We start from the raw sequence: 60,948 nt of genomic DNA, 5'->3' as shown, positions 1-60,948 counted from the left end.
CTTTAGCATAACAACAGGTCACACCACTGTTTTGGCTAGCATCTTAAAAGCGTACCTTACCTCAGGACATCTACATAAGGCCATTAACACACAAATGGCCCATAGTCTACCTTCCATTGTGTGCAGAATGACTGCTTCCTCCAAACCCTTTTAGGAGTGATCTGGGGCCACAATACAAGTGAACATTTACATTTACATTTAAGTCATTTAGCAGACGCTCTTATCCAGAGCGACTTACAGTTAGTGAATACATATTATTATTATTTTTTTATACTGGCCCCCCGTGGGAATCAAACCCACAACCCTGGCGTTGCAAACGCCATGCTCTATCAACTGAGCTACATCCCTGCCGGCCATTCCCTCCCCTACCCTGGGCCAATTGTGCGCCGCCCATGAGTCTCCCGGTCGCGGCCGGCTGCGACAGAGCCTGGATTCGAACCAGGATCTCTAGTGGCACAGTTAGCACTGCGATCCAGTGCCTTAGACCACTGCGCCACTCAGGAGTTAACTATGTTATGTTAAGTTGTAGCCACTCATGATAGACATTTCATTTTATGACCCGCAGGCATTCTAACTTCGAAGTTATTAATTAGCCAACATAATCTGTATAAATTGGATGTTCAACAAAATGACAATATTTTCAAACTATGTTCAACTCTACACCAAATACAAGTCCATTCTTTCTCTTCTTCTCTCTCTTTTTCCCTCCTTCTGCCTTGCTCCTTCTCTACCCCCTCAGCCCCCATGCTCCCAGTAGGGATGGGGCACTAAGGAAGGGTTAAAGTAACCAATGAGAGAAGGGATGTGGGGTTGGGCCTCAGCGAAGGAGGGGAGCCATATAAAAGTACCAGAGCACAAGTGGCGCTTTATCTGCCCCGCTCACGATAGGAGGAAACCCTAAACTGGTCTGGTCCACTGGCGCACACCTTCTCTCTTTCACATACTCACACTGGACAGTAGGAGAATGGCAGCAGCAGCATCCACACGGAGAATGAATGAGACCCACAAAATGATGGCTTTCGCTTTGCTTTTCATCGCCACACTCTTTCACAGTAAGTAAAAACTCATACATCCAGGCTTCCCATGCTGAAGTTGAAAGAAAGCATGGCCATCTGCAGAGATAGGGAGGGTCAGGGTAGAGACTCTTCAGAAGTATCTTTGTGGTCACCGTGCCTAGAGTATAGACTAGTCTTCAGATGGCAGAATAGAAGCTATTGTCTGGAACATAAACACTTGCAACATGCCTGATGAGAGGGTTAAGTACAGGATTGGGAGGTTTTGCCTGCTATCTCCATCTGATCAATCACATTTCCTGCCAATCAGAAGAGACCTCACTTGAACTTTGAGACAACCGAACATGTCTTTGTTCTGATGGCAACACCAAACTGCACATCAATTATCATTACAACAATAGCAGTTATTTATGTTATACATAATAGCATTAGACTTTTGTTGCCGTGGAGGATGACATATTGACATAGTAATTTGTTTAATCTGAAACTCATGCCATGTTCATGGGATTTATTACAAATTAGGTCATTGGTAGTGGAAGTATCAGATTCTATTTCTATGAGTAGAAGACAGCTGGTTCAGCTATGGAAAGTAGCTCGATCTGAGGAACACATGCATGTAGATTAATGTTGAAAAGGAAATATTATATGTTTACACACATCTTAAAGAATCTTGAATCTTAAGAATGTGTGGGCACTTATTTAATATAATTCACCATTCAATGAAAAGCTGGACATCACAATGCCATGCCAAGCTAGCGGACATAAATGAATGGTAGCAGAATGCCTTACAGTTGTTCCAAGCAGTGTGAAGGAGAATGCATGGGTGCCAAAGGTGGAAAAGCAACAGGAGAAGCAAGAGCAAGTAGGGACAGAGAAACCGAGAGTGAGAAAGATGGAGAGGGAGAAAAGAAGGGAAAATAACAAAGCAGTCTATAGTTTGTTTAAAGTCTGTATTTCCTGAGAAGAGCCAAGTCTTTTTGCTTTCTAACAAAGTCAAATTTATACCATTTGTTTTATCGCCGGGTGCTACCATCAACTTTAGAGATGTGGAAGAGAGAGGGCTGTATTATGTAAGCACTACGCAGAATTACTATAATACTCTGGATTGAGTCAGAACTAAAAGACAGATGTTGGCATTGCTGTAGTAGGAGGAGCTTGTGAGAGATGGGGTTGGAGAAAGGATTCAAAGAGCTACAGCCAAACAGCAGTTTGAGGGAAACTACTAAGGTGTTGTTGAACCCCAAAAGTTGATGCAATTGTAACTTTTTAAAGTCACCTCCAAAAGTTAAACTAAACAAAACAGAGAATAGATGGATCTCATCTGTAATCTCTCCACCTCATTACAGCTTCACATGATGAGATTGTAAATGCCTGCCAGTCTGAATTTGAATTAGAGTAAAACCACCTTGGGTTCTTAACTGAAGTTTCTAACTAACATTTCTAGAGGTTGTGTTTGTAAACACACTACAAAGAATTTATATAATATGCTTTTCCTTGGTTTAAGGAGGCTTACTAGTTTCAGAGAGAACTCGACCTGACCTCAGGGCCTGTAATTATGTGAATCATAGATATTGTTTTAGCAACATCTACTGAACACTCACATAGGAACATATCCAACAACAAAGCAGCCACTCCTCTCAAAAAGTAAATAACATATGACTGAAAACCCAGTCCAAGTCTAGCACCCAGTCTGAGCCAGAGGTTGCTTGTAAATACCTACTCTGGCATACACACATACATAATAGAATTAAGCAGATTTGTTTTTATCTCAAAGGCAACACATGGACTTGTGATAATAATGTTGGGCTATTCCTAATGAGAAGCAGGCTGCTTTTCCACACAGTTCTCTCCTCAGTACTCAACTATATATTTTACCCCCACCCCTCTTTTTTTTGTTACAATTATATGGGCACTTTACATTACAGCACAGAATAAAGTAGTAATAACAGTGGTAATACGTATGCTACCATTTTGCTCTCTCAGATCCACTGATTTTCCACAACCCGTTTTAAGTGTTTATTATAAGACCTATAATAAGAGTTGAAAAATAAAGAAAAAAAGTTTACTAATTTACTCTGTCCAGACAGGAACAGTTAAGGTAATGTATACAGCAGTGAAACTGTAATGGACAATCATTGGAGTGAAATGCATACACAACTAGAAACAGATTACATGTGTACTGAATCCTGACTGAAGTCCCCAGCACTTGGCTGTCATAGCCCCAGGGTGGGGCAGTACTAGGGCCTGATTGGAAACATGAGATCCTCCATCCTCTTTCTGGGTTTAATGCCAGGGAAAAGAGGGCTGGGTTGGTTCTGGGACAGAGACAGAGGTCAAGATAGCAGGTCAGGATTCTGCTGTTTCAGAGGCAAGAGCTGCAATGCTGTGTTTATACCCCGAGGGACTGAGGTCCAATGTCACATTCCTCAGCCACTAAAAGCGGCACTTTCAGACTTAAATTCCTCAAGTCCACTAGGAGAGTTGTACTATAGTGTCATACACAAGAGAAACCTGATGAGTGACTAGGATCGCCAATAGAGCAAGGTTTTATTCAACATAATTCCACCTCTAAAAGCACAATAAAGAGGATTGACACCCACCATGTCAGATTGTTCTGAAATCTTTTCTGTTGTTAGAAACGGATAAGATTAGCATTCATGCAACATTATTTTGTTGAAATATAATATATATATAGATCTCTGAGAAATTAAGCCAATTGATTGCATCCAAAAATTGACTATTTTAATTTATACGATTCATATAAAATAAATATAGTACCTAACATCCAATTTGGACAAAAAATATTTTAACAATGGGTTAGACATGAAGATGGTGGTCCTCTGTAGCTCAGCTGGTAGAGCACGGCGCTTGTAACGCCAAGGTAGTGGGTTCGATCCCCGGGACCACCCATACACAAAAATGTATGCACGCATGACTGTAAGTCGCTTTGGATAAAAGCGTCTGCTAAATGGCATATTATTATTATTATTATATATTAAGATTCCAAATGAATGGTCAAAAGCCACCCACGGAACCCCCATGCCAATCCCATCCCAACAACGAGTATATAGTATTAGTTCTGACAAGTAGTATGGAGCTGTGGCTCTGAGTATTGTTTCTTCATCCTATGTAATGTATTCTCAGTGAATTTGGTGATGTTTTTTTCCCACTTGTTCAGAGAAATTAGTCATTGAAGTTGTTAGGTTTATGTCCCATCCTACATCCTGATATTACCAGGTTCTGACCACTAGATGTTGCTGTTCCTGCTCACTGTTGGGTTGAAATTGGCGTAGGGTGTGGGGGGGTCCGTGGGTGGCCTTCAACCATTTATTTGGATTCCTCATGTCTTACTCATTGTTAGATAATAGTTTGATCCAAATTGGATGTTAGGTACTATATTTATTGAATATTATATTAATCCAATAAATTAAAATGGCCAATTTCAGTGCAATCAATTAGCTTAATTTCTCAGATATCAAATTATATTTCAACAAAATAGTGTTGCAGGAATGGTAATCTTATCTGTTTCTAATTACAGAAACGTTTTCAGAATAATCTGAGATGAATGGTGTCATGGCTTTCTGAAATGACATGGAACGACCCAAAAGGGAGGGAGAGCCTTACCTTATAATCACCTTAGAAGAAAAGTAGTCACACATTGAATTGTCTCCTGAGAATGATTTAATGTTACCCTGGCCTTGTGCTTTGGTGCACTGTATACAGATAACTATACATGGAGGGGGTCAGAGGGGTGTTATGACAGACATGGGAGGATGGGGTGGGGGTTATAATCAGGGTCTTAAGCAAGAAACACACCAAGAATCTCACTGCCAGTAGACTGCCCATAGGTACTTATCACAGTGGGAGGCCGTTCCTTCTGTTGCTAGAACAAAAGTGGTACCTGCTGCATGCCGACCCGGTAGCAACAAACCTACCGATTCTACTTGTAGAATAACTTCACTTTAGCTAATCAGGGAGCTAAGAAAAAAGAGGGCATTTTCTCTGTACATCCACAGTTGAGCCAGTCACACTTCATATGCAATGTAGGCTATGGGATGGTAGCTAGCTAAGTGCACAGACGCAATGCACACAACACTAAATACTTCCTCCAAGATAGCTAACCACTGTAGCTAGTATTGATATTATAATTAAATCACAATGGATTAGCAAATTTCCATGAAACAGCTGCCTGTGTTAGCTGCCAAGTTAGTGCAGTGTCCTTAGCTAGCGAATATGTCGTTGGCTAGCTAGCTAAACATTTGGCAATGGGCTGGCACTGGCAGCATGAGATTATGGAGATTGAATGAAATTGTTTCTTCGTCATCTTGCTAGGTAGTTATCTAGCTGTGGCCATCTGGCTAGTATCAACAAGGGCTTTCTACAAAATAACAACATTAGTGAAGATAGCTTGGAATCTAGATCATAAGCAATACGCCCAGATATGCATTGCCAAACAACACTACTGCCACCTTCTGGTTTTGAGTATTTTAACAAGGCTGAGAGGCTGACGACTTCCAAGGTCTTTGCAGTGTGAACACAAAAGAGATTGACTGCCGACACTCTGTTCAGAGCTGCTAAGTAGTCGGCAGGCAAACATTTGACAATCCTACCGGTTTGTCTGAGCTTTACATGCAGGACCACCCGGTGTTCCTTCCCACGCACCCCTCTCATTCCTCACTGAGCCACCCTTCACACATATCCTTTTGGAGGATGTGTGAGGATCATTCCCAACATATATTGCAGACACCATTTTTTTTATATATATATGTTTAAATCCAGTTTATACTGTAGAACCTGTCTTGCTTAGAGGAGACTCCCTTACTCTAAAGATATATGCATTTAGCTTTATAGTTTGTGGAAAAAAGGTTTTGGCTAAGGCAGCATTTTATTTGTGGAATTTGAAGAATAATGAAAGTTTGATTTGGAGTTTGCGTGTCTTGCCCTCACTGTGCAAACACTGTCTCATGTGGTTACCATAGCACACTGTGTGTGAAGGGTGGGTACTGCTAATTTGAGGTTTTGGGTTGACGTGGTGGTCCACTCGCTCCTGCAGATCATTATCACCTCATTGAGCCCTGTGCCACAGCCCAAAGCTTGCTCTGCCCCTGCCACTCCAGCAGCAGAGAGGAGTAGCCTACTGTAGGGCCAGTCTGGTTGTCTGTTGCTGGCCATGGGAAGAGAGGGCCACTACCCAGCTCTGAATGTGGGCATGGCGTGTTGCGTTGCGAGGGAGGGGTGTGCCAGGTGAAAGTCTACTTCTCACCTCTGTAGATCCTGGGGATTAGAGGTCTGGGGGAGGATGAATGGAACAGAAGGGGGGTTGCCTGCAGTTTAGCCGGCTTGTTCCCCTCCAAGGCTTCTGCTGCTGCCTGATTCCTCCACCCGGAACTCCCTTGAGACGAGTGAAAGCCTGAGGATATCCAGATCTTAGCCGTCACTCTGACCAATCTGGTGGGAACATCTCAGAGAGCAGGGCAGTCAGGGACCATTGGAATAACATCTGAACAGGTCTGGGGGTCACTGTGCATATTTGGTGATATAGGGGGGTGAATAGGTTAAGTCACATGGCTCATGCCTACACATTAGTGTTCCATGCAACCCATAGTAAAGAATAGATAAGATGAATATAGAGGGGATGCAATAAATCCCAGACATACAGTATTAGCTATAGCTGGGGTTCCTGGGTAGAGGGCAGAGGAGAGGCCATCCTGTGAGAATCAGAGAGGAAGTGTGCTATCTGATATAGCTAACCTCCTGCTCAGAGCAGCATGGCAGCTGACCCCACAAGATCCCACTGTTTCCATTACAATACAAACCAAAGGTGATGACTACATACTGGCCCTATGCTCCCCAGCTATGGTAAAGGTTAATAACACTTCACCATTCCCATATAGTGAGGATCATCAGTGATGACTAACGGCTATATAAAATCTTTAGGGCTGTCCCCAACATTTTTTTGTATTGGTGACCGAGAGTAATCTTTTCTCTCGACCAATTGAGTGGTCGAAATGTTAAAATGTGTATTTTTCCATATATAGACATACCCTATGTGTTTTAATAAAATCAACTATATGTACTGAACTTGTCTGATGCTTGAGCACGCTGTTTGATTGAATAATTAACAAACACAAATTACTCAAGAGGGAGCCAGAGATCAAGATACCCTAACCAGAAGAAGAAGAACTGTCACGACTTCCTCCGAGGCTGCCTCCTCTCCTTGTTCGGGTAGGCTTCGGCGTTCGTCGTCACCGGCCTTCTAGCCACTGCCGTTCCTCATCTCACCATTTGTTTTGTCTTGTTTATTACACACACCTGGTTCATATCCCTTCATCAGTACCTGTATAAGTGTTCCCTCTGCCCCCTTGTCTTTGTGTGTGATTGTTTATTGTGGAGGAGAGAGAAGCTCGGTGGAGCTCCGTGTATTTTGTATCGCCGGGAATATTCCCCTTGTGCCTTGTATTTTCCAATGCACCTGTTTTGCGCACTGGAGTGTTTTTACGCATTACTGCGTAACTCTGTGGTTCAGAAGAAATCCTGTTATTCTGTGATTTACCCTCCTGCGCCTGACTCCTTAAAAATCACCTCATCAGAAACTGTTTCCGACCGTCCTCCTTCCGCTGCTGCTGGCCTTCGCAGATTCCGCCATTAGGCTCCTGAAGTTTCCAGTAATAGGCTACACCAGGGTTCGTCAACCTTTTCCATTTAGAGTGCCAATTTATCTTACCATTTCTACCGATCTGCGTGCCAGTTATGATTTTCATATGCACATTCCATTTATAATAGTCTTTGCATCTCAAAATCATTTTCAGGTTGTTAATCTAAATTCTATCTAAATCTAAATGAAAATGATACAAATCTAAAAGTAGCTTAACCTCTATTGCCATTGCCAACTATGCAAAAATAGCCTACATAAAGCCAACAAATAAAAAATATTGCAGCCTGTAGGTAGTAAATATATAAAAAATACATATCCTAGAAATCACATTGGCTAAGCAAGGCCTGTCTGCAACAAACTTGAAACATTGTATCAACTATCAACTGTGTCCAGTCCGAAGCTTGCGCAAGCAAATTTGCAACATAGTTAAAAATATTCTGGGCCCTCGCAGTTTCCCACGCCAGTGAGCTCGGGACAGACACAGCTGTAGGCTATTTGTACAAGGGATAAGTAGTAACCAGGTATTTTATGACGTTTTCACTGGATCAGAGCATTCCATTTTTCCCTTTCACGCCGAGAGAGCTGGAAATATTTTTCAAATACATTGAGGAACTATTATCATTCTCGATGGATTTTAAAAACAGACTGTTTACTTGCCTTAAAGAGGTGAAGAAAAAAATACTTTGAGAAGCTTCATTAGTGGTGGTGAGTTAAGACAATCAGAAATACTATCAGACATCACATTTATAGCCCTACATTTGCGCGAAGTAGTGCTGAGTGATTGGTGCTTCTCTAGTTCGGTTTCGGATCGATTATAACAAAAATAATCACTGTTTTCGATTATTAACATTAAATGTAGCATCGAACAGCCCCCGCGATATGCAACTTTTCAGGGAAGTCAGGAACCAATATACACAATCAGTTAGGAAAGCAAAGGCTAACTTTTTCAAACAGAAATGTGCTCCTGTAGCACTTCTCCATGGACACTGTAAAGTCCATGGAGAATAAGAGCACCTCCTCCCAGCTGCCCACTGCACTGAGGCTAGGAAACACTGTCACTACCGATAAATCTACGATAATCGAAAATTTCAACAAGCATTTTGCTACGGATGGCCATGCTTTCCACCTGGCTACCCCTACCCCGGCCACCAGCTCTGCACCATCCGCTGCAACTTGCCCATGCCCCCCCGCTTCTCCTTCACCCAAATTCAGATAGCTGATGTTCTGAAAGAGCTGCAAAATCTGGACCCCTACAAATCAGCTGGGCTAGACAATCTGGACCCTTTCTTTCTAAAATTAGCCGCCGAAATTGTCGCAACCCCTGTCACCAGCCTGTTCAACCTCTCTTTCGTATCGTCTGAGATCCCCAGAGATTGGAAAGCTGCCGCAGTCATCCCCCTCTTCAAAAGGGGGTGACACCCTAGATCCAAACTGTTACAGACCTATATCCATCCTGCCCTGCCTTTTGAAAGTATTTGAAAGCCAAGTTAACAAACAGATCACCGACCATTTAGAATCCCACCGTACCTTCTCCGCTATGCAATCTGGTTTCCGAGCTGGTCATGCGTGTACCTCAGCCACGCTCAAGGTCCTAAACTATATAATAACCGTGATCGATAAAAGACAGTACTGTGCAGCTGTCTTCATTGATCTGGCCAAGGCTTGACTCTGTCAATCACCGCATTCTTATTGGGAGACTAAATAGCCTTGGTTTCTCAAATGACTGCCTCGCCTGGTTCACCAACTACTTCTCAGATAGAGTTCAATGTGTCAAATCGGAGGGCCTGTTGTCTGGACCTCTGGCAGTCTCTATGGGGGTGCCACAGGGTTCAATTCTCGGGCCGACTCTATTCTCTGTGTATATCAATGATGTCGCTCTTGCTGCTGGTGACTCTCAGATCCACCTCTACGCAGATGACACCATTTTGTATACATCTCGCCCTTCATTGGACACTGTGTTAACAAACCTCCAAACGAGCTTCAATGCCATACAACGCTCCTTCCGTGGCCTCCAACTGCTATTAAACGCTAGTAAAACTACAGTGAGGGAAAAAAGTATTTGATCCCCTGCTGATTTTGTACGTTTGCCCATTGACAAAGAAATGATCAGTATATAATTTTAATGGTAGGTTTATTTGAACAGTGAGAGACAGAATAACAACAAAAAAATCCAGAAAAATGCATGTCAAAAATGTCATGAATTGATTTGCATTTTAATGAGGGAAATAAGTATTTGACCCCTCTGCAAAACATGACTTAGTAGTTGGTGGCAAAACCCTTGTTGGCAATCACAGAGGTCAGACGTTTCTTGTAGTTGGCCACCAGGTTTGCACACATCTCAGGAGGGATTTTGTCCCACTCCTCTTTGCAGATCTTCTCCAAGTCATTAAGGTTTAGAGGCTGACGTTTGGCAACTCGAACCTTCAGCTCCCTCCACAGATTTTCTATGGGATTATGGTCTGGAGACTGGCTAGGCCACTCCAGGACCTTAATGAGCTTCTTCTTGAGCCACTCCTTTGTTGCCTTGGCCGTGTGTTTTGGGTCATTGTCATGCTGGAATACCCATCCACGACCCATTTTCAATGCCCTGGCTGAGGAAAAGAGGTTCTCACCCAAGATTTGACGGACATATCCATCGTCCCTTTGATACGGTGAAGTTGTCCTGTCCCCTTAGCAGAAAAACACCCCCAAAGCATAACATGTTTGACGGTGGGGATGGTGTTCTTGGGGTCATAGGCAGCATTCCTCCTCCTCCAAACATGGCGAGTTGAGTTGATGCCAAAGAGCCACAACACTTTCACCCAGTTCTCCTCTGAATCATTCAGATATTCATTGGAAAACGTCAGACGGGCCTGTATATGTGCTTTCTTGAGCAGGGGGACCTTGCGGGTGCTGCAGGATTTCAGTCCTTCACGGCGTAGTGTGTTACCAATTGTTTTCTTGGTGACCATGGTCCCAGCTGCCTTGAGATCATTGACAAGATCCTCCCGTGTAGTTCTGGGCTGATTCCTCACCGTTCTCATGATCATTGCAACTCCACGAGGTGAGATCTTGCATGGAGCCCCAGGCCGAGGGAGATTGACAGTTCTTTTGTGTTTCTTCCATTTGCGAATAATCGCACCAACTGTTGTCACCTTCTCACCAAACTGCTTGGCGATGGTCTTGTAGACCTACACAAGGCTGGAATGGGCTACAATCTTGGCCCTGACATCCTTGGCTCTTTGGCCTTGGCCATGGTGGAGAGTTTGGAATCTGATTGATTGATTGCTTCTGTGGACAGGTGTCTTTTATACAGGTAACAAACTGAGATTAGGAGCACTCCCTTTAAGAGTGTGCTCCTAATCTCAGCTCGTTACCTGTATAAAAGACACCTGGGAGCCAGAAATCTTTCTGATTGAGAGGGGGTCAAATACTTATTTCCCTCATTAAAATGCAAAAAATTTATAACATTTTTGACATGCGTTTTTCTGGATTTTTGTTGTTGTTATTCTGTCTCTCACTGTTCAAATAAACCTACAATTAAAATGATAGATTGATCATTTCTTTGTCAGTGGGCAAACGTACAAAATCAGCAGGGGATCAAATACTTTTTTCCCTCACTGTAAATGCATGCTCTTCAATCGAACGCTGCTTCCACCCGCCTGCCCGACTAGAATCACTACTCTCTGCGGCTCTGACTTAGAATATGTGGACAACTACAAATACCTAGGTGTCTGAATCTAGAATCGGCTTCCTATTTCGCAACAAAGCCTCCTTCACTCATACTGCTAAACATGCCCTCGTAAAACTGACTATCCTACCGATCCTTGACTTCGGCAATGTCATTTACAAAATAGCTTCCAACACTCTACTCAGTAAATTGAATGTAGTCTATCACAGTGCCATCCGTTTTGTCACCAAAGCCCCATATACTACCCACCATTGTGACCTGTACGCTCTCGTTGGCTGGCCCTCACTACATATTCATCGCCAAACCCACTGGCTCCAGGTCATCTATAAATCCCTTCTAGGCAAATCCCTGCCTTATCTTAGCTCATTGGTCACCATAGCAACACCCACCCGTAGTATGCGTTCCAGCAGGTGTTAAGAGATAGATGGGTGGTGTTGAATGGAGTTGAAGGATGGGACTAATAACAACTAATAACAAGATAACTAATAATGTAAGCATACTGTGTCCATAATAAGTATATAGGTTGTAGGTTGGGAGCTTTTGTGAAAGAGCACAGTTAGAAATATATGGCATATACAGTGGGGAAAAAAAGTATTTAGTCAGCCACCAATTGTGCAAGTTCTCCCACTTAAAAAGATGAGAGAGGCCTGTAATTTTCATCATAGGTACACGTCAACTATGACAGACAAAATGAGAAAAAAAAATCCAGAAAATCACATTGTAGGATTTTTAATAAATTTATTGGCATATGATGGTGGAAAATAAGTATTTGGTCAATAACAAAAGTTTCTCAATACTTTGTTATATACCCTTTGTTGGCAATGACACAGGTCAAACGTTTTCTGTAAGTCTTCACAAGGTTTTCACACACTGTTGCTGGTATTTTGGCCCATTCCTCCATGCAGATCTCCTCTAGAGCAGTGATGTTTTGGGGCTGTCGCTGGGCAACACGGACTTTCAACTCCCTCCAAAGATTTTCTATGGGGTTGAGATCTGGAGACTGGCTAGGCCACTCCAGGACCTTGAAATGCTTCTTACGAAGCCACTCCTTCGTTGCCCGGGCGGTGTGTTTGGGATCATTGTCATGCTGAAAGACCCAGCCACGTTTCATCTTCAATGCCCTTGCTGATGGAAGGAGGGTTTCACTCAAAATCTCACGATACATGGCCCCATTCATTCTTTCCTTTACACGGATCAGTCGTCCTGGTCCCTTTGCAGAAAAACAGCCCCAAAGCATGATGTTTCCAACCCCATGCTTCACAGTAGGTATGGTGTTCTTTGGATGCAACTCAGCATTCTTTGTCCTCCAAACACGACAAGTTGAGTTTTTACCAAAAATATCTATTTTGGTTTCATCTGACATTCTCCCAATCCTCTTCTGGATCATCCAAATGCACTCTAGCAAACTTCAGACGGGCCTGGACATGTACTGGCTTAAGCAGGGGGACACGTCTGGCACTGCAGGATTTGAGTCCCTGGCGGCGTAGTGTGTTACTGATGGTAGGCTTTGTTACTTTGGTCCCAGCTCTCTGCAGGTCATTCACTAGGTCCCCCTGTGTGGTTCTGGGATTTTTGCTCACCGTTCTTGTGATCATTTTGACCCCACGGGGTGAGATCTTGCGTGGAGCCCCAGATCGAGGGAGATTATCAGTGGTCTTGTATGTCATCCATTTCCTAATAATTGCTCCCACAGTTGATTTCTTCAAACCAAGCTGCTTACCTATTGCAGATTCAGTCTTCCCAGCCTGGTGCAGGTCTACAGTTTTGTTTCTGGTGTCCTTTGACAGCTCTTTGGTCTTGGCCATAGTGGAGTTTGGAGTGTGACTGTTTGAGGTTGTGGACAGGTGTCTTTTATACTGATAAGTTCAAACAGGTGCCATTAATATAGGTAACGAGTGGAGGACAGAGGAGCCTCTTAAAGAAGAAGTTACAGGTCTGTGAGAGCCAGAAATCTTGCTTGTTTGTAGGTGACCAAATACTTATTTTCCACCATAATTTGCAAATAAATTCATTAAATATCCTACAATGTGATTTTCTGGATTTTTCCCCTCAATTGTCTGTCATAGTTGACGTGTACCTATGATGAAAATTACAGGCCTCTCTCATCTTTTTAAGTGGGAGAACTTGCACAATTGGTGGCTGACTAAATACTTTTTTCCCCCACTGTATATCTAGTTTAACTAACCGATTTTGATGGAGATTTTTTTATTATGTTACTTAAAGGCGCTGCATGGTCAATCTGACGTCTGCATTGGCCGTGCAGCATTTAGGTTGATATGGCCTCTGCAGAAGTCAGGGCATTCACACTTCTTGGTCTTCATGGAGCAGCGCAGAGATGTTGTGATGGAAGTTGTCGAGGAAGTGAGTTTGTGTTTATACAGGATGTCACGCCCCCACCTACCGTCAACCAATCATGTCAATGCGGAGCTATACTGAGCCCTCAGCTATGTTACAACATTTGGGAGGCGCACGGCAATTCCATTTGGAGCTCCATTTGGCCTCTGCATGCCTCCAGAGGCTCCGCAATTGCGTCACACCCTCCAGCATCCGACCACATTTTCGGATCAAGCATAAATTGGCTTTAAATGGACGCACCAGTGTGTCAAAAGGGTTTTAAAGTCATCATCTCAACTCTGCTCAGGCAGTAGCAGCCAAACAGCTAGACAACGTTATCTCTCTGCTCCCCATACTGTTGTCTTTAGTCACATGGGCAACAATTAGAAAAATTGAAGCGAGTCTGTTGCAGCTGTATATTTACATGACACTTTATCAGGATACATATTTGGTTATGTTATCTCTGTTCGCACAATACATTTGTTAATCTTGGTATGTAAATATATTGTTTGTTATTCGGTCCTCTGTAGCTCAATTGGTAGAGCATGGCGCTTGTAACGCCAGGGTAGTGGGTTCGATCCCCAGGACCACCCATACCTAAAAAAAATGTATGCACGCATGACTGTAAGTCGCTTTGGATAAAAGCGTCTGCTAAATGGCATATTATATTATATATCCTATTTAGCTAGGCTAGGTGCAGAGCTGGCTGACGAAATCATTTTACTAGTTCATCAAAGAAGATAAGGCATACTTTCAAACGGTCGCTATCCCTTTCTCTTGTCATTGTGTTGTGTACATTCCTCTCTCATGAGGTCTATGCGGTATGTGTGCATCTAACCTAACGTTGCAGGCATAAAAGTGTATCCATCACTGCCTGAGCCGAAAACACTAGCGCAATGGATTATGGTCATTGTAGTTAATTACCACGTTTCTATCATAAGTTGAATGCACCAGTTTGTAAGTAACTCTGGATAAGAGCGTCTGCTAAATGATGTTAATGTAAATGAACTAGGTTGACTATTTCCTTAATGAAGACTGCAACTCCCTTCAGCCCAGCGTCTCAAATAGTTATTGAGTTGATTTCACTCGTGAATGATTAGATTTCTCTCTAGAGAAACGGCACGTTGGGCTCACAAAAAAAAAAATGAATTAAATGGAATTCAAGTAACTGAACCGACGTTGGTAAAAAAGTGAGTTGTCAAGGAAGTGAGTTTGTGTTTATGCAGGAGGTACCGCCCCCACCTACAGTCAACCAATCATGTCAATGCGGAGCTATACGGAGCCCCCGCATTGTTACAACATTTAACAGGCGCACATGGCTTGATTTGGCCTCTCCATGCTTCCAGAGGCTCTGCAATTGCGTCACCCTCCATACGAAGCCTCCGAACACATTTCCCGGAGCTCGATTTGGCCTCTGCAAGCCTCTGGAGGTTCCGCGATTGCGTCACACCTGCTCCATATGGAGCGTCAAATAAAATAAAAATATTTGTCACATGTGCGGAATACAACAGGTGTATACCTTACAGTGAAATGCTTACTTACAAGCTCTTAACCAACAATGCAGTTTTTAGAAAATAGAGTTAAGAAAATATGTACTAAATAAACTAAAGTAAAAAATTAATATACTAACAAAAAAAGTAACACAATAAAATAACAATAATGAGGCTATATACAGGGGGTACCGGTACTGAGTCAATGTGTGGGGGTACAGGTTAGTCGAGGTAATTTGTACATGTAGGTAGGGGTAAAGTGACTATGGATAGATAGCAAACAGTGAGTACTCCGGGTGGCCATTTGATGAATTGTTCAGCAGTCTTATGGCTTGGGGGTTGAAGCTGTTAATGAGCCTTTTGGACCTAGACTTGGCGCTCCGGTACTGCTTGCCGTGCGGTAACAGAGAGAACAGTCTATGACCTGGGTGACTGGAACCGTTGACCATTTTTTGGGCCTTCCTCTGACACCGCCTAGTATATAGGTCCTGGATGGCAGGAAGCTTGGCCCCAGTGATGTACTGGGCTGTACGCACTACCCTCTGTAGCGCCTTACGGTCGACCAACCACACTTCATGGCGACCGACAGGGCGTTTACCTTCGCTTTCTTGGGCACAGGGACTATGGTGGTCTGCTTGAAACATGTAGGTATTACAGACTCGGTCAGGGAGAGGTTGAAAATGTCAGTGAAGACACTTGCCAGTTGGTCCGTGCATGCTCTGAGTACACGTCCTGGTATTCCGTCTGGCCCCACGGCCTTGTGAATGTTGACCTGTTTAAAGGTCTTGCTCACATCGGCTACGGAGAGCGTGATCACACAGTCGTCCGGAACAGCTGGTGCTCTCATGCATGCTTCAGTTTTGCTTGCCTCGAAGCGAGCATAAAAAGGCATTCAGCCCGTCTGGTAGGCTCGCGTCACTGGGCAGCTCGCGGTTGGGTTACCCTTTGTTGTCCGTAATAGTTTGCAAGCCCAGCCACATCCGACGAGCGTCAGAGCCGGTGTAGTAGGATTCAATAATAAACTGTAATCCATGGCTTCTGGTTGGGATATGTACGTACGGTCACTGTGGGGACGACGTCAATGATGTACTTATTGATGAAGCCGGTGACCGAGGTGGTATACTCCTCAATGCCATTGGATGAATCCCGGAACATATTCCAGTCTGTGCTAGCAAAACAGTCCTGTAGCGTAGCATCTGCGTCATCTGACCACTTCCGTATTGAGCGAGTCACTGGTACTACCTGTTTTAGTTTATGCTTGTAAGCAGGAATCAGGAGGATAGAATTATGGTCAGATTTTCCAAATGGAGGTCAAGGGAGAGCTTTGTACGCGTCTCTGTGTGTGGAGTAAAGGTGGTCTAGAGTTTTTTTCCCTCTGGTTGCACTTGTGACATGCTGGTAGAAATGAGGTAAAACTGATTTAAGTTTGCTTGCATTAAAGTCCCCGGCCACTAGGAGCGCCGCTTACGGTCCGCCATTGCCAGATCAAGCATAAATTGGCTTTTAGCCACACTCCCCTTCTTCTTGGACTGTGGCATCCTAATCCTCCTCAATGGATTAGTCCACTGAGACATGCTCAAATCAGACAGGAGTCTCGTGTGCCATACGAAAATGCATATATATTTGCCACTGCGCTACAAAAACGATCACAGTCGACCAACAGCCTATCAACTAAACAATCGACCAGTCAACTAAATCTTTCATACAGCACCACCATTTGTATGAACATAGCATTAAGACATACAGTATAATGTCATGAAATCATGGAGCACGTCACTAAATTAAACAAAATGGTGTTCAAATGTTAATTGCAGTTAACATGGCTGGTAATGATGAGGTTAGATTCTGGTTGAGTGGGTTTGCTCCACGGCCCAGGAAGGAGTGTTAAGCAGTGTTTGTGTGTAGAACATGACTGATGCTCAGGGTTTACTGGCCATGCTGGCAGGGTTGCTAAACAACATGCTGTGTATGGTTCTGTTTTAAATTAAACAACCTAGCTCTCCTTACCCAATCTGGCAACCAGGTTTTATGAGTGTGCTGCTGGTGCGATTACATAATTAATGTGACGGCAGTAAAATGTACTCACATTGTTGGGTCGTAGGTATCGGAAAACACTATTTTCAAGCTCAATTCTCAAAAATCATCTTTACAGTGGTAGAAAAAAAGCTAATAACCAAATCACATAAAATCAATTATATCTAAATGGGAACATGACAACATAATGGCTGTCAGCCGGCAAAGCAGGTCAGATCTGGACTAATTCTCACATCACTGTGAATGTAGAGCCTGAAGTATCTCTACACTTCAGTTACTTTGCCCTTTATGTTTACAGCTCCATCCATGAAGAACCACACATTCCAAATCACATACTCCCTGTTGGGTCAATGGCTAGGTGGCGGAGTGGAACCCTCTGTTAAACACTATTATTGTACACAAAGTGAGTCCATGCAACTTATTATGCGACTTGTTAAGCTAATTTGTACTCCTGAACTTATTTAACAAAGGCTTGCCATAACAAAGGGGATGAATGCATATTGTCAAGACATTTCAGCTTTTCATTTGTAAACATTTCTAAAAACATAATTAGACTTTGACAATATGGGGTATTGTGTATAGGCCAGTTACACAAAATCTAAATGTTATCCATTTTTAATTCAGGCTGTCACACAACAAAATGTGGAAAAAGTCAAAGGGTGTGAATACTTTCTGAAGGCTCTGTATATATATTTTTTACTAAGTCGCTTAAACGAGATACTAAGTCATTCGAACAAGATATTAAGTCGTTCAAACAAGATACATTATTTTTTGCCTTGGGCTTCAGGGCATCCATTAGTAAACACAATTAAATTGTCACAATTGCAGGACAAACCAAACACAAGTGACAGCTGTAATTAACAGTTGCTAGCCTAAGTATACCAGTGTGAGAACCTCCCTCAGTACTGTTGACTCACCTGTTTACACAGCACACTGACTGTTTGACACTTGTGGCACCTGCTCATCATACGGATTTAGCAAATACAATCAATGCAACACACAGCATTTAACACACTGCAACAACTGACTGTAAATGTTAAATTCCACAAGCAAACACTGGAAAGACAGTCGGAAATGTCCAACCTGGTGATACAGTAGCCTATCCAAAACCCTGCCCAATTATACTACACAATTTTATTTTAGAATGGCTATGACCCGTTCTATCTTGGACAATACTTCTATGGCTTTAACCAGAAAACCACAATGTGCTACTACATGGGGAAATGACAGCGAGGGAGGAGAGAGTCATAATGAGATCTACAGAATTATCATAATGCCTAGTGGGTGAGGTAATTACGTTGTGTGAGAGGAGAGGAGAGGAGAGGAGAGGAGAGGAGAGGAGAGGAGAGGAGAGGAGAGGAGAGGAGAGGAGAGGAGAGGAGAGGAGAGGGAGAGGAGAGGAGAGGAGAGGGAGGAGAGGAGAGGGAGAGGGAGAGGAGAGGAGAGGAGAGGAGAGGAGAAGGAAATGAGGGGGCCATCAGTATCTCAGTAAACATGTTCAATTTCAGGAAAAATGTAGTCAGACACATGGCTTATTAGTGTTTTTTATACCAGCAAGATCTATGTCCAGTTTAGTCTATTAAACATACACTGCCCAGCATGGTATCCACTGCATTAGCACTGCCTGCAGTAGCTGAAAATAGTAGCATTTAATAGTACAAACTATTAAGTCTGAACTTGATTCAACCCACCACAGTAACTTACTTGAAAAGATAAATTGGCACATCACGTAAAACAGGCTTGATGGGTAGAACTAGTTTAAAAAAAAACTCATTTTTGGAAAGAATATATTAATTCAACATCACTGTGAGCCAACAATTTCAGTAAAGCAGCAGTATATTTCAGCAAGGCATTCAGATGTTTAACAGGCTAGCTAGATGGAAACTTAATTCACCTAGATGACTTGATGTTGTGTATTCCACTGACTAATGTGTCTGAAACTGGCACTGGTGTTGTCTAGGGAAGCACAGCTCTCCTATTACTTCTTCTTTGCATGTGAGAGCTGGGATTGAGATGGAGTCAGTATCAAATCCCATTAGTCTAAAAGACATGGCCATCCCCAAGTAAGGGTATCAGTGATCTATCAAGACCCCCATTCAAAAGGCCCCACTTACAGGCACAAGGGACTTATATTTCACATATTGTACATTAAAACTTGCCATGTCGTTTATATGCCCATGAGCAGTTGCACAGCTCGGTTTCACCCTGTTGGAGGATAATGGGTGTTATAATTACACACTGGAAAGATATTCTTACCCTCTTATAGCATGATGCCTGGCAATGAAAGACTTAAGGCCTACCATCTTCTGATGGTTGGGCATGTAAATAACAAATGCTTCAAGGGTTTAGAAATTATAAGTTAGTTTTTGAGAGTGCGAAAGCAGTGCAGGTGTTATACTGAACAAAAATATAAAACGCATACATGTAACAATTTCAAAGATTCTACTGAGTTACAGTTCCTATGAGGAAATCATTCAATTTAAATAAATTCATTAGGCACTAATCTATGGATTTCACATGACTGGGAATACAGATATGCATCTGTCGGTCACAGATACCTTTAAAAAATGGACCTCACAATGGGCAACAGGATCTCATCACGGTATTTTTGTGCATTCAAATTGCCATCAATAAAATGCGATTGTGTTCGTTGTCTGTAGCTTATGCCTGCTCATACCATAATCCCACCGCCATCATGGGGCACTCTGTTTACATTGTTGACATCAGCAAATTCTCTGGCAACAGCTCTGGTGGACATTCCTGCAGTCAACATGCCAATTGCATGCTCCCTCAAAACTTGAGACATCTGTGGCATTGTGCTGTGTGACAAAACTGCACATTTTAGAGTGGCCTTTTATTGTGGCCAGCACAAGGTGAACCTGTGTAATGATCATGCTGTTTAATCAGCTTCTTGATATGCCACTCCTGTCAGATGGATGGATTATCTTGGCAAAGGAGAAATGCTCACTAACAGGGATGTAAACAAATTTGTGCACAAAATTTGAGAGAAATAAGCTGTGTATATTCATCTACATACGTAGTTATGTCGTTTTGAAGAAGTAAGAATCCCATTTGTCTGTCCAGCTGCATAGCTAACTGGGTATGAGGATATGAATGCACATACTAAGACTTTATTTTATTATTTTATTATTTAAAGAGTGTAATAATAGAACTTCCATTTCCAGTAAATGACACAGAGGCCCATGTATTAAAGCCAGTGTACTTGCTGCATAGCTCCCATAATGTCTGTCATTAGACCAGAGAGAGATTTCCTTGGAGGGCTCTTACCCACCATCCCAGGGGGAGTGTGTCTGGGGTCAGGGTTCCTGGCTGGTGGCGACAAGAGAACGTTTATTTGCACTGGGGCCGTGTTCCCACGCATCCAAGACATCTACTTGAAACAGTTACTGAGGAAGTCCCGCAGCATCATCAAGGACCCACACACGAGCTGTTCACTCCCTTACCGTCGGACAGACGGTATCGGAGCATGGTCTGCGACAGTTTCTATCTAAAAGCCATCAGACTGCTGAACACTTGAACTGGACTGACCACCTGCACTGACTCTCCGTACCTTAGCACACATGCATGCACACACCCACACACTCATGCTACACACACACATCACAATTTCTGCTACCAGACTCTTATTTACTATTGCTAATACTGCACAATTTAAACACTTGGCCCCCAATCCCTCTTTTTTTAGCAGACGCTCTTATCCAGAGCGACTTACAGTTAGTGAGTGCATACATTTTCTGATAAATATTGTACTATAAATTGTGCCTTTCTGTATTATACTGATGCTAAAATGTTTATTATATTCCACTGAGCCATTTACTTTGTTAGTATTCTTATCTTTTATTATTGTTGTTGTATTGTCGAGAAGGAACCTGCAAGTAAGCCTTTCATTGGATGGTGTATACCATGTGTATCCTGTACATACGACTAATAAGACTAGAAACTTGAACTTGGAACAGGCTGAGCTGAAGACTTATCCCACAGTTAGGCTATTAATTACAGGCTCATCTTTAAATGCTGCATGGGGCCTAATTGATTTCAGGTCAGGCCCTGGTTGGAGTCTATTAGAGACAGACTCCACTGGCTTAACACAAACACCTCACTCAAGATTACATTCACAGCCCATGAGATCACCCCCCTTGGGATCACTACTAATACCAGAATATATTGGTTTGGCCGGATTGCTATCAGTTCTGCGAGTCCAGATGCTAAGTCAAGTCTGTTTGCACACATGCTGTCGATTCATGTGGTTATATAAGCCACGACAGGTCTGGGATCAGTTGAGCATAGCTTGGAAAGACAATGTCATGTAAAAGTCCAGACAAATTACCATGTAGCTTGGTGTAAATTAAAACAGCAACCCTCAAGCTAAGTGACGCAGCAGACTCTCTACTCTTTCACGATTATTGTTGTGACAAAGTTGTCATGGTAGCTACAGTACATGTTGGCATTCAAGTTTTATAGTATAAGTTATCCCTTTGTTGTTCTCTTTCAGGTGGCGTAGTTGCAGAATATGAGGTTGTTATTGGGCCCACAAGGCCAGTGGATGTTGCTGGAGTCATTCGTGGGGACGACATTTATACTACACAACTGGCAGATGAAGGTAAGAAACTGATCCATTAGTAGATTATCTCCACAGAGCCACTATTGGTGTTGCTGTATTTATATACCATCCTATAGGCTCATCCCATCATTTTTTTTGTCAACAATGAATTAAATACAACTGGACATAGGCCTAAAACCCTAAGAAAGACACCGGATTCAAAACCTAGAATCTTTCAATTTAAATTATTATATACAATTCTTGCTACCAATAGAATGTTATTTATATGGGGGATACTATCTTCCCAGCTCTGCAGATTTTGCTGCGAAGAGACAGAATCATTAGATCATTTGTTTTGGTACTGTCCATTTGCAGCTTGTTTTTGGACACAGGTCCAGGAATGGTAAAGGATTGCAATATTTACCTGGAGCTAACCTTGCAGATAGCATTACTGGGTGATCTGAAAAGTCATAGTCAATCGATCAATAATATAATAATACTTTTAGCAAAAATGTTTGTTTCTATAGATTGTAAATTGAAAATAATGAGAATAGAAAGGTTCAGAACTTTTGTAAAACATCACAGTACAGTTGAAAAATATATGGCAAATAGAAATCCTATATGGATGGTGTTAAGAGATAGATGGGTGGTGTTGAATGGAGTTGAAGGATGGGACTAATAACAACTAATAACAAGATAACTAATAATGTAAGCATACTGTGTCCATAATAAGTATATAGGTTGTAGGTTGGGAGCTTTTGTGAAAGAGCACAGTTAGAAATATATGGCATATACAGTGGGGGAAAAAAGTATTTAGTCAGCCACCAATTGTGCAAGTTCTCCCACTTAAAAAGATGAGAGAGGCCTGTAATTTTCATCATAGGTACACGTCAACTATGACAGACAAAATGAGGGAAAAAAAATCCAGAAAATCACATTGTAGGATTTTTAATGAATTTATTTGCAAATTATGGTGGAAAATAAGTATTTGGTCAATAACAAAAGTTTCTCAATACTTTGTTATATACCCTTTGTTGGCAATGACACAGGTCAAACGTTTTCTGTAAGTCTTCACAAGGTTTTCACACACTGTTGCTGGTATTTTGGCCCATTCCTCCATGCAGATCTCCTCTAGAGCAGTGATGTTTTGGGGCTGTCGCTGGGCAACACGGACTTTCAACTCCCTCCAAAGATTTTCTATGGGGTTGAGATCTGGAGACTGGCTAGGCCACTCCAGGACCTTGAAATGCTTCTACGAAGCCACTCCTTCGTTGCCCGGGCGGTGTGTTTGGGATCATTGTCATGCTGAAAGACCCAGCCACGTTTCATCTTCAATGCCCTTGCTGATGGAAGGAGGTTTTCACTCAAAATCTCACAATACATGGCCCCATTCATTCTTTCCTTTACACGGATCAGTCGTCCTGGTCCCTTTGCAGAAAAACAGCCCCAAAGCATGATGTTTCCACCCCCATGCTTCACAGTAGGTATGGTGTTCTTTGGATGCAACTCAGCATTCTTTGTCCTCCAAACACGACAAGTTGAGTTTTTACCAAAAATATCTATTTTGGTTTCATCTGACCATATGACATTCTCCCAATCCTCTTCTGGATCATCCAAATGCACTCTAGCAAACTTCAGACGGGCCTGGACATGTACTGGCTTAAGCAGGGGGACACGTCTGGCACTGCAGGATTTGAGTCCCTGGCGGCGTAGTGTGTTACTGATGGTAGGCTTTGTTACTTTGGTCCCAGCTCTCTGCAGGTCATTCACTAGGTCCCCCCGTGTGGTTCTGGGATTTTTGCTCACCGTTCTTGTCATCATTTAGACCCCACGGGGTGAGATCTTGCGTGGAGCCCCAGATCGAGGGAGATTATCAGTGGTCTTGTATGTCTTCCATTTCCTAATAATTGCTCCCACAGTTGATTTCTTCAAACCAAGCTGCTTACCTATTGCAGATTCAGTCTTCCCAGCCTGGTGCAGGTCTACAATTTTGTTTCTGGTGTCCTTTGACAGCTCTTTGGTCTTGACCATAGTGGAGTTTGGAGTGTGACTGTTTAAGGTTGTGGACAGGTGTCTTTTATACTGATAACAAGTTCAAACAGGTGCCATTAATACAGGTAACGAGTGGAGGACAGAGGAGCCTCTTAGAGAAGAAGTTACAGGTCTGTGAGAGCCAGAAATCCTGCTTGTTTGTAGGTGACCAAATACTTATTTTCCACCATAATTTGCAAATAAATTCATTAAAAATCCTACAATGTGATTTTCTGGAAAAAAAATTCTCAATTTGTCTTTCATAGTTGACGTGTACCTATGATGAAAATTACAGGCCTCTCTCATATTTTTAAGTGGGAGAACTTGCACAATTGGTGGCTGACTAAATACTTTTTTTCCCCACTGTAGAAGCAAACCGGATGGACATCATGAAAATGAGAGTAGAAGAAGTTCAGGAGAAGAAACAAACAAAATATAATTATTGTAAAATTGACTGTGTCCATAAAATGTATATAGTAAGTATAAGCTGGAAGTAGAGGCCTAAGCATTGTTGTTAACTAGTTTACTCCAATTAGGGAAAGGGTGATGGGGTTGGTAATTAATAAAGGGGAATATATATTTTTTAAAGGATATGTATGTATGTATATATATATATTACATATTACACACTACTGTTTTTTCTTTTTTCAGAAGCAGATGCACCCCATGTCCAGATCATTGTATTCCCCAGTATTTTAGATGACACCACAGACATGAGGGAGGCCACAGGGAAGGCTGGTAAAGCAGCAATCACAGACCCAGACCAGGAGACCCAGGCTCCCCAGCAGTTCCTGACCTCCCAGTCAAGTGACATTGTGCTCATCCCAGAGGTGAGCCTAGAGTGCAGTGACAATACCATCAAAATCACCCAATCCAAGTCCAGAATGAATGATACACACTCTAGTCTAACTGAGGTGGTCTGGTCTCTCTCTACAGGCTGATGTGATGTGTGTTGATAAAGAAGTGGTCCAGGACAGAGATGTAGTGAGTCTGAAACTCAAGGCCTCGTCCAGCTGTGTAAGTACTGTCCACGCCACACGCACGCAAATCTGGCCCTCTGCCCTCCCTAAGTTGTGGCATTGAACGATTCAGCAGACTTTTAGCCCTCCATAACTGGCTACAAGACTATTGCAGCTCTGTGGGTGTAACATGTATTGACAATTTTGATACCTTCTGGAAACAACGCTCGTATTATAAGGAGGATGGGATCCACCCAAATCATTTGGGTTCCTGGATCCTTTCACAGCATTATAAGGCTGCGTTGAGACAATGACTTATCAATGACCCAAATCCAGCTCATTTAATCCCTACCATTGTGTCGCTGAGTTGTCATAATGATTCAGCAAAAGTATATTATCCTAGGGCCGTTGGAAGACCTAATTTTTGTCCCTCTTACTGCCTGGAATGCCTCTGCTGATCCTACAGCTATTGTATGCAGTACTCATATGCCTATGAACCAGAGTAATACTGTTAGTACTGAGGTGGTGTGCCCTAGTATGAAGTCCACTGTGTGCAGCTCACCCTGCATTAATACAAATAACCTGAGTATGTCTACCTCTGCTAAGTTTCCCAGTCAAGCAAGAAAAATTATCAAGCATCCCAGAAAAGTGTTAAAAATAGCCCACGTTAACATATGTAGCTTAAGAAACAAGGTTCATGAAATCAATAATTTGCTAGTAACAGATGACATTCATATTCTGACAATCTCAGAAACTCACTTAGATAATACCTATTTACAGAAAATACAGAAATGCCAACGGGGGCGGTGTTGTGGTCTATATTCAGAACCACATTCCTGTAAAGCTTAGAGAGGATCTCATGTTAAATACTGTTGAATTAATATGGCTACAGGTTCACCTGCCTCACCTAAAGCTGCTATATACCACCAAGTACTAACAGTCAGTATCTGGATAACATGTATGTGATAAACAGAGAGGTATATTTTCTGGGTGACCTAAATATTGACTGGCTTTTATCAAGCTGCCCACTCAAGAGAAAGCTTCAAACTGTAACTAGTGCCTGCAACCTGGTTCAGGTTATCAATCAACCTACCAGGGTAGTTACAAACAGTACAGGAATGAAATCATCAACATGTATTGATCATATCTTTACCAATGCTGCAGAATTCTTTTTGAAAGCACTATCCAAATCCATTGGATGTAGTGATCACAATATAGTAGCCATATCTAGGGAAACCACAGTTCCAAAAGCTGGGCCTAATATTGTGTATAAGAGGTCATACAATACGTTTTGTAGTGATTCCTATGTTGTTGGTGTGAATAATATTTATTGGTCTGTGGTGTGTAATTACATTTACATTTTAGTCATTTAGCAGATGCTCTTATCCAGAGCGACTTACAGTTAGTGAATACATATTTTTTTATACTGGCCCCCCGTGGGAATCGAACCCACAACCCTGGCATTGCAAACGCCATGCTCTATCAACTGAGCTACATCCCTGCCGGCAATTCCCTCCCCTACCCTGGACGATGCTGGGCCAATTGTGCGCCGCCCATGATGGTCGCGGCCGGCTGCGACAGAGCAACCAGACGCTGCACTTGACACATTTATGAAATTGCTTATCCCAGTTACTAATAAGCATGCACCTATTAAGAAAATGACTGTAAAACGGTTAAATCCCTGTGGATTGATGAGAAATTGAAAAATTGTATGGTTGAGAGGGATGAGGCAAAAGAGATGGCAAATAGGTCTGGCTGTACAACCGATTGGCAAACGTACTGCAAATTGGGAAATCATATGACTAAACTGAATAAAAAGAAGAAGAAACTACACTATAAAACAAAGATAAATGACATAAAGAATGATAGTAAAAAGCTTTGGAGCACCTTAAATGAAATTTTGGGCAAAAAGGCAAACTCCGCTCCATCATTCATTGAATCAGATGGCTCATTCATCACAAAACCCACTGATATTGCCAACTACTTTAACGATTTTTCATTGGCAAGATTAGTAAACTTAGGCATGACATGCCAGCAACAAACGCTGACACTACACATCCAAGTATATCTGACCAAATTATGAAAGACAAACATTGTCATTTTGAATTCCGTAAAGTAAGTGTGGAATAACTTTTTTAATTTTTTTTATTGTCGATCAACAATGGACAAGCCACCGGGGTCTGACAACTTGGATGGAAAATTACTGAGGATAATAGCGGATGATATTGCCACATCTTCAATTTAAGCCTACTAGAAAGTGTGTGCCCTCAGGCCTGGAGGGAAGCAAAAGTTATTCCCCTACCTAAGAATAGTAAAGCCCCCTTAACTGGCTCAAATAGCCGACCAATCAGCCTGTTACCAACCCTTAGTAAACTTTGGGAAAAAATGCTATTTTACAGTAAACAAATTGACAACAGACTTTCAGCACGCTTATAGGGAAGGACATTCAACAAGCACAGCACTGACACAAATGACTGATGATTGGCTGAGGGAAATTGATGATAAAAAGATTGTGGGGGCTGTTTTGTTAGACTTCAGTGCGGCTTTTGACATTATCGATCATAGTCTGCTGCTGGAAAAACTTATGTTTTATGGCTTTACACCCCCTGCTATATTGTGGATAAAGAGTTACCTGTCTAACAGAACACAGAGGGTGTTCTTTAATGGAAGCCTCTCCAACAAAATCCAGGTAGAATCAGGAATTCCCCAGGGCAGCTGTCTAGGCCCCTTACTTTTTTTCAATCTTTACGAACGACATGCCACTGGCTTTGAGTAAAGCCAGTGTGTCTATGTATGCGGATGGCTCAACATTATACACGTCAGCTACCACAGCGACTGAAATGACGGCAACACTTAACAAAGAGGTGCAGTTAGTTTCAAAATGGGTGGCAAGGAATAAGTTAGTGCTAAATATTTCAAAAACTAAAAGCATTGTATTTGGGACAAATCATTTACTAAACGCTAAACCTCAACTAAATCTTGTAATGAATAATATGGAAATTGAGCAAGTTGAGGAGACTAAATTGCTTGTCTTGGAGCAGTGGCTGCTGGGCTAACAGGAATTCTGCCCTGTGCAGGTCGGGCCAAGTAAGGAAAGGGATGTCTGGCATTTCTCAGCTGTGTCTGTCTGCCTGCCATCTGGAGCTCCAGCTCCTCTGAACTCAGTCGAGATTAAATTGTATTAAATGGTTCCCTGGAATAGAGGAGTCTATCCCCCATCAAGAGGCCTGTGTAACAGTATTGAATGGGACCGGGCTCCCCCCTCTCTTTCTCCATCTAGGCTAGCATGGGAAAGCCCCTGCAGCATGGCATGTAATCAGTGACACACTTACTCCTACATCAGGCCCAGGCTAAGCTTTATGACTTGATTGGCTTCATCTGGGTTAGACACCACATTCCTTTTGAAGTGGGGGATCTTTAATGACAGATCCATGTATGTTTCCTATCATATGAGGATAATATTTAGATTGGTATATAAAAAATTAAAATAAATCAATTACAAACAAATTACTGATGAATACTGATACAGTTCTGAGGTAAACTGTTAGCTGTACATTACACAATATAGCTGCATCAGGGGCTGGAGGCAAAACATGTTTTACCTTGTGCTAACAGTAACTACTCAAACGTCTAATAGAACATTTCTGAATGATAACATAAAGTAGGCTATCAAATACATAATGTCATCCAGTGACCCCTCACCCCTCAATTCTAACCCCTTACAGAGAGTACTTGAAAAGAGAAGTGAATAAAACTGTTTTCAATATAAAGATTATAGTTCATGTGCTGTACATGCATTATATTCTACATGCTCTGAGTGCCGTAGCAGATGAGACCTTGAGAGCGGTCCGGTTTCCTTGGCACAGAGCCCGTGAGCTTTGTAATGAGACCAGCTGTCCGCTCTAGGGCTGGGATCAAGAGTTTGAGCAGAGCTGTCTGTGGGGGCTGGTGGCTCTATTTGGATCATGTTACATAGGGTGGAGTATAATTGCACAATGTTTTGGTTTCATTTATTGGGTTATGAGAGAGGAAGAAAGGGGGAGATATGGGATGGGGTAGGGCCCTTTCAGGGTGTACATTTCTAAAGAGCCATAGTTGTGAATGTGTATGCACAAGAATGTACTGTATGTGAGCACATTTCGGGATGACAATTAATACTTACCTAAATGACAAGGACTAACCAGAGGTTCTGTAGCCCCAAGTGCAAACACTGTTTATTAATCCAACTGGTCTTTCCACAGGAAGAGACCAGGTCTAAAATTGAGAGTGTTCTGGAGCACCTGTGTGGGGTCGACTGTAAACTGGAGGTCTTCCAGGAGGACAACTCTAATGAAATCCTGATCTCTGGCCAATACATAGAAGGTTGGTCTCCTTCTCTGCTTTTTAATGATGTGGGATGACTTTGATAGTCTGTTGTTGAAAAAACATTAACCAAATCATATTGTTCCTTCTCACAGCTGATGCTAAAGGAATGGCAGAGAAGTTCAACAATGACAATATAAAAGACAAGGTAGAGTATCACTTCTCTCTATTTCTAATTAAATACCAGTAAAACAACAGAGTATTCCAATTCCCCATATGAAGTTCACATAATTCTCACCACATACACTTCATGCCTGAGTCATGAGAAAGACATTATGTTCAGTGGCCACTGCAGTCCCACCTACAATAAAGGGCTTTAATTTGTGCACAGTGGTAAGTGAGGAAAAGTCACAGTGCTGATTTGGCTCCTGATCTAACCACAGTGAAATAAACAAGGAGACACGCTTCCACCACAGACAGGATTCCTCACTCACGGCTCCAAGCTGCCTGGAAGATGCTGCATGACAAACAGAATTTTAAAAAATCAGATGGAATTAATTTTTGTTCCCAGTGGGAATGAGGAATGGGTGTTTCCTTCTCATGCTCCAACTAAGTTGTCCCTTTGACATTAGACACACTCTGTGATCCATCCCTACACCCGTCCTTACAACCCCTTGCCACATTAAACAGTTAAGTGAGCTGCACCCAGCCACATTTTTCTCATTATGTTGGTCAGTCAGTTCAATGGCACCTTTGTGTTCAGACTTTGCTGTGGAGGGTTGGGAGATTATGCCCTTTCTCCACTCAGTCAGTTATCTCTATACTGTATAGCCTTACTATAGCCCTGGGTACATAAAGCCTATAGTCATCCTCTGCAGCAGGGATGGGCAACTTTGATGGGGGCCACAAAAAAACAGAACTCATCATGTACAGTACCAGTCAAAAGTTTGGACAAACCTACTCATTCCAGGGCCTTTCTTTATTTTTACTATTTTCTACATTGTAGAATAATAGTGAAGATATCAAAACTATGAAATAACACATATTGAATCATGTAGTAACCAAAAAAGTGTTAAATAAATCCAAATATATATTATATTTGAGATTCTTCAAATAGCCACCCTTTGCCTTGATGACAGCTTTGCACACTCTTGACATTCTCTTTTTTCACCCTCCCCCTTACATTTATTCATGAAAACCCTGAATTCCTGATATTAACGTGTATAACGCTCCTTGTCTCTCCAGATTGATTTTGAGGAGGCTGTTCCTCGCTGGGGGAAGAACTCCAAGCTGGTGCTGGTCTCCCTGCTGCTCACTGGACTGCTCCTGGCTATTCTGCTCATTGCAGGTTACTACCTGAAAGCCCACCACCCACCACCCAAGGGAGCGAGACTGGTGAGTGGTCATGACGTGAGAGAGACTCATGGAAAACTAATACTGTGTAAAGGACCCAGTTCATTGGGAAGATTGGGTGGTTGATGCACCTCTTGCTTGTTTATTTAAAATGTTATGACTGTATTTGAGGTAAGGCTTGTGGTTATCCTTTGGTTGCTTCCTCACTCAAACCCACATTCACATAAATAGCTCTAAGTCTTCTCTGCTGTTTCTTTTTCATCCTCATGCCAGGTGGCCACAGATATTAAATTTTTTTCTCCTACAAAAGCCTCATGAGATTGTCTGAAATAGCTTTCATACGGGCCACACCCATATGCTGGTTTAGAGAGAAGTATGTGGAACTGCCTTCCTTTGGCGTCTTGTTTTCACAGTCAATCGTCATAGGCATCGTATAAACTAACCTCAGTCTCCTCATCTGATTGACACAAACAATCCTAACCTCAGCCCAGACTCCCTGTCTCCACCATACATGTTTGAATTACATCATAGAGAGAGCGATTGTGTTTTAATCCTCTCATCATCAGGCTTTACCTTCAACTTCACATTCCCTTCAGTACCAACACTGAGGTGTATACATACACATAGCTGACAGGTCATATGAAAATAACTAATTTAATTCATTGCTTTTCTGAACAACACATAAAACATGTCCTAAATTCCATACTCAGTGCAAACTGTATGTGATGTGCCGTTGTTTGTTATTCCTTCAGTTGAATCTGTACTGTTATCACACTATTTCAGTAGTAAGTCCAAGCTCTATACCTCTAACACTTATGACCCAGCCCAGCCTGCCATCAGTGTTCCTTTAATTTAATCTATATGGTGCCTGCAGGCTGAAGAGGGTTTCCAGGTGGATGAGGAGAACCAGGCCAACACCCTGGTGTCTGTTGCCCCTCTGCAGCCCCAGGAGCCCTTGGACAAGCCCACCAGCAACGGGGAGTCTCCTGAGAGCCAGCCGCCCCCCACCAACGGCCACTCCGCCACCCAGACCTCCGTTGCCGACACCGAGATGTGAACAAGCTCTGAATGACACCCCCACCGCCCCATTCCCATTCCTCCATCACCACATTCCCAATCCCTCTCCCTCTCAGAGTGTACCTGGGGACACCGCACTCTGACACTGACACACATTCAACATCCAACCCCACCCCACCCTACCTGATCCAACCCTTGACCCCCAGGATGATGACAATGAGGAAACTGATGACTATGACGATGATGACGATGTCTGTAATGTGAAGAAGAGATTGTGATCACTGGCCTCTATTAGGTTTCAGTAGTGGCAGAGAAGGAGCCTAAACGCTGAGTTTGGGGGACTGGACAGCTGGGTCACAGACTGCAGTCCAGAAACAATAAATCGCTGCAAAAAAAAAGGACAACAAATCACCGAAATTGACCGTTTGTGTTGCTGTTTCCAAATTCAAGTATGAAGCAAAGTATATGCTATATCTTAAACACTAGCAGATCTGAAATGGACTCATTTGAACCAAAGGGTCATCGTAGTTTAAAGTATTGATTGCTTGGTTCATTTGTTTGTATGATCTTATGTGATTGTTTGCTTGACTCGCCTGTTCGAGGTAAGAAGTAAAATCTGGGTAAAAGAAGTGGAGAAAGAGTGATTCAATCAATGGAGATTATTTAAACTATTGAAGAGATTTGAATAGGCAGCTTTTAAATAAGTATCAATATGATTGGCTAGTGCAGAGATCAGAGTTTAATCCTGTTGCCTTTTATCAAGGCCTGTCATAAGTTGTGTGAGGGGTTGCCGTATATTTGTTTCAGAATTATGTACAGTAGGCCTAGTGTGTCACTATTTCCATCAAGACATACTTTCTATTGTACTGTTTTTTTTAAACATGTTTTTTTCTGTTCTGACTTACCACTGTGTCTTTGAGAATGTTGAACCAGGTAGACTCATTTTATCATTCAGGAAAACAGACAGACATACGTTTTGTGTGGTGAATTCGATGAATAATATTAGTCTCTCTTATGGTGCACTGTCGTTAGATTTCTACACAACCCCTAATAACATATTCAACATTCCAAATACACTTTTTATGCCCTCAATAAATCAGTTCATCATGAAACATACAGTATGTTACATGGATGAAAGTAAACCTATATTTTAGCTATTGTTTTTTTAATGACTGATTGTTTTCATACAATACTGCATGTGTACATATGCCAATTTTCTCTGTTTGTAATATCTGTGTGCCCCATAAATTGTGAGTCAATGTTGCTACTGTTTCTTTGTCTTTCTGACCACGTCACACTAGCCTGACCATGTCACAAACATGGCACACACACAAACTTGCATCTCTTTATAGACCCCATATTAGGGAAAGTGAAGGCATTATTCCAATGGGGTTCTTATGATTCCTCCAGCTGTTTTGGGCCTCTGATCTTTTATTAAATCTTTATAAACCAAATGTTTAACATGTACAGTATTGACTAGCATTGCCAGATGAACTTACCCACAGATGGACATTGAATTATCTGACAGTGTATGCTAATCATGTATATTTCTAGCAATACCATTCTAGACATCATGATCATATGACAGCCACAAATGTTTGTTTATGGTCATAGAGATGATGTGTGTTAATTGTTGCTGCAGAGTCCATACAGAAATAGATCTACCCTATTCTATGGGGAACAGACCAGCATCTGAGATACAGGGATAGCATGAGAGTTAGTGGGACTGCCCTCATACAGGTGTAGGATCTTAATTTGATCACCCTGTTGCAGGAGAACTTTCAAACTTGTAGTATATTTTAGGTTTAAAAAGGCTTCTGAAGTTTGTAATTTCCACTTTGAAATTTCAGACTTGATTTTCCCTTATGAAAAATGTATCATCCCCTACACAAATGTCCATTAATTATAATCCACATTTCCTGATGCTGCAGGATTATTTTCCTGCTGTAGCAAACTGGTTTAAATTAAGATCCTACATCTGTACTATAAAAGTAGTTACATCAGGCTTTAAGTAGATCCCTACGGTCCAGTGAACAACTATGGGTGTTAATATTTAAATCACCAGGGAGGTGTATGCAGAGCAACCCCTGCACAATGTGTACTGTACAGAATACATCGGAAGTATTCTGCACTTATGCATCCTTATTTAGACGTGAAACCCATCACTGGTGTGCGTGGCCAAAGAGCTCCATTTTATTAATGTCATCTGACCATAGCACCAGTTCAAATCCAAGTGCCAATGCCGTTTAGCAAACTCCAGGCGGTGCCATGGTCAGATGACATGAAAATAGAGCTCTTTGGCCACAAACACCAGTGGTGGCTTTCAAATAAAAAAACTGAAGCATATGCAGAAAAGTACCTCATACCTATTGTAAAATATGGTGGTGGATCTTTGATGTTATGGGGCTATTTTGCTTACACTGGTTCTGGGGCCCTTGTTAAGGTCAATGGCATCATTAACTTTACAAAATACCAGGACAATTCAGCCAAAAACCTGGTTGCCTCTGCCAGGAGTCTGAAACTTGGCCGCAAGTGGATCTTCCAGCAAGACAATAACCCCAAGCGCACATCAAAATACACAAATAAATGGTAAATGTAAAGGAATCTGCCACATGTATTTACTACGTCATACTTTATAAAGTGGTATAATAATAGTTGTACTGATTACATTCGGTGAGGGCTTTAGTACCTGTTCTGGCTTTATAGACGATTAATGACCGATGTGCTGTCAATGTGATCTCTTTTGGTGACGTGTGCTGTGTAGCTCAGTTGGTAGAGCATGGCGCTTGCAACGCCAGGGTTGTGGGTTCGATTCCCACGGGGGGCCAGTATGAAAAAAAAGTATGAAAAATGTATGCACTCACTAACTGTTAGTCGCTCTGGCTAAGAGCGTCTGCTAAATGACTAAAATGTGTAAAAATGTAAATCGACCACAAAATCGAACATTTTCAATGGCCATCTCAGTCTCCGGACTTGAACCCCATTGAAAACCTGTGATTTGAATTGAAGAGGGCAGTCCATTAGCGCAGACAAATGATATCAAACTCCCCATATAAAGAAAAACAACCCCTGGAATATACTTCATGTCATACAAACCATGTGATATTGCATAACTCTATACTGCTTAAACAAAAGCTTTGCCGTTCTATGTTGTTTGAACTTTTCCGTCCAGTGATTAGTCTGAGTTTGGCAATGTACCACTATCTAGGAAGTCAATTTATCTCAAAGGAAAATCAGAGATTGGTCTAACTAAATCTAATTGATCAAACTATGATTAATTAGGGAGCGGTCTGCTGTGGGTCTACCCCCATCCCATGTCTGTGACGAATCAAATTAGTTTTTGTTTTTTTACAACTCAAACGGATTACTTCAAATTCATATCACGGATTTTAAAAAAATTCAGATGCAACAATTAGTGTAGGCCTATTGGGTAGCTCTTCAAGATAAATTGTTTCTATCTAGTTGTACCCCACCATTATGTAGGTGCAGTACAGACATGCATTGTCAGAATATTACTTACCAAAATGTATAATTTATGGATCTCTATAGGGCAAAATGTGTCTCCATCATTGGTTAACGTTAGTACAAAAGATACAACCAATCAAAATAAGGAGTTGAAAATAATCTCTGATTATAAAGCCCGTAGTGTAACTGTTTAGCTAGAAACAGCAAATAATGGGATGTAAAACATGGCGGCACCGATCTGCTTAATTGATATCAATGGCGTAGAACCATGACTTCTCAATCTCCTGGGCCACATGTGCAGAATTTCTCAATCTCCTGGGCCACATGTGCAGACATGAAGAGAGGAGCAGACAAAGCAGACTCCTTCAACCAATCAGGTCTATCCCAGTACACCCATTTCTGCTGACCCTGAAGTTCATTTTATGGGTACTGGGTAAGAGATAACATTTTGAATCCATTATCTCAGAGACTCATGCATAAAATACTATAAGGTAAGGAGCAATGGGCAAAAACTGTTTTCTCACCATCCCCCATTCTCAAAAAACCCTGTACCCCCTCCCTTCCTACCTCAATGACTCAGGGTGGAGGGTCCCCCCTCTCCCCTTCCATTAGGGCAGGGTTTCCCAAACTGGGGTGCACATTTTGGTTTTTGCCCTAGCACTACACAGCTGATTCAAATAATCAACTAATCAAGCTTTGATCATTTGAATGAGCTTTGTAGTGTTAGGGCAAAAACAAAAACATGCACCCCTTGGGGTCCCGAGGACCGAGTTTGGGAAACGCTGCATTAGGGTGACCCCCCCTCTCTCAGGACCCCCCAGGCTCTCAGTCATTAAGTCAACAGCATGTAAAATATGATATAGGCACTGCTAGAAAAGTAACACATTCCTTTGACATACACTTTCAATCCTAATACATCAACACGCATCCTCCTACAACCACTGATATATTGCACATATGATAGTACTTGTCTAAGACCTTCTCATTCCACTAATCTGCATAATGGAAAAAAGTTAACTAAAGGCCATGCCATGCCAGTACTCATACCCATTTTTTTTTTTTTTTTTTTCAATCAGTGCTGAAATTATGAATGTATGAATGTCTATTGATTTTAATTTGTTGTAAAAATGCACAGGCATAGAGATGCAAAGAGCACACAAAGCCAGACAAAACCCTTCGATTAGAAAATGAGATACGATAAGGAGCCTGTTACTTCTTATGGCTGTTCAAATCAAACTACGCAGCAAAGTAATGGCAACTGGTGTAGGCCAGTGTCTACTCTGTATAATATTGCCCTCTGCTGTATTGAAGAAGGCATTACAATAACAGTTTAGGAACAATGAGGGAGTTGGATTAGACTGAACCGGGGTGAACTGAGCTAACACCTGGCACGTCACCGGGCAAAAGCGGTGAGGGAGGAGCGCCCGGCTCAAATCGAGAATCACCAGGCCATAATGACAACAAAACAGCATGATGAATCTTTGAGAAACATAAAACATGTATTTTCCATTAAATTAATGTTAACATTTTCAAAGTAGTTTTCCTTGGAAAGGCAGGTAATGCGTTTTTATCATAAACACTTTTGCATGTGAAAATACTGAATCAAACTCATTACTCCAAATGCTTGACATACACTTTTGTTTTCCGCCGACTTCGACGTCGGCTTTCAAAAGGGCACCCGGCTCACTCCCGGGAGGCAGCCCGGTTTCAAAACGAATGCAATCAGTTTTAACCCTATCAAACTCCTCTCACAGGGGGAACCCGGGCGAGCTAAATCGAACATCCTCACTGGCACAACCTTTCCTCCCGCCCGCCCGCATACGAAAACAGGAGGGAACAGAACATCAAGTACCACTTTCTCCAAGAACATTAGACATTGTGTAATACTTATATCTGGAAAATGCTTTTGTACCCTATACTCTCCAACTGGGCTCCCAAGTGGCGCAGCGGTCTAAGGCCCCCTCCCCCCCAATAATCACCTAAATGAAAGCTAGACAATCAGAGTGAATCGAAAATTCGAAAAACGATGGATAGAGGACTATTGTTTTGCAAATTTTGACAGCGAGGAAATATAACCCATTTTCAGTGCGGCCCTCCAGACCTCGTTGAAGACCGAACGCACCCCTCGGGGCAAAATAAGTTTGACACCTCTTGTCTAGGGAGAACCATGTCCTCATTGGAAGCGGAAGATCGCCACTGATTGGGTTTAGAGCATTGTTTTTGTTGTTGTATGGGAGAGTCGTGAGATCTTTTATAATGTAGCCTATCCAATGCGCACAATTGGCCCAGGTTTGGCCGGAGTAGGCCGTCATTGTAAATATGATTTTGTTCTTAACTGACTTGCCTAGTTAAATAAAGGTTAAATAAAAATGTTTAATATAAGCTTCTAAAATCCCATAGGCCTATTGTAAACATGTTCAAGGCAATAGTATAGAATATGTTTATTTTGAGGCCTGAAGGGATTATATAATACTGTAGAACTACTAGTATAGAGAGCAATAGTAATGCCGTCTTTTTGTAGGCACTAACAGAGGCTAACTCCGCCATGGCTCGTTGGCCAAAGCCTGTGGGGAAATTAAATGGGGTTTTGTAGGGTTTTTGGATATATACCGAAACTAAGGTCTGTGGTAAACACAGACTTAGATCCATACGTTTTGTTCTCTGCGATAATCTTAATCGGATAACATAACTTTTTGTGAATTTTGAAGCATTTATGTAATCAGAATTAGCACATAATGGCTTCATAATTAATAAAGGTCATGTTAACTGACTGTTATTATCTTATAGAACAAAACTTATAAGATATGTTAAGCCCGTGTTAACCTCAGACCTTATTTTCGGCATTCATAATGGCATTTCCGGTTTTTAGGACTACAATCTGGCGAGCTCACTAGAGAGCAATAGTAATGCCGCATTTTTGTAGGCACTAACTCCTCCATGGCTAGTTGGCCAATGAGGAAATGAATAGGGTTTCTGAAGGTTTTTTGATAAACACCGAAAATACGGTCTGTGGTAAACACAGGCTTAGGAGACCTTATACGTTTTTTGTTCTATGAGATAATCTTCATCAGCTAACTTTTTGAAGCATTTATTTAATCAAAACAAGAACATAAAGCCTTTATAATTCATAAAGGTAATGTTAACTGACTGATATTATCTCATAGAACAAAACGTATAAGATCTCCTAAGCCTTTGTTATCCTCAGACTTTATTATTTTCGGTGTTTATCCCAAAACCCCTATCACTTATCCCATAGGAATGGTAGAACGAACCAGAGGTAACTCATTTCCGTTTTTTAGGACTACAAGCTGGCGAGCTCTAATTGATGCTTAATGTCGAATGGTTTACGGTAAACTGGGTCACATCACCATGTGATCTCATCCAATGTTTGTAAACATGCGTCAACCACATGTGATTCTGACGTAGCCAAAATAATTCACCATGGTCTGGCCAACCAGCAAACGGGGGAGTGTCAGGGGCGGGCTTCGCGTGTTGCGCTATGGAAAAATCGATGGGGATACTGAAATTATGTGAGGGGTGCTTCATGGAAACAGGTGCTATCCAGTTATTGAAAACATGATCTAGCCTAAAGGGTCGCCAAGGGAGGAAAGAAGACATAATTTGAGGTAAGCTATTTCAGGCTAAGTGATATTTTTATTCTAGGAAATACAGAAACGCGTTGCCAATTTCAGTAGCCTAATGCAAACGATGTAGTAACGACAGATGTATCTAATATCAATGTGTTAACACCTAAATGTATAAACAAATCTGATATAGCCTATGATAAAGTGATCCTCTGTAGTTCAATTGGTAGAGCATGGCGCTTGTAACGCCAGGGTAGGGGGTTCGATCCCCGGGACCATCCATACGTAAAAATGTATGCACACATGACTGTAAGTCGCTTTGGATAAAAGCGTCTGCTAAATGGCATATTATTATTATATTATTATTATGGATATGGTCCTCTTAAAATGCTCTTCACCTTCTAATAAATATGAAAATGGCAATTTAGTAAACGATACATATAGTAGAGGTAGTAAACTAATCACATACAATTACCATTCCCAATTATGATCGACAGGTAAATAGGTAAATTTGACTGCGTCAGAGCGAGTGCTATTGCGACAAAAGCAATGGAATCCGGTGGGAATTGTAGCCTACCCCGCAGATACTGGAAACCCCTCAGAAACATAGCACGAAGCCTATTACTTAATATGGGCTATTTGTTTTGGATAGAGGAATGTCAGGTAGGCTAAAACTGTTGGCGACGAGATGGCGTGTGAAGCGGGGATAGGGAATAGGATGCTGCGCAAGAGATGGATGTGAGTAAATAGGAGCGAGGAGGATGTTACGCACTTGCACTTAATATTGGCATGATCACTACTTATTTCCTCATGGCCTTATGAAACATGATCAAACACAACAAAGCACAATAATAAAAACAAGACATAGAAAAATAACATGTTATACTTGTTTACAAACAGGCTGTTACTGTTAAAATAAATTAACTTACTGTAGACTATAGTTATGTTTATAATGAATAAGTTCGCGTTTATAAAAGGACTATGCGTGCTACTTACATAATATTTAATATGAATCTTATGACTGTATGTGAATAAAGGCCATACTGACACATTTGGTGTTGTGATTGCAAGACAGTGCGCACTTGATATACCTAGATGTAAACAAACCAAAACACCATGTAGGCTACTTCCCAGGAGAATGGGGGCGCTGTTGGGCATATTCCCATGACTTGACTTTTCTCCATTCACGGCATTGCATTATCATCTCCAGCTCTAGTATCTAGGCTTCATATTTTAATATTAAATAGATATTTGTGCACCAAATTACAATAATGTACAGACAGAATAATCAACTGAAGGGGCCTAAATGAGCTCAGATTTAAAAATAAGAGTAGCTAAACCCCTGGATTTCTCCTATTCTGTATTGGCATGAGGGGACGGCCAAATATGTTAAGTCAGTTAGCAGGCTTGCCTCGTTTCTATTGGGAACAAACCTTAAATCTACACCTGCCAGAGAAAGCCTTTTTCACAATAGGAGCTTGACAAACTGGTTTGTGGTGCCACTTATTGTTGACAGTCAAGCCACAACCCACTGGGAAAAAACTGGTTGAATCAATGTTGTTTCCACGTCATTTCAACCCCAACATTTTATATGATGACGTTGAATCAACGTGGAAAACTGATTGGATTTGAAAAAAGTCATCAACGTAAATGGAATTTCGTCTTTTTTTCACTCAACTTTTAACCTAAATCTAATGACATAGTGACATGTTTTGTTCATTTCATGTTGAATTCATGTTAGCTGACAACAATGTAAATCAAAACTAGATGTTGAACTGACGTCTGTGTCCAGTGGGAAGCTTCCCAGCCCTGGCTAATGACCCTAACTATTGATGTCTAGGTCCATCCCACTGCTTCACCCTGGGGGGCAGGTCATGAAACTTCACAGGTGAAAATGATTCACAGTACAGGACCATCACTGATTGCCCCCACCAAGTAGATATGCCCAGTCACTGGAAAGTGTCAGTCAGTATGCTTCACGCCACCTCACGCCATAAATCTAGTATGTCAAAAATAATGGTGCGTTAAAATAACTTCCCATGTTATATTCTGAATAGAAAGATGCATTCAGCAACTGTGCATTAACAGCTTGCAAGATGCTGTAGACCTATGTTTCTATATATTTTGATATAAAAACTAACCCAAAATAGCAGTTTCATAACAAACAATTCAAATGTTTACCTCTATTGACCAGTTTATGAATTGACCCACTTTCAGAGACATGGAAATTCCGTGACCTCAATAGCAGTTTTTCTGCTGTCCCAGCCAAACAAACAGAAGCGGACACACGTGTTTGAGAACAACTTTTCTTAATTTAAAATAGCTGCAATATTTCACAATGTTTTTGCTGAGGAATATGAAACAAAAACTTAAATGTGCAACCTAATTGAGTTTAGCAAAAGCAGATGCTATCTCTGTCTGCCAATACTCTGTATCTGTCAATCCGTAGCAATGGCAGGAAAACATCCAAACTAAATGTTGTTGTTTACTGCAGGAACTGAATCACATGTAAATTCAATTTAGAGAAAAAAGCGACCCTGGCACTTGTCTTTACAACGGAGCCTTATCCCTCCTACATGGAGATGAGAGTTTGGGAGGTGGAATACTGCTGAGAGATGACAGTGCTAAAATTAAACCCCACTGCCTGCTGGATGATGATGTATAAATAGACAAGTGAGAAGAAGTGGTGTTCGTTCACAGACATCATTATCAGCTCTGCACTTAAAGTGCTGCTGAGGGGAAAAACCTCTTACGCAATTTTTTATTTATTTGCATCGCTTTGTTATAGTCCCTGTTAATGATACCATTTATTTCCAATACGTCACTGAGATGCAAAACTCCATTAGAGTAATTATCTGCATATACATCAGTAAGTTGTTTCATGTGAAGCCTAGTGAACTTATGGACCAAAGTATTTGTACGAAACAGAAAGACCTCGAGGTAAAACAAACCTGCAGATAATTTGTCGTCCACTCTCAGATCATGTGACGTGCAGCTTACATTTCACTACAGGCAGAGCAAGAGTTGGAACAGGGTGTAAGCCAACTCTTCGGTCAATAGCCTCGCCACTAACCCCACCCTCCTGCCAGCCAAACACAATGTCATGCTTATCAGCAGCCTGATCAGGTTGTCCACTAATGTAGCTCATCTCTGACAGACTCAATCTGTTGTTTTTCCTTTCAGAGTCCCTGGAGAGGTTCTCAGGGCGATGAGAAATGCAATATACCCACAACACTTCATGCCTCACACCTTATGTTTTCCCTCTGCCTCACTGCACCTCAGCGAGGTAATCAAAAAAGCTTTGCTACACCATCTCCTTCATTGCAGAGTGGCTGTTTCTGCTATCTACCATATAAGTCAATGTGCCCCTCCCTCTTACAATTATACAAGATATAACATACAAAACATGGGGATATATTAATTATATTTCTTCATACCATTAACTTTTGAACAGTTTTGAATGTTATTGTACCTCCATTATCTCATTGCATGCCAGATAAATTAGGACCTCTAATCTATCAGAGGATAATCTGTCTATGCTTTTTTGTCACCTGCCCCCCTCTACCCCTCCTGCATGTTATGTCAGGAGCCCTAGCCTTGAATGACCTGTTCCAGTGCCTTACCCCCTCTTAACATCAGCCACTCTTGTCTTATCATTGATGATGGGATGTTATCCTACATTCAGTAAAGTATGCCTTAAAGCATAAATGCCTCTACAAACAATGTACGTATCATATAGGTGTTGCAATACCAACTTGCACACTGTTGACAGACTAAAAAAGGGCCACACAACGGCCTCCCTGTTTTGGTTTAAAAGGGAACGGTGCGCCTTTAAAAGCAGTAGACAGTCCGGTGACTTGGTAAGCAGAAGCGAACTCGGCTCTGAAGCAGAAAATAGAGCAACTGCGAACAGTACAGAGAGAGAAAACAAGAGAGAGGGAAAGAGAGACCCAGTTCACAGATGACAATGTTGAAGCAGGGAGGAAAGAGAAGATAAAAAAAACAGGGAGAGGGGTGGCCCTAAAACTAGATGATGGTGTAGCGGTGAGGCTGCCAGCCTGAGTAGTTCAAGAAGCTGCATAAAATTTGTGTTTAGGTATACATGCCTGGAACTGCTGAATAAATTCATTGGAGAGACCGTGAGCTTGCACACTGGTCTATGAGCTTCTGGTTGTGAGTGAGGCTGACTGTCAAACTAAACTTTGTTGACGTGAGAAAAGAACACAACCGATCTGCTAATGTAACAGTCAGTGTAGTGGAGAATATGGCAAGACGGGTGAGAGACAGGAAATTGTGACAGGGAGACAGAAGAGGATATTTTGGAATTAGTTGCTACATCAGTTTTTCACGTCGGTAGGGCAACAGCCAGGGTCATTTTATTTTCTTTTAGGCAGAACTTTAAAGCCTGTTTACCTTGCCCTCCATTTTGTTATGTTTGTATTCATCATCTGTGCTCTACTGCATTGTCATTTGAGATGCTGTCTTCTTTCAGGGAAGAGTGTGGATGCCTGCAGGATGCTGATTATGTGGCAGCCAGATGTTCAGATGTACTACTTTGGAATGAATATTCCCGCAGTGAGAGATATTCCTGTTTTCTTCTTATTCCAGATCATTTCTCCTCTGTAATACTCTGACACCTGTAGTGAAACCGTTGATGGGCCAAAAGACTGTATGCTTGTCGAGTGGACAGAGGGAGGCTCAGGGGAGGATACAAGGCATGTGTTGATTTTCAGGAAATCCGCAGGAGACCAAAGAGAGCTATGGGAAGACAGACATCAATTTTTTACCCTGACCTGGGGTCATCCACGGTGCCAACCATCTGCACCCTCCCTTCCTACCCACTTTTCCTGCAGTGAGTGCTAGGATGAGTGGCGTACTTCTCCTGCCAGGAAGTAAGTTGCAGTGTGGCTCTTGGAGGCCTTGACGGATTAATCTCTCTCCTCAGTGAGCCAGCAGAGTGACCAGCTAGTTCTGTGCCTTTTTCTTCCTTCGTCTCTTTCTCCCTGCCTCTCGCTCTCTCTGTCTCTCTCCAAGCCCTGTCAGTCAGTCAGTCAGGGGAGGGATCCAGGCTATGCTTCCTGGAAGAGCTTCCCTCTTAAAGCGGCACCATAGAGTCCTGTATATCATGGCTCCAGATCAGAGTCATTAACCTTGCTTGCTTGGTGACTCAAAGTTGGCAGCAGTAGTAATGGGATGGAATACTTTATCATGCAGCAACTGTAACACAGGCTAAGTGGATGCATTTGTCCCCTATTAGTCTAGGGCTGGGGTGTCAAACATATGGCCCCCGGGTCCAATCCGGCCCATGGGTGGTTTGAGTAAACCACATTTTGACAGCGAGGAAATATAACCCATTTTCAGTGCAGCCCTCCAGACCTCGTTGAAGACCGAATGCACCCCCCGGGGCAAAATAAGTTTGACACCCCTTGTCTAGGGAGAACCCTGTCCTCATTGGAAGTGGAAGATCGCCACTGATTGGGTTTAGAGCATTGTTTTTGTTGTTGTATGGGAGAGTCGTGAGATCTTTTATAATGTAGCCTATCCAATGTTGATTGAGGAAGACCGATATTGTGACCAGATATTGTGTCCCTAGTTCTGCTTAACATCCTCTTTCTCTATCCAACTCTGCATAAATCTATTAACCAACACAGGAACTAATTCCTTGAAACACACTCACTTAAACAGTGAAGATGACATCTCTTTTATGTTGTCTCTTGCAGTGCTGAGACCCCATGATGGCCAGAAGTGATGGGTGCATTCCCGAATGTCATTAAGGGGAGAGATGGGCCTGCTGTTCTCTACTTGACAACAGGCATCTGTACAAGGTAATCAAATGCGGAAATCAAATTCAGCCTTCCCAATAGACAAAGTTTTCTCTACACATGTTTCCAAGCCATGAACCTCTGAGATTTAGTTAACTCCACAAAGCCTTTACAGTTTGATTGGCTAAATAGTCCCTTGAGTCTCTAGGTTTACATTCATTCATTTACAGGAAGTAGAATATAATTATATGTGTATTCAGCTGATCTTCCCTTAGGGTTTCTTACACCAGGGCATGCAATTGGTGACACTGGGCATCTTCCTCCTTGTAAGGTATCCATGATGATGGTGCATGTGCACTTTAGCTGAGGTCCCGTGTAGCTCGGTTGGTAGAGCATGGCATTTACAACGCACGCCAGGGTTGTGGGTTCGATTCCCACGGGGGGCCAGTATAAAAATGTATGCACTCACTAACTGTAAGTCGCTCTGGATAAGAGCGTCTGCTAAATGACTAAAATGTCAATGTAAATGTACCAATCCTGCAAAGGAATAAAGAGGTCTTAAAATCAAAACCTGTTCATACATGACAGTACTAGTAATAATTGACAAATCCAAAAAGGAGATATGAGAAAAGCTAAACTATGTAAAATATGCCAAAAGTGATATGTTGATGATCCTGATGATGGTTGAAACCTATGCAACTGTGGCTGATACTGTTCAATAGGTACTGAAAGCAAGGCACAGACAGCACCCACTGTTTATTCAAAATTTGATAGTAACCATTTTTATTCTGAAACTTCTACAGGGCTGGATGCCTTGGGAGGCCAATGGAGATTCAGACACAGCCCTGACCATAACTTCCCCTGGAAACTGGTTTCAGACGGTGTTTTAGAGTATCATTAACATATCTAGCACCATTTGAAATCAGTGTTCTTGGTGTAAGGAGGACACCATTTAAAGCAGGATGGATGAATGCATACAGTAGGCCTACGGCCGTCTCATCGTGTCTCACACATTTGGCAAGGTGGTACTGGTGGGGGTTAACATTATTTGTTGACTGGATATATGACAATAAAAACATTGTATTCCGTGTCCAATTATGTAAATGTAATGTACCACTGGAATATGCTGTTCTGGGAATCACAGCGCCAGCACAACACACCCTCCAGTGACTGACAGCAATCCCAGGATCACACCTCGCCGCCCCACATCATGACCCCTCTTGCCAAGGCTGACTGTTTTCTTTTGGTGTTTAGAGTCTCTTCTATTTCTAGCACCATTTGAAATCGGTTACAATGTAGGGGGAATATCATCTGAACAGAAGATGAAAAACACCCTTGGTTCCCCCACACAAAAGACTTCTCCTTGATCAAGTCACATCCTTTTTGCTCAAAGCTCAAGTAACCTGAGCTAGCTTGTTATATGTAGTCAAATGTGATCAATAGCACATCCTGGGTGCAGGGCCGAAATAAGTTGGTATAAAATAAATAGAGCCCGCACACTCATAGGCTCCACCACGTACCTTTATTAATAAACAACGTTTCGATCCTGCAAGGATCTTTGTCAGGTCATTTCACCAGAAGTGTACCACACCCATGTTCATAAACATAAGATGGGCACCAATTATAGTGCTGAGCGATTAGTGCTTTTTGAGGTAATTTCGGTTCGATTATTTAAAAAATCACGATTTTCGATTTCGATTATTATTTTTACATTAAATGTACTGCATTTTGTGGGTTGGATGATGTAAAAACACAGAATAAAACATTTAATAAAAGTCCCATGATGGTCGTGACTGCCCATGACTGCTTATCACTTATTAACCATCAGTTATTCACATTACTTTACTTTAAAAGGGGCAATCAGCAGTTGCTCTGTCCATTTTTGGACTTCTAAATTAATGATATGTACCCATTAATTCTTGAAGAATATAACTTTTATATGCCTCATGAGCTTAGCTCAACTGTCGTACCCCATCAGAATCCAAAATATAAGCTTGTTTTACTCCAACTTTGTAAACAAAAACTATATAGCCTCAAAACATGGTTAAAACTATAATTTTGATATCATGGATGGTCAGTCTTGCATCCATAGCTCTGTCTATGCATTTGAGAGTGGTTACATTTCTCCAGCCCCATCCATCAGCTTCTTACCAAAACGGGTGGGGAGGAGCTGTGTTATTGTTTCTACTGCTGATTGACGTTTTAATAAAATATTTCAGTTGTGTATATTAGATTTGTTTTATTTGATGACTTTATTGTTTCATTCCAAGTCATCATCTCATCTCTCTAGCACTGCTACCTATGCCTTCCTACAAAATCACTTTTTTAGTAGTTCTTCAAAGTAAATAAGGCATACTTTTATGACTGCTGAATTCCAACTATCAATCACTTAGATCATGTTTTCAGGTAGAGATACCTCACAAAGAAAGTGCTCTCTGTGTATCCGCTCTTGATTGCGCATTCTTGTCTCTTGAGTAGCAGGCATAAAAGAAACAGACCGGACAAGTAGCCGCGCAATGGATTATGGCCATTGTAATTAATTATCACATTTACTGCGCTAAAATACACTACATGACCAGAAGGACACTACCGTTCAAAAGTTTGGGGTAACTTAGAAATGTCCTTGTTTTCGAAAGAAAAGCAATTTTTCTGTCCATTTAAAATAACATCAAATTGATCAGATATACAGTGTAGACATTGTTAATGTTGTAAATGGCTATTGTAGCTGGAAACGGCTGATTTTTTATGGAATATCTACATAGGCGTACATAGGCCCATTATCAGCAACCATCAGTCCTGTCAGGATGTCAGTGTGATGCGTAGGACGAAGTCAGGCGCAGGACACAGAGCTAATCGAAAACGTACTTTACTCGTAGGTAACGTCAAATAACATAACCTCCACGCAGGGAGGAAACAAACCCGCTCACCAGACGACAACCAACCATGAACAAACACGCACAACATACAGTGGGAGCCAGAGGGTAAATAGGGCAGTGATCAATGATAATGGGAAACAGGTGTGAACAATCAAGACAAGACAAGTAGAACACAGAAACATAGATCAGTAGCAGCTAGTACTCCGGTGACGACGAACGCCGAAGCCTGCCCGAGCAAGGAGGAGGAGCAGCCTCGGCTGAATCCGTGACAAGTCCTGTGTTCCAATGGCACGTTGTGTTTGCTAATCCAAGTTTATCATTTTAAAAGGCTAGTTGATCATTAGAAAAACCTTTTGCAATTATGTTAGCACAGCTGAAAACTGTTATGCTGATTAAAGAAGCAATAAAACTGGCCTTCTTGAGACTAGTTGAGTATCTGGAGCATCAGCAATTGTGGGTTCGATTACAGGCTCAAAATGGCCAGAAACAAAGAACTTTCTTCTGAAACTCATCAGTCTATTCTTGTTCTGAGAAATGAAGGCTATTCCATGTGAGAAATTGCCAAGAAACTGAAGATCTCGTACAACGCTGTGTACTACTCCCTTCACAGAACAGCGCAAACTGGCTCAACAGTGAAGAGGCGACTCCGGGATGCTGACCTTCTAGGCAGAGTTGCAAAGAAAAAGCCATATCTCAGACTGCCCATCTTAATCTTTTCTTTTTATTGGCCAGTCTGAGATATGGCCTTTTCTTTGCAACTCTGCCTAGAAGGTCAGCATCCCGGTGTCGCCTCTTCACTGTTGACATTGAGACTGGTGTTTTGCGGGTACTTTTTAATGAAGCTGTCAGTTGAGGACACTAATGTATTTGTCCTCTTGCTCAGTTGTGCACCGGGGCCTCCCACTCTGTCAAGGGAGTAGTACACAGCGTTGTACGAGATCTTCAGTTTCTTGGCAATTTCTCGCATGGAATAGCCTTCATTTCTCAGAACAAGAATAGACTGACGAGTTTCAGAAGAAAGTTATTTGTTTCTGGCCATTTTGAGCCTGTAATCGAACCCACAATTGCTGATGCTCCAGATACTCAACTAGTTTCAAGAAGGCCAGTTTTATTGCTTCTTTAAATCAGCACAACAGTTTTCAGCTGTGCTAACATCATTGCAAAAGGGTTTTCTAATGATCAATTAGCCTTTTAAAATGATAAACTTGGATTAGCAAACACAACGTGCCATTGGAACACAGGACTGATGGTTGCTGATAATGAGCCTCTGTACGCCTATGTAGATATTCCATTAAAAATCAGCCGTTTCCAGCTACAATAGCCATTTACAACATTAACAATGTCTACACTGTATTTCTGATCAATTTGATGTTATTTTAAAATTGACAAAGAAATTGTTTTTCTTTCGAAAACAAGGACATTTCTAAGTGACCCCAAACTTTTGAACGGTAGTGTATGTGGACACCTGCTCGTCGAACCTCTCATTCCAAAATCATCGGCATTCATGTGGAGTTGGTCCCCCCTTTTCTGCTATAACAGCCTCCACTCTTCTGGGAAGGTTTTCAACTAGATGTTAGAACATTGCTGCAGGGATTTGCTTCCATTCAGCCACAAGAGCATTAGTAAGGTCGGACACTGATGTTAGGTGATTAGGCCTGGCTTGCAGTCGGCGTTCCAATTCATCCCAAAGATTTTCGATGGGGTTGAGGTCCTGGCTCTGTGCAGGCCAGTCAAGTTCTTCTACACCGATCTCAACAAATCATTTCTGTATGGATTCATAGCTAAAGCAGATGCAGGAATGCCCACATGCAGGAACGCCCCGAATTGCGGGCTGCAGTTGCACCCTTCTCCTAGGCGAAGTGAACGTCTCTGCCTTGCATACTCCCTTAAAAGACCATCGCTTGAAAACAAAAACAGCAATATTACTGTTTGTCCCTCGAGACAAAATAGATTTTATATTTGTGATTCATCAAAATAGCCACCCTTTGCCTTGATGACAGCTTTGCACACTTTTGGCATTCTCTCAACCTGCTTCATGAGATAGTCACCTGGAATGCATTTCAATTAACAGGTGTGCCTTCTTCAAAGTTAATTTGTGGAATTTATTTCCTTCTTAATGCGTTTGAGCCAATCAGTTGTGTTGTGACAAGGTAGGGGGGTATACAGAAGATAGCCCTATTTGGTAAAAGACCAAGTCCATATTATGGCAAGAACAGCTCAAATAAGCAAAGAGAAACAACAGTCCATCATTACTTTAAGACATGAAGGTCAGTCAATACGGAACATTTCAAGAACTTTGAAAGTTTCTTCAAGTGCAGTCACAAAAACCATCAAGCGCTATGATGAAACTGGCTCTCATGAGGACCGCCACAGGAATGGAAGGCCAAGAGTTACCTCTGCTGCAGAGGATAAGTTCATTAGAGTTACCAGCCTCAGAAATTGCAGCCCAAATAAATGCTTCACGGAGTTCAAGTAACAGGCACATCTCAACATCAACTGTTCAGAGGAGACCGTGTGAATCAGGCCTTCATGGTCAAATTGCTGCGAAGAAACCACTACTAAAAGGACACCAATAAGAAGAGACGTGCTTGGGCCAATAATCACAATCAATGGACATTAGACCTGTGAAAATCTGTCCTTTGGTCTAGAGTCCAAATTTGAGATTTTTGGTTCCAACCGCCGTGTCTTTGTGAGACGCGTTGTTGGTGAACGGATGATCTCCTCATGTGTATTTCCCACCTTAAAGCATGGAGGAGGAGGTGTTATGGTGTGGGTGTGCTTTGCTGGTGACACTGTCTGTGATTTATTTAGAATTCAAGGCACACTTAACCAGCATGGCTACCACAGCATTCTGCATTGATACGCCATCCCATCTGGTTTGGGCTTAGTGGGACTATCATTTATTTTACAACAGGACAATGACCCAACACACCTCCAGGCTGTGTAAGGGCTATTTTACCAAGAAGGAGAGTGTTAGAGTACTGCTTCAGATGAGCTGGCCTCCACAATCCCCCGACCTCCACCCAATTGAGATGGTTTGGGATGAGTCGGACCGCAGAGTGAAGGAAAAGCAGCCAACAAGTGCTCAGCATATGTGGGAACTCCTTCAAGACTGTTGGAAAAGCATTCCAGGTGAAGCTGGTTGAGAGAATGGCAAGAGTGTGCAAAGCTATCAAAAAAATAAAAATAAATAATAATAATAATAATAGTAAAGTGGTTATCCCACTGGCTATAGGGTGAATGCACCAATTTGTATGTCGCTCTGGATAAGAGCGTCTGCTAAATGACGTAAATGTAAATGTAAATGCAAAGGGTGGCTTTTTGAAGAATCTCAAATACAAAATATTTTTTGCTTACTACATGTTTCCATATGTGTTATTTCATAGTTTTGATGTCTTCACTATTATTCTACAATGTAGAAAATAGTAATAATATTGGAAAACCCTGGAATGAGTAAGTGTGTCCAAACTTTTGACTGGTACTGTACATTTAGCTAACATTAGATAGTTCATCCAGAGATTCTTACCTTTGCCTCGATTTGGGGCGGCAGGTAGCTTAGTGGTTAAGAGCGTTATGCCAGTAACCGAAAGGTCGCTGGTTCTAATCCCTGAGCCGACTAGGTGAAAAATCTGCCGATGTGCCCTTGAGCAAGGCACTTAACCCTAATTGCTCCTGTAAGTCGCTTTGGGGGGGGGGTAAATAAAGGAGAATATATTGATAAAAGTCCCCTTGACCTAGAGAGATTTACACGGTTATCAAAACTTCATGCCAGGGTAAGCCTACACAAAACACAGTCTTTATTTAAAAAGTGTTTCCAAAGTCCCCTATGGAAAAAATGAATTGTGGAAAAAGAATTGTAACCATTTCCCTGTTAGACCTCTAAGTTATATGGGTATTATGAATCATACTGTGGTACACTATTGTGGGAGGCTATATTGTCAACCAATCATTAGGGTGTTTTTGTTTTACTCACACGAACATGAGCGAAGACATTACTAAAACAGGGACCAATTTTTCCCCAATTCATGTATACAGTGGAAATACAAATTCATGTGATATTTAAGGCTCTCTCTCACCAATTGATTGTAGGCCTACAATAGACACACATATTTTCAGTTTGAGTGTGTCATATTTGTTTATTTCGACATTATAAAGAACATTTTTAATAAACAAACAATGGCAACACCGCCATGTTGCACTGAGTGAGCCTTGCTGTTGGAAAACCACATCAGTGTCCGACTTTCTGCTGTCACAGATGCACATCCCTGACTTAATGCTGCGTTGAAAACAACTGGGTACTCAGAAAAAAAAACGAGTTCCGACTGTGAAAAATCGATTTGAACGGTCATCCAACTCGGAATTCCAACTCGGGATCTCAGGCCTCTTTCTAGAGCTCAGACATTCCGACCTTAAGATCCCTGACGTCATGATTTGACCTTGTATTTTTCTGAGTTCCCAGTTGTTTGGAAAGCGACATTCCTCCTTGACTTTCGTCTACAGTCGGTTGCTTTCGCCTTACCACTCAAACCATTGTTATCCGTCAGGTGATTGGTTGAGCCTTCTTGGGTGCGTGACATCACTCCGAGGCCTTCCCAAAATAATGGTGGACAATTTCTCTCCCCTCAGATCTAAAACCAGTAGTACTAGTAACCACCAACTTCACTGACAGTAGCCTTATCTTAAAATTAAAAGACATAGCTATCTAATATTCCCGTACACCAATGACATTGTCACGGATTCTGCCGAGACTGCCCTTCCTTCTGGTTCGGGCAGGCTTCGGCGTTTGTCGTCACCGGAATACTAGCTGCTGCCGATCTATGTTTTATGTTTCTATGTTCATCTGGTTGTTGTCTAGTGTTGCACACCTGTTTCCCATTATGGTATTATGTCCTTCCCTATTTAACCTGTTCGCTCCCACTGTGTGTTGTGCGTGTTTGTTACTTGTTTCGAGTGTCGTTTGTGAGCGGGTTTGCTCCTCCCTGTGTTGGAGATTTTGCTTGTTTCTTTACTATACAGTAAAGTAGATTTTCATTTCATTCTGTGTCCTGCGCTTGACTCTGGCCTACCGCATTCCACAGACATTCCTGACAGACATTGTCGCCGAGGAGGGCTTGTTAGCTAGCTACAGGATTTGAGTCACCTGAGCCATGTTCTTATCAGGGCTGCCAACTTTTGAAGAAAGCTTGGAGTGGGATTTGCCCCCTGGCACAATCGCTAGAAGGCAATTCTACGTATTTTGACATGGCTTAGGCCTATGACCCCTGATATATGTTTACAAAGTGCTGGGTGTTTGAAAATGTTCTTGTTATAATTTCTCAAAAATCACACAACCGTCAAGGAAAATCGAATGAATATCAATATTCAGGTGGTTTGTGCCTACTAGTTGAATATCCTTGCCATTATCTTACTCTACATAGAAAAAATATGATGCCTTTATGAGTTGTGAGTTTCCTTACCATCTCTGCCTATCATGTGCACAATACTAAAATGTCTCAAATTATATTTGATTCCCGGAGCATTTAATATCCAATGCTTATTTGTATACCTTATTCAAAACTGTCTATGAATGGCTGCAAAAATACATAGCCTCATATCATTCATTTTCAAAGACACAAGTAGGCATATCAGATTTCAAATATGTGATTACACTGGCAAAATAGGGAAGAAGTGGAATAATAAAATACGTTTGGGGAATAACAATAGTGTTCTTGCTGACAAGCACAGAAATGAACCCCCTATATGTTAGTCCATTGTTAAGAATGAGAACTGTTCCACTGATCAGACTAAATAAAGTAAATAGATAATAAAATCTCCTGAAGACAAGATTACATAAATGTGCCCCTACACCCTAACCACAATCTTCTTCAATTTTTTTCCCACTCTAGAAGTAAACGTGCACTTTTGGGTTCACAATCTGTTTGACAAAATGATTTCATAGTTACAAATCAGGCAGAGCCCCAGCTATTTAGAGCCCCACCTGTTTAGCTATAAATATATATATATATATATATATATATATATATATATATTTCTTTTTTTTGGCCCTGTTTTGCATGTTATTTTGGCATTAATACGTGTCACATATCAGTTTGCAAACAATGTAAAAACATAATAATAATAATAATAATAATAATAATAATAGAGTTAATAAAGCTGCATACAAACATTGTCTCTTTTTTGCTTTCTTGAGTAAGGTAGCTCCAAAATGCAGGTGTTTCAGCCTAGCTCAGTGCTTTCTGTGGTGGTGGGGCAGCCAGCAGAAAATACGGAGCGTAGGGGTTGGTAATGTTCTCTAGTTGCGCCGTGATTGGCTCAGTGTTCTGTCACTGATGGGGACACTACATTTCTGCAAAATCTACGGGTAGAGCTCGAAAATTCAAGCCCCTTGGGTGCTGCCATAGATTAACATTAGAAGTGCCTATCAAAGAAGGCTCAAGGTCATTGGCCACAGTTAAAATGATGTCAAATCACATTATATCTACCATAGCTTTGACTGGACTGATCATGTCAACATCATAGTTTCAAAATCTTAACTAGCACGCTAGACAAGCAGTCATCATCATGAATCAAGTCGACAATGTACTGGCAAATCCTTTTCAATCCTTGTCATATGAAGAGAAATTATAGATAAAACGTATCGGTGCTCATCGGCCATTGGACATAAACATTACACAACAAGATGGAAATCGCAAATTCAACAATGAGTGGTTTGGAAAGAATCAGTGACTAACTGCAAGCGTTGCAAAGCAATCACTAGCCTGATATTCATTGGAGAGGGTTTGTGGTCATAATCTGGGTTTAAGGGTCTCTTTTCCAAGCTTGAAAGGATTAACATTCACATGCAACACCATGGGCCAGAAAATGTTGAATATTAGCCAACTAATCTTGGATTTCCTAAATCTTTGATACATCTGGGGCAATTTGCTCATATCAAGCTACAGTTTGTGGAAAGGTAAAAATAACAATTAGTGGACTCGCTTTATGAATATTCAGACAGTGAAACTAAAATAGATTGGTAGCTAGCTGGTGAGGCTTTTATTTATTTCACAATTAATTATGCTGAAGCTGGGTTTTCCACGTTGTTCTGTGCTTACAGCAACCTTAAAACAGACGGCTATGCAGCGCAGTCACACACCCAAGAAGGCTAAACCAATCATCCAACGTAATTCATGAATATGAATTACTTTTTATTTATAAAGATATAGGACAAAACACATCACGACAAGAGAGACACCACAACACTATATAAAGAGAGACCTAAGACAACAACATAGCAACACAGCATGGTAGCAACACAACATGACAACTACATGGTAGCAACACAACATGGCAGCAGCATAACATGATAGCAGCACAAAACATGGTACAAACATTATTGGGCACAGACAACAGCACAAAGGGCAAGAAGGTAGAGACAACAATACAACATGTGAAGCAGCCACAACTGTCAGTAGGAGTATCCATGACTGAGTCTTTGAATGAAGAGATGGAGATAAAACTGTCCCGTTTGAGGGTTTTTTGTAGCTCGTTCCAGTCGCTAGCTGCAGCGACCTTTAACAGAATGTGACTGGCAGAACGGGTGTTGTATGTGGAGGATGAGGGCTGCAGTATGTATCTCAGATAAGGGGGAGTGAGGCCTAAGAGGGTTTTATAAATAAGCATCAACCAGTGGGTCTTGCGACGAGTATACAGAGATGACCAGTTTACAGAGGAGTATAGAGTGCAGTGATGTGTCCTATAAGGAGCATTGGTGGCAAATCTGATGGCCGAATGGTGAAGAACATCTAGCCGCTTGAGAGCACCCTTACCTGCCGATCTATAAATTACATCTCCATAATCTAGTATGGGTAGGATGGTCATCTGAATCAGGGTTAGTTTGGCAGCTGGGGTGAAAGAGGAGCGATTATGATAGAGGAAACCAAGTCTAGATTTAACCTTAGCCTGCAGCTTTGATATGTGCTGAGAGAAGGACAGTACCGTCTAACCATACTCCCAAGTACTTGTATGAGGTGACTAATTCCCACGGGGGGCCAGTATAAAAAAATATGTATTCACTAACTGTAAGTCGCTCTGGATAAGAGCGTCTGCTAAATGACTAAAATGTAAAAATTTAAAATGTACCGCAAGCTCTAAACCCTCAGGAGGTAGTAATCACACCGGTGGGGAGAGGGGCATTCTGGGGAGAGGGGCATCCTACGAAAGGAAATTTAGCCCGAGGGATAGCGTTGCTGCACCTGCTCACCTGCCATCTCCCCGTCAGCACATGCTTTGTGCAAGACGAATCAGCTCCCAACATATAGCTCACTGATAGGCCAACCCTTACTATTCTATTGAATGCAAAAATATAATAATTCAGGTAGGTTATAAAACATAGACAATATGTGATGTGCTTCAATTGTTCTTCAGCTTCAGTGAAACCAGGCGATTCATCCAAGGAAGTAGTGAAATTGACCTGCCATGACTCGAAGGGGGAAATCTGGGTGAGGACATTTTCCAGTCATGTCATCTCATTGAACCTCTGGATCTGAAACTGGGATTGGTTGCATGTTCCTGACCAGCCAGGACGTGGAGTGGATCTATTTTCTTTAGCCCTACCCTTTGGTAACCTAACGTAGCAGGCGTAAAAAGACCCCTGAGCAGAGTTCCCACATCCGTTTTTCAGGGGAAATGGAACAGTGGTGTAAAGCAAAAGTAAACATACTTTGAAGTACTACTTAAGTAGTTTGAGGGTTTCTGTACTTTACTATTTATATTTTTTGACAACATTTACTTTTACTCCATTACATTTGTAATTAAATATATGTACTTTTTACTCCCATATATTTTCCCTGACACCCAAATGTACTTTTTACAATTCAAATGCTCAGGCAGGACAGCATTATGGTCCAATCAACGTGTTGTCATCCCTACTGCCTCTGATCTGGCAGACTCACTAAACACAAATACTGCATTTGTAAATGACGTCTGAGTGTTGCAATGTGCCCCCTGGCTGCCCGTAAATAATAATTTTTAAAAAGCAAGAAAGTCCTGCCATCTAGTTTGTTAATTTAAGGAATTTGATTAGCTTTTACTCTTTACTTGTACTCAAGTATGACAACTGACTACTTTTTCCACCTCTGTGGGATACTTAAGTACATTTAAAGCAGATACTATTAGACTTTTACTCAAGTAGTATTTTACTGGGTGACTTTTAACTTGAGTCATTTTCTATAAAGGTAACTTTACTTAATACTCAAGTATGACAATCGAGTACTTTTTCCACCAATGAAACGGAAGTTAGGTTGAAAATACTGTATGTTAGGGTTTCTGGCGACCCCGCATAGGCTAAAATGCGATTTATGGTCATTCCGACATCTGCATTGGCCGTACAGCATTTACTGAGAGGAGGCCTCTGCTGAAGTCAGGGCATTCATACTTCTTGCGCTTCGCAGAGCAGAGCTGTTGTGAAGGAAGTAGTCAAGGAAGAGAGTGTGTGTGTTTATACAGGACATACCATATCCATCTACCATCAACCAGCCATCTCAATGCGGAGCTATACGGAGCCCTCCACATTGTTACAAAATTTGAGAGGCACTGCATGGTCGGTCAATCAATCCAATATCTGCATTGGCTGTGCAGCATTTACGGTGATATGGCCTCTGCAGAAGTCAGGGCATTCATACTTCTTACGTTTCACGGAGCAGCGCAGAGCTGTTGAGAAGGAAGTTGTCAAGGAAGTGAGTTTGTGTTTATACAGGACCTCCCGCCCTCACATACCGTCAACCAATCATGTCAATGCGGAGCTATACTGAGCCCTCCACATTGTTCAAACATTTGAGAGGCTCACGGTGACGTGGTACAGAGCTCAATTTGGCCTCTACGTGCCTTCGGAGCAGTGGCGATTTTAGCATGTAAATCTTGGTCGGGCAAACTCAAACAAATGTTTTTGGATGCATGCCAGCAAAGCCACAACACAACACTAAATAATACATTAATTGCACAATAATGGTGACAAACGGTGCCCACAAACTGTTAGGGCCTACATAAAGCAGTCCCAACAGCAGCGATTTATTTTCAGCAACATGGAGTTAATCCTTACCACTGCTACAGGGCGGCAGGTAGCGTAGTGGGTAAGAGCGTTGTGCCAGTAACCGAAAGGTCGCTGGTTCTAATCCCCGAGCCTCCTAGGTGAAAAATCTGTCGATGTGCCCTTAAGCAAGGCACTTAACCCTAATTGCTCCTGTAAGTCGCTCTGGATAAGAGCGTCTGCTAAATGACTAAAATGTAAAATGTAAATGCTACACCTGGCTATCAGCAGAGCCTTGTCTGGCAGCGAAACAGTTAATTCAGCCTCATTTACTGCCTTAAAAAAAACTTTACTGATATGGCTGACTTGCTTAAACAAATGTGGTTTCTACTGACAATTGAGACGTACAAACTGGCATAAGGGAACGATGAGCGGATAACCGGCAATCCGTAATTTTGATTAAGACATTAATGAGCGAGCTAAGACGGACGTAGTCAATATAACTATTTGTTCAGCACTTTTGAAATGTACAGCGACAGAAATCAGAACATGGGCCGTTCTTACAGTATTCTCCCAGTACACCAAGTCAGAACCGTAGGATAAATAAAGGGGGCATATAAGCAGACAATGAAAGCTCTTACAATATTCGATGATGACATTTCTCTAAATCAGGCTTTGTGCACTACCAAGTCAGAACAGTAGGCTAAGTTATGAGGGGGAAAGGGATCCAATTATTAGGGTGAGGCACATGGGCTATTAACAGCTTACTACACAACATACACTTAATATCACTTTCTAAGCTACAGTATACATATCTCCCTGGCATATTACATAATTTATGCAGCAGCATACAAGACATTTCTGGACTCACCTTGTTGTGCTGTGCTCACTTGAACAGGACGATGGCGCAGCTGCCCTGGGGGGCAAGTTTTGTCATCAGACTTTGTCATCAAAGTCTGGCATTCTCTGGATTTATGGTGCTTTCAAGACAACTGGGAACTGAAAAAACAAACAAAGTTGAATCATGACGTCAGTGATCTTCAGGTCAGAGCCCTAGTAAGAGGCCCGAGTTCCCGACTTGGAATTCCGAGTTGGATGACCGTTCAGAACGTATTTTCCCAGTCGGAGCTCGTTTTTTTTCAGAGTTCCCAGTTGTTTTGAACTCACTGAAGTCTGAGATTTCCCAGTTCTGAGTTTCCAGTTGTTTTGAACACAGTGAAGGCATGCTGGATTGACAGCATGGCCAATGTATTAAACATTTTCTGGCCCATGGTGTTGCATGTGAATGTTTATCCTTTTAAGCTTGGAAAATAGACCCTTAAACCCAGACTTCGACCACAAACCCTCTCCACTAAATAGCAGGCTAGTGATTGCTTTGCAGTTAGCCACTGATTCCTTCCAAACCACTCATTGTTGAATCGCGATTTCCAACTTGTTGTGTAATGTTTATGTCCAATGGCCGATGAGCACCGATACGTTTTATCTATAATTTCTCTTCATATGACAAAGATTTGCCAGTACATTGTCGACTTGATTCATGATGATGACTGCTTGTCTAGCTTCCTAGCTAAGATTTTAAAAGTATGATGTTGACATGATTGGTCCAGTCAAAGCTACTGTAGATATAACGTGATTTGACGTCATTTTATCTGTAGCCAATGACCTTGAGCCTTCTTGGAGGGGCACTTCTAATGTTAATCTATGGCAGCACCCAAGGGCCTTGAATTTTCAAGCTCTACCCGTAGCATTTTGCAGTAACCCATGAGTGAAAGAACACTGAGCCAATCACGGCACAACTAGAGAACATTACCAACCCCTACGCTCCGTATTTTCTGCTAGCTGTATGCGGCTTTATTAACTCAATTATTATTATTATTTATTTTACATTGTTTGCAAACTGATATGTGACACGTATTAATGCCAAAATAACACGCAAAACAGGCAACAACAAAAAATGCAATATCTAAAACTCAGCAAAAAAAGAAACGTCCTTTTTCAGGACCCTGTCTTTCAAAGAATTCGTAAAAATCCAAATAACTTCACAGATCTTAATTGTAAAGGGTTTAAACATGGTTTCCCATGCTTGTTCAATGAACTATAAACAATTAATGAACATGCACCTGTGGAACGGTCGTTAAGACACTAACAGCTTACAGACGGTATGCAATTAAGGTCACAGTTATGAAAACTTAGGACACTAAAGAGGCCTTTCTACTGACTCTGAAAAACACCAAAAGAAAGATGTCCAGGGTCCCTGCTCATCTGCGTGAACGTGCCTTAGGCATGCTGCAAGGAGGCATGAGGACTGCAGATGTGGCCAGGGCAATAAATTGCAATGTCCGTGCTGTGAGACACCTAAGACAGCGCTACAGAGAGACAGGACGGACAGCTGATCGTCCTCGCAGTGGCAGACCACGTGTAACAACACCTGCACAGGATCGGTACATCCGAACATCACACCTGCGGGACAGGTACAGGATGGCAACAACAACTGCCCGAGTTACACCAGGAACGCACAATCCCTCCATCAGTGCTCAGACTGTCCGCAAAAGACAGAGAGGCTGGACTGAGGGCTTGTAAGCCTGTTGTAAGGGAGGTCCTCATCAGACATCACCGGCAACAACGTCGCCTATGGGCACAAACCCACCGTTGCTGGACCAGACAGGACTGGCAAAAAGTGCTCTTCACTGACGAGTCGTGGTTGTCTCACCAGGGGTGATGGTCGGATTCGCGTTTATCGTCGAAGGAATGAGCGTTACACCGAGGCCTGTACTCTGGAGCGGGATCGATTTGGAGGTGGAGGGTCCGTCATGGTCAGGGGCGGTGTGTCACAGCATTATTGGACTGAGCTTGTTGTCATTGCAGGCAATCTCAACGCTGTTCATTACAGGGAAGACATCCTTCTCCCTCATGTGGTACACTTCCTGCAGGCTCATCCTGACATGACCCTCCAGGATGACAATGCCACCAGTCATACTGCTCGTTCTGTGCGTGATTTCCTGCAAGACAGGAATGTAAATGTTCTGCCATGGCCAGTGAAGAGCCCGGATCTCAATCCCATTGAGTACGTCTGGGACGTGTTGGATTGGAGGGTGAGGGCTAGGGCCATTCCCCCCAGAAATGTCCAGGAACTTGCAAGTGTCTTGGTGGAAGAGTGGGGTAACATCTCACAGCAAGAACTGGCAAATCTGGTGGAGTCCATGAGGAGGAGCTGCACTGCAGTACTTAATGTAGCTGGTGGCCACACCAGATACTGACCGTTACTTTGAATTTTGACCCCCCCCCCCCCTCTTTGTTCACGGACACATTTTCAATTTCTGTTAGTCACATGTCTGTGGAACTTGTTCAGTTTATGTCTTAGTTGTTGAATCTTGTTATGTTCATACAAATATTTACACATGTTAAGTTTGCTGAAAATAAACGCAGTTGACAGTGAGAGGACGTTTCTTTTTTTGCTGAGTTAGTCCTTGGCAATCTCATCCAGGTAAGCACATTGATGACTAATAGGTCGACTGATGGCCAGTCTGTAAGCCAGAAAATGTATATATATTTTTTTGGCTAAACAGGTGGGGCTCAAAACAAGTGGGGCTCTGCCTGATTTGTAACTATGAAATCATTTTGTCAAACAAATTGTGAACCCAAAAGCGTACTTTTGCTTCTAGAGTGGGAAAAAAATTGAAGTAGAATGTGGTTAGGGTGTAGGGGCAGATTTATGTAATCTTGTCTTCAGGAGATTGTATTATCTATTTACTTTATTTCGTCTGATCAGTGGAACAGTTCTCATTCTTAACAATGGACTAACATATAGGGGGTTCATTTCTGTGCTTGTCAGCAAG

At 41.9% G+C, this 60,948-nt stretch overlaps 1 protein-coding gene across 1 annotated transcript; it reads left to right on the top strand.

Annotated features, from left to right (window-relative positions):
* The first annotated feature begins 869 nt into the window (after positions 1 to 869).
* Positions 870 to 32,683, top strand: LOC121577741 (hematopoietic progenitor cell antigen CD34). Its single transcript, XM_041891590.2, has 8 exons — positions 870 to 1,052; positions 21,710 to 21,817; positions 24,440 to 24,618; positions 24,725 to 24,805; positions 28,989 to 29,109; positions 29,205 to 29,257; positions 30,295 to 30,444; positions 31,277 to 32,683. Exons 1-8 carry the CDS (start codon positions 965 to 967, stop codon positions 31,457 to 31,459), a joined length of 963 nt encoding a protein of 320 aa, XP_041747524.1. The 5' UTR covers positions 870 to 964; the 3' UTR covers positions 31,460 to 32,683.
* Positions 32,684 to 60,948: the final 28,265 nt, after the last annotated feature.

The sequence above is a fragment of the Coregonus clupeaformis genome, chromosome 12, assembly GCF_020615455.1.
Source record: "Coregonus clupeaformis isolate EN_2021a chromosome 12, ASM2061545v1, whole genome shotgun sequence".
NCBI lineage: Eukaryota > Metazoa > Chordata > Actinopteri > Salmoniformes > Salmonidae > Coregonus > Coregonus clupeaformis.
The sequence above is the reverse complement of the archived record's forward strand: the minus strand, read 5'-3'. Positions and strand labels throughout refer to the sequence as shown.

Coding starts and splice junctions, on each gene's coding strand:
- LOC121577741 (XM_041891590.2), top strand. CDS start 965: ATGGCAGCAGCAGCATCCACACGGAGAATGAATGAGACCCACAAAATG. Junction 1,053..21,709: donor CATCGCCACACTCTTTCACA/GTAAGTAAAAAC, acceptor GTTCTCTTTCAG/GTGGCGTAGTTGCAGAATAT. Junction 24,619..24,724: donor ACATTGTGCTCATCCCAGAG/GTGAGCCTAGAG, acceptor CTCTCTCTACAG/GCTGATGTGATGTGTGTTGA.